This window comes from Oncorhynchus gorbuscha, unplaced genomic scaffold (genome assembly GCF_021184085.1).
Source record: "Oncorhynchus gorbuscha isolate QuinsamMale2020 ecotype Even-year unplaced genomic scaffold, OgorEven_v1.0 Un_scaffold_295, whole genome shotgun sequence".
Taxonomy (NCBI): domain Eukaryota; kingdom Metazoa; phylum Chordata; class Actinopteri; order Salmoniformes; family Salmonidae; genus Oncorhynchus; species Oncorhynchus gorbuscha.
In genome coordinates, this window is record NW_025745159.1 from 667,823 (window position 1) to 732,822 (window position 65,000).

Consider the following 65,000-nt stretch of genomic DNA (forward strand, 5'->3'; position numbering starts at 1 on the left):
GGTCATCAGAGAGAGAGAGAGTGGAACTAGAGAAGCTCAGAATGAGATGGTAATCAGAGAGAATGTAGTGGAACTAGAAGCTCAGAATGAGATGGTCATCAGAGAGAGAGAGATGTAGTGGAACTAGAAGCTCAGAATGAGATGGTCATCAGAGAGAGAGAATGTAGTGGAACTAGAAGCTCAGAATGAGATGGTCATCAGAGAGAGAGAATGTAGTGGAACTAGAAGCTCAGAATGAGATGGTCATCAGAGAGAGAGAGAGAGAGAGAGAGAGAGAGAGAGAGAGAGAGAGAGAATGAGAGAACTAGAAGCTCAGAATGAGATGAGAGAGAGAGAATGAGTGGAACTAGAAGCTCAGAATGAGATGGTCAGAGAGAGAGAGAGAGAGGAACTAGAGAGAGAGAGAGAGAGAGAGAGAGAGAGAGAGAGAGAGAGAGAGAGAGAGAGAGAGAGAGAGAATGTAGTGGAACTAGAAGCTCAGAATGAGATGGTCATCAGAGAGAGAGAATGTAGTGGAACTAGAAGCTCAGAATGAGATGGTCATCAGAGAGAGAGAATGTAGTGGAACTAGAAGCTCAGAATGAGATGGTCATCAGAGAGAGAGAATGTAGTGGAACTAGAAGCTCAGAATGAGATGGTCATCAGAGAGAGAGAATGTAGTGGAACTAGAAGCTCAGAATGAGATGGTCATCAGAGAGAGAGAGAGAGAGAGAGAGAGAGAGAGAGTGTAGTGGAACTAGAAGCTCAGAATGAGATCGTTCTGGCTGTAATATTGGCTCATGTCATCTTGATCGAGGACAGATTATCTCTGGGTCTGTATGAGGCGCTGTCCTGCAGTCAATGACTCATGGGTGGAATGTTATTTATATTTTTCATATTTTTCATAATTTCATAAACATTTTTTACTTGATGAAAATCTGGTGTTTCTATGTCAAACAGTTGTTTGTTATATTTCAGTCTTCTGTGATGTATAAACAACATTGAGAGAGATGAGAGAGATGAGGGAGATGAGAGAGAGATGAGAGATGAGAGAGATGAGAGAGATGAGGGAGATGAGAGAGAGATGAGAGAGAGATGAGAGAGATGAGAGAGATGAGGGAGATGAGAGAGAGATGAGGGAGATGAGAGATATGAGGGAGATATGAGAGAGATGAGGGAGATGAGAGAGATGAGAGAGAGATGAGGGAGATGAGAGAGATGAGAGAGAGATGAGGGAGATGAGAGAGATGAGAGAGAGATGAGGGAGATGAGAGATGAGGGAGATGAGGGAGAGATGAGAGAGAGATGAGGGAGATATGAGAGAGATGAGAGAGATAAGAGATGAGATGAGGGAGATGAGAGAGATGAGGGAGATGAGAGATATGAGAGATGAGGGAGATGAGAGAGATGAGGAGATATGAGAGAGATGAGAGAGATAAGAGGGAGATGAGGGATGAGAGAGATGAGAGAGAGATGAGGGAGATGAGAGAGATGAGAGATGAGAGATATGAGGGAGATGAGAGAGATGAGATGAGAGATATGAGGGAGATGAGGGAGATGAGGGAGATGAGGAGATGAGGAGATGAGGAGATGAGGGAGATGAGAGATGAGGGAGATGAGGGAGAGATGAGAGAGATGAGGGAGATGAGAGATGAGGAGAGATGAGGGAGATGAGATGAGGGAGAGATGAGAGAGAGAGATGAGAGATGGGGAGATGAGGGAGATGAGAGAGATGAGGAGATGAGAGATGAGGGAGATGAGGGAGATGAGAGAGATGAGGGAGATGAGGGAGAGATGAGAGAGATGAGGGAGATGAGGGAGATGAGAGAGAGATGAGGGAGATGAGAGATGAGGGAGAGATGAGAGAGATGAGGGAGATGAGAGAGAGATGAGGGAGATGAGAGATGAGGGAGATGAGAGAGAGATGAGGGAGATGAGAGAGATGAGAGAGATGAGGAGAGAGATGAGATATGAGAGAGATGAGAGAGATGAGAGAGATGAGAGAGAGATGAGAGAGATGAGAGAGATGAGATGAGAGATGAGGGAGATGAGAGAGATGAGGGAGATGAGAGAGAGATGAGAGAGATGAGAGAGATGAGAGAGAGATGAGGGAGATGAGAGAGATTACTGCCTGCTATATGATGAGAGAGCTGTGGGTTGGCAGACCACTACATTGCAGCCTGCTATATGATGGGGGACAGTGTCTGACAGACCAATCAACCTGCACATGTCCTCTACTGTATCAACCTGCACATGTCCTCTACTATATCAACCTGCACATGTCCTCTACTGTATCAACCTGCACATGTCCTCTACTGTATCAACCTGCACATGTCCTCTACTGTATCAACCTGCACATGTCCTCTACTGTATCAACCTGCACATGTCCTCTACTGTATCAACCTGCACATGTCCTCTACTGTATCAACCTGCACATGTCCTCTACTGTATCAACCTGCACATGTCCTCTACTGTATCAACCTGCACATGTCCTCTACTGTATCAACCTGCACATGTCCTCTACTGTATCAACCTGCACATGTCCTCTACTGTATCAACCTGCACATGTCCTCTACTGTATCAACCTGCACATGTCCTCTACTGTATCAACCTGCACATGTCCTCTACTGTATCAACCTGCACATGTCCTCTACTGTATCAACCTGCACATGTCCTCTACTGTATCAACCTGCACATGTCCTCTACTGTATCAACCTGCACATGTCCTCTACTGTATCCTTGTTGTTATTGTTGAATGTGTTGTTGTTTTGACCCTTGGTTGTTGTTGTTGTTGTTGACATTTTGATTCTTATTATCTTAATGTAAATATCCAACGTTAAGCTTTGACAATATGTACATTGTTACATCATGTCAATAAAATATCAATTTTAAATATAATTGTTATATAAAGTGTAATATTGGGATGCAATCGGACACAGTAGCGGTGCCTTCTTTATTTAAACCCATAACCACGGTGGTGCTGGTGTAACGGATGTGAAACGGCTAGCTTAGTTAGCGGTGGTGCTGGTGTAACGGATGTGAAACGGCTAGCTTAGTTAGCGGTGGTGCTGGTGTAACGGTTGTGAAACGGCTAGCTTAGTTAGCGGTGGTGCTGGTGTAACGGATGTGAAACGGCTAGCTTAGTTAGCGGTGGTGCTGGTGTAACGGGTGTGAAACGGCTAGCTTAGTTAGCGGTGGTGCTGGTGTAACGGATGTGAAACGGCTAGCTTAGTTAGCGGTGGTGCTGGTGTAACGGATGTGAAACGGCTAGCTTAGTTAGCGGTGGTGCTGGTGTAACGGATGTGAAACGGCTAGCTCGGTTAGCGGTGGTGCTGGTGTAACGGATGTGAAACGGCTAGCTTAGTTAGCGGTGGTGCTGCTGTAACGGATGTGAAACGGCTAGCTTAGTTAGCGGTGGTGCTGGTGTAACGGATGTGAAACGGCTAGCTTAGTTAGCGGTTGGTGCTGGTGTAACGGATGTGAAACGGCTAGCTTAGTTAGCGGTGCGCGCTAAATAGCGTTTCAATCGGTGACGTCACTCGCTCTGAGACCTTGAAGTAGTAGTTCCCCTTGCTCTGCAAGGAGCGATGGGTAACGATGCTTCGAGGGTGACTGTTGTTGATGTGTGCAGAGGGTCCCTGGTTCGCGCCCGGGTATGGGCGAGGGGACGGTCTAAAGTTATACTGTTACACCTAAGTATGGTTCCCAATCAGAGACAACGATAGACAACTGTCCCTGATTGAGAACCAGACCCGGCCAAAACATAGAAATAAATAAACATAGAATCCCCCCCCCCACATCACACCCCGACCAAATAGAGAAATAAACCGTCTCTCTAAGGTCAGGGGGGGGGACTATAACATAGAATGCCCCCCCCACATCACACCTAACCAAATAGAGCAATAAACCGTCTCTCTAAGGTCAGGGGGGGGGGGGGACTATAACATAGAATGCCCTGGTTAAGGTCGGGGGGACTATAACATAGAATGCCCTGGTTAAGGTCAGGGGGGACTATAACATAGAATGCCCTGGTTAAGGTCGGGGGGACTATAACATAGAATGCCCTGGTTAAGGTCAGGGGGACTATAACATAGAATGCCCTGGTTAAGGTCGGGGGGACTATAACATAGAATGCCCTGGTTAAGGTCAGGGGGACTATAACATAGAATGCCCTGGTTAAGGTCAGGGGGGACTATAACATAGAATGCCCTGGTTAAGGTCAGGGGGGACTATAACATAGAATGCCCTGGTTAAGGTCAGGGGGGGACTATAACATAGAATGCCCTGGTTAAGGTCGGGGGGGGACTATAACATAGAATGCCCTGGTTAAGGTCAGGGGGGACTATAACATAGAATGCCCTGGTTAAGGTCAGGGGGGACTATAACATAGAATGCCCTGGTTAAGGTCAGGGGGGACTATAACATAGAATGCCCTGGTTAAGGTCGGGGGGACTATAACATAGAATGCCCTGGTTAAGGTCGGGGGGACTATAACATAGAATGCCCTGGTTAAGGTCAGGGGGGACTATAACATAGAATGCCCTGGTTAAGGTCGGGGGGGACTATAACATAGAATGCCCTGGTTAAGGTCAGGGGGGGACTATAACATAGAATGCCCTGGTTAAGGTCAGGGGGGACTATAACATAGAATGCCCTGGTTAAGGTCAGGGGGGACTATAACATAGAATGCCCTGGTTAAGGTCAGGGGGGGACTATAACATAGAATGCCCTGGTTAAGGTCGGGGGGACTATAACATAGAATGCCCTGGTTAAGGTCAGGGGGGACTATAACATAGAATGCCCTGGTTAAGGTCGGGGGGACTATAACATAGAATGCCCTGGTTAAGGTCAGGGGGGGACTATAACATAGAATGCCCTGGTTAAGGTCAGGGGGGGACTATAACATAGAATGCCCTGGTTAAGGTCAGGGAGGGGGACTATAACATAGAATGCCCTGGTTAAGGTCAGGGGGGACTATAACATAGAATGCCCTGGTTAAGGTCAGGGGGGACTATAACATAGAATGCCCTGGTTAAGGTCAGGGGGACTATAACATAGAATGCCCTGGTTAAGGTCAGGGGGACTATAACACAGAATGCCCTGGTTAAGGTCAGGGGGGGGGACTATAGTGTATGTGATCTCAGTGTTTACCATGTACTGTATGTGATCTCCCTGCGATGCATCTCAGTGTTTACCATGTTCTGTATGTGATCTCAGTGTTTACCATGTACTGTATGTGATCTCAGTGTTTACCATGTACTGTATGTGATCTCAGTGTTTACCATGTACTGTATGTGATCTCCCTGCGATGCATCTCAGTGTTTACCATGTTCTGTATGTGATCTCAGTGTTTACCATGTACTGTATGTGATCTCAGTGTTTACCATGTACTGTATGTGATCTCAGTGTTTACCATGTACTGTATGTGATCTCAGTGTTTACCATGTACTGTATGTGATCTCAGTGTTTACCATGTACTGTATGTGATCTCAGTGTTTACCATGTACTGTATGTGATCTCAGTGTTTACCATGTACTGTATGTGATCTCAGTGTTTACCATGTACTGTATGTGATCTCAGTGTTTACCATGTACTGTATGTGATCTCAGTGTTTACCATGTTCTGTATGTGATCTCAGTGTTTACCATGTACTGTATGTGATCTCAGTGTTTACCATGTACTGTATGTGATCTCAGTGTTTACCATGTACTGTATGTGATCTCAGTGTTTACCATGTACTGTATGTGATCTCAGTGTTTACCATGTACTGTATGTGATCTCAGTGCTTACCATGTACTGTATGTGATCTCCCTGCGATGCATCTCAGTGTTTACCATGTTCTGTATGTGATCTCAGTGTTTACCATGTACTGTATGTGATCTCAGTGTTTACCATGTACTGTATGTTATCTCCCTGCGATGCATCTCAGTGTTTACCATGTTCTGTATGTGATCTCAGTGTTTACCATGTTCTGTATGTGATCTCAGTGTTTACCATGTTCTGTATGTGATCTCAGTGTTTATGTTCTGTATGTGATCTCAGTGTTTACCATGTTCTGTATGTGATCTCAGTGTTTACCATGTACTGTATGTGATCTCAGTGTTTACCATGTACTGTATGTGATCTCAGTGTTTACCATGTACTGTATGTGATCTCAGTGTTTACCATGTACTGTATGTGATCTCAGTGTTTACCATGTACTGTATGTGATCTCCCTGCGATGCATCTCAGTGTTTACCATGTTCTGTATGTGATCTCAGTGTTTACCATGTACTGTATGTGATCTCAGTGTTTACCATGTACTGTATGTGATCTCCCTGCGATGCATCTCAGTGTTTACCATGTTCTGTATGTGATCTCAGTGTTTACCATGTTCTGTATGTGATCTCAGTGTTTACCATGTTCTGTATGTGATCTCAGTGTTTACCATGTACTGTATGTGATCTCAGTGTTTACCATGTACTGTATGTGATCTCAGTGTTTACCATGTACTGTATGTGATCTCAGTGTTTACCATGTTCTGTATGTGATCTCCCTGCGATGCATCTGGGAAAATGTTTTTCAAAAAGACACCTTGCATTAAATGCTGGGCTCCCGGAGTGGGTCAGGGGTCACAACAGACCCTGGTTCAGAGGTCACTGCATCTCAGTGCTAGAGGGGTCACAACAGACCCTGGTTCAGCGGTCTAAGGCTCAGGGGTTCAGGGGTCACAACAGACCCTGGTTCAGCGGTCTAAGGCTCAGGGGTTCAGGGATCACTACAGACCCTGGTTCAGTGGTCTAAGGCACTGCATCTCAGTGCTAGAGGGATCACTACAGACCCTGGTTCGAATGCCAGGCTGTATCACAACCGGCTGTGATTGGGAGTCCCGTAGGGCGGAGCACAATTGGCCCAGAGTCGTCCGGGTTTTGGCCCCGGTGAAGGCCGTCGTTGTAAATAAAGATTTAATTCTTAAACTGACTTGCCCTAGATATATAAAGGTTACATCATTATTATTATTGTTTTTTTTTAAGTATCACTTTCTCAGTATCCCGTCTCTATCCAACAGACAGTAGCCAAGAAGTAGAGTTAGGTCCTCAAGGGGGCTACAGAGGAGGAAGGTAGGAGATCATATGGAAAGTATTCCAACTCAAATGTTGTTCTGAAGTGAAATAGAGTCGATGGCCGAGGGCTGCAGATGACCTGGACAAATGTAGCCGCCTGTTCCTGCTCAAATAATGTTTTTATGGCTGATTGGAGTGAGGAATGTTTGTTAATTCTCTCTCTCTGTCTCCCCCTCTCTCTCTTTCTCTCCATATCTCTCTCTCTCTTTCTCCCCCTCTATCCCTCTCTCTCTTTCTCCCCCTCTCTCTCTCTCCCTCTCTCTTTCATACTCTCCCCCTCTCTCTGTCTCTCTCTCTTTCTCCCCCTCTCTCTCCCTCTCTCTTTCTGTCTTTCCCCCTCTCTCTCGCTCTCTATCCCTCTCTCTCTTTCTCCCCCTCTCTCTCTCTCCCTCTCTCTTTCATACTCTCCCCCTCTCTCTGTCTCTCCCTCTCTCTCTTTCTCCCCCTCTCTCTCTCCCTCTCTCTTTCTGTCTTTCCCCCTCTCTCTCTCTCCCCCTCTCCCTCTCTCTCCCTCTCTGTCTCTCCCTCTCTCCCTCTCTGTCTCCCTCTCCCTCTCTCCCTCTCTGTCTCACTCTCTGTCTTTCCCTCTGTCTCTGTCTCACTCTCTGTCTTTCCCTCTGTCTCTCACTCTCTCCCTCTCTGTCTCCCTCTCTGTCTCCCTCTCTCTCTCTCTCTCTCCCCCCTTCTCTCTCTCTTTTTGTCTCTCCCCTTCTGTCTCTCCCTCTGTCTCTCTCGCTCTGTCTTTCCCTCTCTCTCTGTCTCTCTCTCTCTGTCTCTCCCTCTCTCTCTCTCTCTCTCTCTCTCTCTCTCTCTCTCTCTCTCTCTCTCTCTCTCTCTCTCTCTCTCTCTCTCTCTCTCTCTCTCTCTCTCTCTCTCTCTCTCTCTCTCTCTCTCTCTCTCTCTCTCTCTCTTCCTCTCAGGAGTGTAAAGTATCTTCCAGCTCCTCATCAGTCCAGAAGAATTTCTCTCGTCCGGCCTGTCCAGCCAACCGCCGCCCCCCGTCACGCTGGGCTAGTTGTTCCCCCTCCACCTCTTCCTCCTCCTCCTCCTCCTCCTCCACCCCTATAAACCAGCCCTCTTCCGGCTCCGCCCACAAACACACATCATTCTCCTACTCAGCCTATCACACAGAGACAGTCATCATCTGACCCTTAGCTGACCCTGTGTCTCAACCAATAAGATGCCTTTCGTTACTATACGTACTCTGACATTTCCTTCCTTGATTCCTTCCTTGATTCCTTCCTTGATTCCTTCACATCGAAGGTCCGAGTCGGGTGGTGGGGTGGGGACGACGACCTTCTCCTCCAATATGGTTGTGAAGAACGTGACGCTGAACTGAGATAGAACCGGACTCAAACCGCCTTTTCCTCCATCGCCTCTATACGTACCAAGACTGTTATTTCTACAACCAATCAGACGATCCAAGAGCTTCAGCTGTGGACCAATCATCTTCAGAATGTAATCTCATCGACTAGTGGACGAGGCGTTTCATGTATTCTACTATAGCAACTCCAGGATCCCCAATGCTGACTGTACCTCTGTGGCTTAATGTGCATCCCAAATGGCACCCTATTCCCTATATAGTGCGCACTATTTTAGACCAGAGCCCATAGTGCCATAGGGTGCTTTTTGGTCAAAAGTAGTGCACTAAATAGGGAATAGGGTGCCGTTTAGGAGGCTAATATATTGAACGGCATTCATTTCACGTACTCTTTTTAACTTGACATGTTGCATAATGATGACAGTATTACAGAATAAATGTTCTTCTTTACCTTTCTGATATCAGATGGGATTACATTAAACTGTTTCTTCATATTTACCAAAGGTGTCTTCTACAGCTTCTCTTCTCTCTCTCTGTCTTTTATTTGATTGGACATCGCCGGCTGTTGTCGGGCAGGATAGCTGACTAGCTCCTTGTGTGTTAGCGCTTCCTGTTTGTTTAACATGATGAAATGGACAACAAACCCTTTCTACTGGTGGTCTCTGTAACCGATGGTTACCTACCCGGCCCTAAAACTACAGTCTGTTGAATCAATGTGGTGGTGACCTCGTGACCTCGTGGTCTCTGTAACCGATGGTTACCTACCCGGCCCTAAAACTACAGTCTGTTGAATCGATGTGGTGGTGACCTCGTGACCTCGTGGTCTCTGTAACCGATGGTTACCTACCCGGCCCACAGTCTGTTGAATTGATGTGGTGGTGACCTCGTGACCTCGTGGTCTCTGTAACCGATGGTTACCTACCCGGCCCTATTGACTAATACTACAGTCTGTTGAATCGATGTGGTGGTGACCTCGTGACCTCGTGGTCTCTGTAACCGATGGTTACCTACCCGGCCCACAGTCTGTTGAATCGATGTGGTGGTGAACTCGTGACCTCGTGGTCTCTGTAACCGATGGTTACCTACCCGGCCCTATTGACTAATACTACAGTCTGTTCAACCGATGTGGTGGTGACCTCGTGGTCTCTGTAACCGATGGTTACCTACCCGGCCCACAGTCTGTTGAGTCGATGTGCTGGTGACCTCGTGGTCTCTGTAACCGACGGTTACCTACCCGGCCCACAGTCTGTTGAACCGATGTGGTGGTGACCTCGTGACCTCGTGGTCTCTGTAACCGATGGTTACCTACCCGGCCCTATTGACTAATACTACAGAATGTGGAATCGATGTGGGGTGATGCCTTTGCTGTTTTTAATTTGTGTAATAAATGTAGCTACATATTTACTGTCTACTTCTTAATATGTCTGGATTACAATTTATAGTAAAATAATAATAATAATAATGTTTATTCTTCTCATATTTGAAAATCCTGTTTTTAAAAGAAAATTGGGGGGGATTTGCGTGTTTTGTATCGTCAGGGTATTTAGTCTACACCACCCACCATAACATCTGATAAATATGTTTTGTATTGTCAGGGTATTTAGTCTACTCCACCCACCATAACATCTGATAAATATGTTTTGTATCGTCAGGGTATTTAGTCTACTCCACCCACCATAACATCTGATAAATATGTTTTGTATCGTCAGGTATTTAGACTACTCCACCCACCATAACATCTGATAAATATGTGACCAATATAGATTTGATTTGATCCACTTTGACACCCAGCCAATCATCTGCGTCCTTCCTGTTTGAGCGATTACCATGGCGATGACAACTATCCCACAGTTGCTGGCTGATCCATCATTCTGGGCTGATTTACGTCACAAATAGCATATACCTTATTCCCTATGAAGTGCACTACTTTGAAACAAGACTTTGGACTCCAGGGCCCTGGTCAAAAGTAGTGCACTATATAGGAAATAGGGAGCCAAGTAGTGCACTATATAGGAAATAGGGACCCATTTGGGACGCAGCCCTAGATTCCCTATTCCCTATTCCCTCCCTCCCTCCCTCCTCCTTCAACCAGTCTATCAGCCTGTCACATTATAATACATGTCCCAGGAAGTTTTAGTATCGACGGCAGCAAGCCGGGTCGGCTGTCGGGCCAGACCTGGGGGGGGGGGGACCAGACCTGGCTCCCTGGGAGGGGGGGCCAGACCTGGGTTCAAATACCTTTTGAGTGTTTTCTCTATCCTTCCTAGAGTGCCAGCTGTGTGGGGTTCATCGTTTTGGGACCTTTTCCTATCGGTCCGTTAAGCCAGGCAAGCTGAATGAAATTATTTTAAATAGTAGTTGAACCCAGGTGGTGGACAGACACCTGAGCCCAGGCTATCTAAACTTGGCACCCTGCGCTGATAGAAATAGCATGCGTTTAGCCACGATGTCTTGGTGCCTGAAATCCTACCCCTCCACTGGGTCTGGTGATAGAAGCCCAGTCCTGACCTCTCCTTCCCTGGGATGTGTTGCTGTTTCTGGGTCTGGTGATAGAAGCCCAGTCCTGACCTCTCCTTCCCTGGGATGTGTTGCTGTTTCTAAGTCTGGGTCTGGGTGGGACGTGGGAGGGAGGGGACTCACGTGTTCGCCTAAGCACCCAGTCAGTCTGTAAAAACAGTAAACAAACCTGGACTTCATTCTGCATAGTGACAGACAGACATGGGCCCAGGGGAGAGCTCCACCAGGCAGACAGACATGGGCCCAGGGGAGAGCTCCACCAGGCAGACAGACATGGGCCCAGGGGAGAGCTCCACCAGGCAGACAGACATGGGCCCAGGGGAGAGCTCCACCAGGCAGACAGACATGGGCCCAGGGGAGAGCTCCACCAGGCAGACAGACATGGGCCCAGGGGAGAGCTCCACCACGCAGACAGACATGGGCCCAGGAGAGAGCTCCACCAGGCAGACAGACATGGGCCCAGGGGAGAGCTCCACCAGGCAGACAGACAGACATGGGCCCAGGGGAGAGCTCCACCAGGCAGACAGACATGGGCCCAGGGGAGAGCTCCACCAGGCAGACAGACATGGGCCCAGGGGAGAGCTCCACCAGGCAGACAGACAGGGGCCCAGGGGAGAGCTCCACCACGCAGACAGACATGGGCCCAGGGGAGAGCTCCACCACGCAGACAGACATGGGCCCAGGGGAGAGCTCCACCACGCAGACAGACATGGGCCCAGGGGAGAGCTGCACCAGGCAGACAGACATGGGCCCAGGGGAGAGTTCCACCAGGCAGACAGACATGGGCCCAGGGGAGAGCTCCACCAGGCAGACAGACATGGGCCCAGGGGAGAGCTGCACCAGGCAGACAGACATGGGCCCAGGGGAGAGCTCCACCAGGCAGACAGACAGACATGGGCCCAGGGGAGAGCTCCACCAGGCAGACAGACAGACATGGGCTGTCTATCTTCATTCTGCATAGTGACAGTCACATATAGATAGACATGGTAGAGAGATGGTAGGGCAGGTTCACTTAGCTCCATACACTACCAGTCAGACAACAGTCAGTCTCCTAATCTCACTGAGCTCCATACACTACAAATCAGACAACAGTCAGTCTCCTAATCTCACTGAGCTCCATACACTACAAGTCAGACAACAGTCAGTCTCCTAATCTCACTGAGCTCCATACACTACCAGTCAGACAACAGTCTCCTCAACACACAGAGCGGACACACACACACACACACACACACACACACACACACACACACACACACACACACACACACACACACACACACACACACACACACACACACACACACACACACACACACACACACACACACACACACACACACACACACACGAAGAACAGACACACCTTGTACTGTAGCAGCTGTGACAGCATCTTTATGGTGTTTAGTGCACTCCCTTCCTCTCAAACAGCTGTTCTCTGGTCCACAGGTCCTCTCCACAAGTTCCCGAGCGCATGTGTGTGTGTGTGTGTCCCACCTCCCTCCGACATCCGAACCCTGACCTCCGACCCTTCTCTCTAGGAGTCCTAGGGCCCCAGCGGTTTGGGTTCCACTGAGGGCTGTGGCATCTGCCAACCTGCCATCCATCCTGAAATAGACATTCTACTGAAAAGACACGTTGATATTCAACTCAACTGTGTGTGTGTGTGTGTGTGTGTGTGTGTGTGTGTGTGTGTGTGTGTGTGTGTGTGTGTGTGTGTGTGTGTGTGTGTGTGTGTGTGTGTGTGTGTGTGTGTGTGTGTGTGTGTGTGTGTGTGTGTGTGTGTGTCCTGGGTCTTATCTCAGGAAGGTTTTAGTACCATGCTGACTCGAGCACATTCCCAGACTTCCTGTGTTGCAGCAGACAGCTGAGTATCAAACTGGTGATGCATCACTTAGTGGCCTGTCCTCTTCCGTCTCCCTCCATCCCTCCCTCCATCCCTCCCTCCCTCCCTCTGTGTTTCTCTCTCAGCTTCTCAGAGCCACGCGCTCCTCCCTCCCTCCTCTGTGTTTCTCTCTCAGCCTCTCAGAGCCACGCGCTCCTCCCTCCCTCCCTCCCTCCCTCTGTGTTTCTCTCTCAGCCTCTCAGAGCCACGCGCTCCTCCCTCCCTCCCTCCTTCTGTGTTTCTCTCTCAGCCTCTCAGAGCCACACGCTCCTCCCTCCCTCCCTCTGTGTTTCTCTCTCAGCCTCTCAGAGCCACGCGCTCCTCCCTCCCTCCCTCTGTGTTTCGCTCTCAGCCTCTCAGAGCCACGCGCTCCTCCCTCCCTCCCTCTGTGTTTCTCTCTCAGCCTCTCAGAGCCACGCGCTCCTCCCTCCATCCCCCTCCCTCCCTCCCTCCATCCCCCCTCCCTCCCTCCCTCTCTCTCTGTGTTTCTCTCTCTCTCTCTCTCTCTCTCTCAGAGCCACGCGCTCCTCTCTCCATTAGCCTGACTGTAATTTCAGACGTACTCCATCCTCTAACGTAAACTGCATGGTAACATCCTCCTCAGCGGGATAGATGATCAAGCCGAAACCCATTCAACCTGTCCCTCTTTGATCAAAAGGCTTGGTTCATTATTAACATCCATATATGGAGATGTGCTGTACATACAATATGTATAGAACTGACCTATCAGACAAGCAGACGACATAGTGTCATCACTCACTCCATGCCAATTGGTTGAACTAAATTGCCACTGCCTGCCCGAGGAGACCACAAGGCTGTCCTGTCACTCAGTATCCAGGTGGTTGTTGACCCTGGTGATTTCCTGTACCGTACAGTAGGAGTTAGACCAGAGTCCCAGAGTCTGGAATGACTGGGATAGGGCAGAGTCCCAGAGTCTGGAATGACTGGGATAGGGCAGAGTCCCAGAGTCTGGAATGACTGGGATAGGGCAGAGTCCCAGAGTCTGGAATGACTGGGATAGGGCAGAGTCCCAGAGTCTGGACTGATTAAGATAGGGCAGAGTCCCAGAGTCTGGACTGATTAGGATAGGGCAGAGTCCCAGAGTCTGGAATGACTGGGATAGACCAGAGTCCCAGAGTCTGGAATGACTGGGATAGGGCAGAGTCCCAGAGTCTGGAATGACTGGGATAGGGCAGAGTCCCAGAGTCTGGACTGATTAGGATAGGGCAGAGTCCCAGAGTCTGGAATGACTGGGGTAGGGCAGAGTCTCAGAGTCTGTAATGACTGGGGTAGGGCAGAGTCCCAGAGTCTGGAATGACTGGGGTAGGGCAGAGTCCCAGAGTCTGGAACGACTGGGATAGGGCAGAGTCCCAGAATCTGGAACGACTGGGATAGGGCAGAGTCCCAGAGTCTGGAACGACTGGGATAGGGCAGAGTCCCAGAGTCTGGAATGACTGGGGTAGGGCAGAGTCCCAGAGTCTGGAACGACTGGGATAGGGCAGAGTCCCAGAGTCTGGAACGACTGGGGTAGGGCAGAGTCTGGAACGACTGGGGTAGGGCAGAGTCCCAGAGTCTGAAATTAAACATGAGGTGATGGTGGCGGATGAATGGCACGACAATGGGGCCTCAGGATATCGTCACGGTATCTCTGTGCATTCAAATTGCCATTGATAAAATGCAATTGTGTTCATTGTCCGTAGCTTATGCCTGCCCCATACCATAACCCCACCATGGGGCACACGATGACATCAGCTAATTGCTAGCCCACACAACGCAATGCATGTCTCAGGGAAGCTCATCTGCAGGCTCGTCGTCCTCACCAGGGTCTTGACCTGACTGCAGCTTGGTGTCATAACCGATTTCAGTGGGCAAATGCTCAACTTCGATGGCCACTGGTACGGTGGAGAAATGTGCTCTTCACAGATGAATCCCAGTTTCAACTGTACCAGGCAGATGGCAGACACTGAGATATACTGATATACGTTGTCTGCCATCTGCCCGATACAGTTGAAACCGTATTCACAGGTCTGGTATTCACAGATCTGATATTCACAGATCTGATATTCACAGGTCTGGTATTCACAGGTCTGGTATTCACAGGTCTGGTATTCACAGATCTGATATTCACAGGTCTGATATTCACAGGTCTGATATGCACAGGTCTGGTATTCACAGGTCTGGTATTCACAGGTCTGGTATTCACAGGTCTGCTATTCACAGGTCTGGTATTCACAGGTCTGGTATTCACAGGTCTGGTATTCACAGATCTGATATTCACAGGTCTGGTATTCACAGGTCTGGTATGCACAGGTCTGGTATTCACAGGTCTGATATGCACAGGTCTGGTATTCACAGGTCTGGTATTCACAGGTCTGGTATTCACAGGTCTGCTATTCACAGGTCTGGTATTCACAGGTCTGGTATTCACAGGTCTGCAATTCACAGGTCTGCTATTCACAGGTCTGGTATTCACAGGTCTGGTATTCACAGGTCTGGTATTCACTCTCAATGGTGCATCTGTAGAAGTTTGTGAGGGTCTTAGGGACCAAGACAAATTTCTTCAGCCTCCTGAGGTTGAAGAGGCTCTGTTGCGACTTCTTCACCACACTGTCTGTGTGGGTGGACCATATCAGGTTGTCAGTGATGTGGACGGGGGCGTGCTCTCTCTGCTGCATCCTGTAGTTGTGTTGACGTTGAGGGAGAGGTTATTTTTCTAGCACCACTCCCTCCAGGGCCCTCTCCTCCTCCCTGTAGGCCGTCTCGTCGTTGTTGGTAATCAGACACTGTTGTGTCATCTGCAAACCAGTCATGGGTGAACAGAGAGTACAGGGGGCGGGGGGGGGGGGCTGAGCACGCACCCTTGTGGGGCCCCCCGGTGTTGAGGATTAGCGTAGTGGAGGTGTTGTTGCCTACCTTCACCACCTGGGGGCGTCCCGTCTCCCTCTCTCCCCATCAGTCTATGGACTTATAACTTGTGGTCTCCATGACGATACTATCCTACCAGTAGAGACAGTCATCCCTTATGTGACCAGAGTCATACATCTACAATATGTCTGTATGTTTGTCTTGCTATTCTTACCTTCTTACCGTAACAGGGCTGCTATTGGCTATCAGGTCGTTCAGCTCAGTGGCTCCTTACCGTTACAGGGCTGCTATTGGCTATCAGGTCGTTCAGCTCAGTGGCTCCTTACCGTTACAGGGCTGCTATTGGCTATCAGGTCGTTCAGCTCAGTGGCTCCTTACCGTTACAGGGCTGCTATTGGCTATCAGGTCGTTCAGCTCAGTGGCTCCTTACCGTTACAGGGCTGCTATTGGCTATCAGGTCGTTCAGCTCAGTGGCTCCTCGTCTCCCTCTCTTTATGTCTTACACAGAACAGTCTAACTAGTTAGACACAGTATAAACATCACCTGAGTTAGACACAGTATAAACATCACCTGAGTTAGATACAGAATAAACATCACCTGAGTTAGATACAGTATAAACATCACCTGAGTTAGATACAGAATAAACATCACCTGAGTTAGATACAGTATAAACATCACCTGTTAGATACAGAATAAACATCACCTGTTAGATACAGTATAAACATCACCTGTTAGATACAGTATAAACATCACCTGAGTTAGATACAGTATAAACATCACCTGAGTTAGATACAGTATAAACATCACCTGAGTTAGATACAGTATAAACATCACCTGAGTTAGATACAGTATAAACATCACCTGAGTTAGATACAGTATAAACATCACCTGAGTTAGATACAGTATAAACATCACCTGAGTTAGATACAGAATAAACATCACCTGAGTTAGATACAGTATAAACATCACCTGAGTTAGATACAGTATAAACATCACCTGAGTTAGATACAGTATAAACATCACCTGAGTTAGATACAGTATAAACATCACCTGAGTTAGATACAGTATAAACATCACCTGTTAGATACAGTATAAACATCACCTGAGTTAGATACAGTATAAACATCACCTGTTAGATACAGTATAAACATCACCTGAGTTAGATACAGTATAAACATCACCTGAGTTAGATACAGTATAAACATCACCTGAGATAGATACAGTATAAACATCACCTGAGTTAGATACAGTATAAACATCACCTGAGTTAGATACAGTATAAACATCACCTGAGTTAGATACAGTATAAACATCACCTGAGTTAGATACAGTATAAACATCACCTGAGTTAGACACATGTGACTACCCTGGAGAGATGACATCACACGTGTAAATACCCTGGAGAGGTGACATCACACATGTAACTACCCTGGAGAGATGACATCACACATGTAACTACCCTGGAGAGATGACATCACACATGTAACTACCGTGGAGAGATAACATCACACATGTAACTACCCTGGAGAGATGACATCACACATGTAACTACCCTGGAGAGATGACATCACACATGTAACTACCCTGGAGAGGTGACATCACAGGGCCCATTGGAATGCAGTATGTCCTATTTAATGCACCACCTTTGACCAGGGCCCTTCGGGACACAGTTTGAACAGGGCCCTTCGGGACACAGTTTGACCAGAGCCCTTCGGGACACAGTTTGACCAGGGCCCTTCGGGACACAGTTTGACCAGGGCCCTTCGGGACACAGTTTGACCAGGGCCCTTCGGGACACAGTTTGACCAGGGCCCTTCGGGACACAGTTTGACCAGGGCCCTTCGGGACACAGTTTGACCAGGGCTCTTCGGGACACAGTTTGACCAGAGCCCTACGGGACACAGTTTGACCAGGGCCCTTCGGGACACAGTTTGACCAGGGCCCTTCGGGACACAGTTTGACCAGGGCCCTTCGGGACACAGTTTGACCAGGGCCCTACGGGACACAGTTTGACCGGGGCCCTTCGGGACACAGTTTGACCAGGGCCCTTCGGGACACAGTTTGACCAGGGCCCTTCGGGACACAGTTTGACCAGGGCCCTTCGGGACACAGTTTGAACAGCGCCCATTGGGACACAGTTTGATCAGGGCCCTTCGGGACACAGTTTGACCAGAGCCTATTGGGACACAGTTTGACCAGGGCCCTTCGGGACACAGTTTGAACAGGGCCCATTGGGACACAGTTTGATCAGGGCCCTTCGGGACACAGTTTGACCAGAGCCCAGAGCGACGAAAAAACAAACAGGGCATTCTACAGATATCGGCCGAACCATAGATGAAAGAGCTGTACTTCAGAAGCACTATCAGTATGTGTGATTGTAGAATAAGCCTGGCCTTCTCTCGGGATCAGTCAGATTGGGTTTGGGTTGATATGGGACCAATCCCATATCACTTGAGAGAAGTTGATTTACTGTAATCTGAGTTCTGAATCCAACCTCTCTGCTGGGGGGGGGGCAACTATGTGTTATTACAAAAGCCTCCTCTCCTGACTGAATAAGGACCTGCAAGCTGAATGTGTTCCTCAGACAGAATGCTTTGTTTATAACAGGGGAATGAATGGAGGCAGGCAGAGGGAAGCTCTGTTCCTACTGCCATGTGATCTTACACACTGTGTGGAGACGCTATGGCAGAATTATGGTTGGTGTGTGTTTTATATCAAACATCTAATCTGCTAAACTAAGGAGATATCAGGAGGAGGGAGAGAGGAAAGGAGGTGATATCAGGAGGAGGGAGAGAGGAAAGGAGGTGATATCAGGAGGAGGGAGAGAGGTGGGGATATCAGGAGGAGGGAGAGAGGAAAGGTGGGGATATCAGGAGGAGGGAGAGAGGAAAGGTGGGGATATCAGGAGGAGGGAGAGAGGTGGGGATATCAGGAGGAGGGAGAGAGGAAAGGAGGGGATATCAGGAGGAGGGAGAGAGGAAAGGTGGGGATATCAGGAGGAGGGAGAGAGGAAAGGTGGGGATATCAGGAGGAGGGAGAGAGGAAAGGAGGTGATATCAGGAGGAGGGAGAGAGGAAAGGAGGGGATATCAGGAGGAGGGAGAGAGGAAAGGAGGTGATATCAGGAGGAGGGAGAGAGGTGGGGATATCAGGAGGAGGGAGAGAGGTGGGGATATCAGGAGGGAGAGAGGAAAGGAGGTGATATCGGGAGGAGGGAGAGAAGAAAGGTGGGGATATCAGGAGGAGGGAGAGAGGTGGGGATATCAGGAGGAGGGAGAGAGGTGGGGATATCAGGAGGGAGAGAGGAAAGGAGGTGATATCAGGAGGAGGGAGAGAAGAAAGGTGGGGATATCAGGAGGAGGGAGAGAGGTGGGGATATCAGGAGGAGGGAGAGAGGAAAGGAGGGGATATCAGGAGGAGGGAGAGAGGAAAGGTGGGGATATCAGGAGGAGGGAGAGAGGAAAGGTGTGGATATCAGGAGGAAGGAGAGAGGAAAGGTGAGGATATCAGGAGGAAGGAGAGAGGAAAGGTGAGGATATCAGGAGGAAGGAGAGAGGAAAGGTGTGGATATCAGGAGGAGGGAGAGAGGAAAGGTGGGGATATCAGGAGGAGGGAGAGAGGAAAGGTGTGGATATCAGGAGGAAGGAGAGAGGAAAGGTGTGGATATCAGGAGGAGGGAGAGAGGAAAGGTGAGGATATCAGGAGGAAGGAGAGAGGAAAGGTGTGGATATCAGGAGGAAGGAGAGAGGAAAGGTGTGGATATCAGGAGGAGGGAGAGAGGTGGGGATATCAGGAGGAAGGAGAGAGGAAAGGTGGTGATATCAGGAGGAGGGAGAGAGGAAAGGAGGGGATATCAGGAGGAGGGAGAGAGGAAAGGAGGTGATATCAAGAGGAGGGAGAGAGGAAAGGAGGGGATATCAGGAGGAGGGAGAGAGGTGGGGATATCAGGAGGAAGGAGAGAGGAAAGGTGGTGATATCAGGAGGAGGGAGAGAGGAAAGGTGGGGATATCAGGAGGAGGGAGAGAGGAAAGGAGGTGATATCAGGAGGAAGGAGAGAGGAAAGGAGGTGATATCAGGAGGAAGGAGAGAGGAAAGGTGGTGATATCAGGAGGAGGGAGAGAGGAAAGGAGGGGATATCAGGAGGAGGGAGAGAGGTGGGGATATCAGGAGGAGGGAGAGAGGAAAGGAGGGGATATCAGGAGGAGGGAGAGAGGTGGGGATATCAGGAGGAGGGAGAGAGGAAAGGAGGGGATATCAGGAGGAGGGAGAGAGGTGGGGATATCAGGAGGAGGGAGAGAGGAAAGGTGGGGATATCAGGAGGAGGGAGAGAGGTGGGGATATCAGGAGGAAGGAGAGAGGAAAGGAGGGGATATCAGGAGGAGGGAGAGAGGTGGGGATATCAGGAGGAGGGAGAGAGGAAAGGTGGGGATATCAGGAGGAGGGAGAGAGGTGGGGATATCAGGAGGAGGGAGAGAGGAAAGGAGGTGATATCAGGAGGAGGGAGAGAGGAAAGGAGGTGATATCAGGAGGAAGGAGAGAGGTGGGGATATCAGGAGGAGGGAGAGAGGAAAGGAGGTGATATCAGGAGGAGGGAGAGAGGAAAGGTGGGGATATCAGGAGGAGGGAGAGAGGTGGGGATATCAGGAGGAGGGAGAGAGGAAAGGTGGGGATATCAGGAGGAGGGAGAGAGGAAAGGAGGTGATATCAGGAGGAGGGAGAGAGGTGGGGATATCAGGAGGAGGGAGAGGGGAAAGGTGGGGATATCAGGAGGAGGGAGAGAGGTGGGGATATCAGGAGGAGGGAGAGGGAAAAGGTGGGGATATCAGGAGGAGGGAGAGAGGAAAGGAGGTGATATCAGGAGGAGGGAGAGAGGAAAGGTGGGGATATCAGGAGGAGGGAGAGAGGAAAGGAGGTGATATCAGGAGGAAGGAGAGAGGAAAGGTGGTGATATCAGGAGGAGGGAGAGAGGTGGGGATATCAGGAGGAGGGAGAGAGGAAAGGTGGGGATATCAGGAGGAGGGAGAGAGGTGGGGATATCAGGAGGAGGGAGAGAGGAAAGGAGGTGATATCAGGAGGAGGGAGAGAGGAAAGGAGGTGATATCAGGAGGAAGGAGAGAGGTGGGGATATCAGGAGGAGGGAGAGAGGAAAGGAGGTGATATCAGGAGGAGGGAGAGAGGAAAGGTGGGGATATCAGGAGGAGGGAGAGAGGTGGGGATATCAGGAGGAGGGAGAGAGGAAAGGTGGGGATATCAGGAGGAGGGAGAGAGGAAAGGAGGTGATATCAGGAGGAGGGAGAGAGGTGGGGATATCAGGAGGAGGGAGAGGGGAAAGGTGGGGATATCAGGAGGAGGGAGAGAGGTGGGGATATCAGGAGGAGGGAGAGGGAAAAGGTGGGGATATCAGGAGGAGGGAGAGAGGAAAGGAGGTGATATCAGGAGGAGGGAGAGAGGAAAGGTGGGGATATCAGGAGGAGGGAGAGAGGAAAGGAGGTGATATCAGGAGGAAGGAGAGAGGGAAAGGAGGTGATATCAGGAGGAAGGAGAGAGGAAAGGTGGTGATATCAGGAGGAGGGAGAGAGGAAAGGAGGGGATATCAGGAGGAAGGAGAGAGGAAAGGAGGTGATATCAGGAGGAAGGAGAGAGGAAAGGTGGTGATATCAGGAGGAGGGAGAGAGGAAAGGAGGGGATATCTGGAGGAGGGAGAGAGGTGGGGATATCAGGAGGAGGTAGAGAGGTGGGGATATCAGGAGGAGGGAGAGAGGAAAGGTGGGGATATCAGGAGGAGGGAGAGAGGAAAGGAGGTGATATCAGGAGGAGGGAGAGAGGAAAGGTGGGGATATCAGGAGGAGGGAGAGGGAAAAGGTGGGGATATCAGGAGGAGGGAGAGAGGAAAGGAGGTGATATCAGGAGGAGGGAGAGAGGAAAGGTGGGGATATCAGGAGGAGGGAGAGAGGTGGGGATATCAGGAGGAGGGAGAGAGGAAAGGTGGGGATATCAGGAGGAGGGAGAGAGGAAAGGTGGGGATATCAGGAGGGAGAGAGGAAAGGAGGTGATATCAGGAGGAAGGAGAGAGGTGGGGATATCAGGAGGAGGGAGAGAGGAAAGGAGGTGATATCAGGAGGAGAGAGAGAGGAAAGGTGGGGATATCAGGAGGAGGGAGAGAGGTGGGGATATCAGGAGGAGGGAGAGGGAAAAGGTGGGGATATCAGGAGGAGGGAGAGAGGAAAGGAGGTGATATCAGGAGGAGGGAGAGAGGAAAGGTGGGGATATCAGGAGGAGGGAGAGAGGAAAGGAGGTGATATCAGGAGGAAGGAGAGAGGAAAGGAGGTGATATCAGGAGGAAGGAGAGAGGAAAGGTGGTGATATCAGGAGGAGGGAGAGAGGAAAGGAGGGGATATCAGGAGGAAGGAGAGAGGAAAGGAGGTGATATCAGGAGGAAGGAGAGAGGAAAGGTGGTGATATCAGGAGGAGGGAGAGAGGAAAGGAGGGGATATCTGGAGGAGGGAGAGAGGTGGGGATATCAGGAGGAGGTAGAGAGGTGGGGATATCAGGAGGAGGGAGAGAGGAAAGGTGGGGATATCAGGAGGAGGGAGAGAGGAAAGGTGGGGATATCAGGAGGAGGGAGAGAGGTGGGGATATCAGGAGGAGGGAGAGAGGTGGGGATATCAGGAGGAGGGAGAGAGGAAAGGAGGTGATATCAGGAGGAGGTAGAGAGGAAAGGTGGGGATATCAGGAGGAGGGAGAGAGGTGGGGATATCAGGAGGAGGGAGAGGGAAAAGGTGGGGATATCAGGAGGAGGGAGAGAGGAAAGGTGGGGATATCAGGAGGAGGGAGAGAGGTGGGGATATCAGGAGGAGGGAGAGAGGTGGGGATATCAGGAGGAGGGAGAGGGAAAAGGAGGTGATATCAGGAGGAGGGAGAGAGGAAAGGTGGGGATATCAGGAGGAGGGAGAGAGGAAAGGTGGGGATATCAGGAGGAGGGAGAGAGGAAAGGTGGGGATATCAGGAGGAGGGAGAGAGGAAAGGTGGGGATATCAGGAGGAGGGAGAGAGGAAAGGTGGGGATATCAGGAGGAGGGAGAGAGGAAAGGTGGGGATATCAGGAGGAGGGAGAGAGGAAAGGAGGTGATATCAGGAGGAAGGAGAGAGGAAAGGAGGTGATATCAGGAGGAGGTAGAGAGGAAAGTAGGTGATATCGGGAGGAGGGAGAGAGGAAAGGTGGGATATCAGGAGGAGGGAGAGAGGAAAGGTGTGGATATCAGGAGGAGGGAGAGAGGAAAGGAGGTGATATCAGGAGGAGGGAGAGAGGAAAGGAGGTGATATCAGGAGGAGGGAGAGAGGAAAATAGGTGATATCAGGAGGAGGGAGAGAGGAAATGTGGGGATATCAGGAGGAGGGAGAGAGGAAAGGAGGTGATATCAGGAGGAGGTAGAGAGGAAAGGAGGTGGTATCAGGAGGAGGGAGAGAGGAAAGGAGGTGATATCAGGAGGAGGGAGAGAGGAAAGGAGGGGATATCAGGAGGAGGTAGAGAGGTGGGGATATCAGGAGGAGGGAGAGAGGAAAGGTGGGGATATCAGGAGGAGGGAGAGAGGAAAGGTGGGGATATCAGGAGGAGGGAGAGAGGAAAGGAGGTGATATCAGGAGGAAGGAGAGAGGAAAGGTGTGGATATCAGGAGGAGGGAGAGAGGAAAGGAGGTGATATCAGGAGGAGGGAGAGAGGAAAGGTGGGGATATCAGGAGGAGGGAGAGAGGAAAGGTGTGGATATCAGGAGGGAGAGAGGAAAGGTGGGGATATCAGGAGGAGGGAGAGAGGTGGGGATATCAGGAGGAGGGAGAGAGGTGGGGATATCAGGAGGAGGTAGAGAGGTGGGGATATCAGGAGGAGGGAGAGAGGAAAGGTGGGGATATCAGGAGGAGGGAGAGGGGAAAGGTGGGGATATCAGGAGGAGGGAGAGAGGTGGGGATATCAGGAGGAGGGAGAGAGGTGGGGATATCAGGAGGAGGGAGAGAGGTGGTGATATCAGGAGGAGGTAGAGAGGTGGGGATATCAGGAGGAGGGAGAGAGGAAAGGTGGGGATATCAGGAGGAGGGAGAGGGGAAAGGTGGGGATATCAGGAGGAGGGAGAGAAGTGGGGATATCAGGAGGAGGGAGGGGAGAGGGGAAAGGAGGTGATATCAGGAGGAGGGAGAGAGGAAAGGTGGGGATATCAGGAGGAGGGAGAGAGGAAAGGTGGGGATATCAGGAGGAGGGAGAGAGGAAAGGTGGGGATATCAGGAGGAGGGAGAGAGGAAAGGAGGTGATATCAGGAGGAGGGAGAGAGGTGGGGATATCAGGAGGAGGTAGAGAGGTGGGGATATCAGGAGGAGGGAGAGAGGTGGGGATATCAGGAGGAGGGAGAGAGGAAAGGAGGTGATATCAGGAGGAGGGAGAGAGGAAAGGAGGTGATATCAGGAGGAGGGAGAGAGGAAAGGTGGGGATATCAGGAGGAGGGAGAGAGGAAAGGTGGGGATTTTTAAAAATGTATTTTTTATTTATTTAATTTTTGTCAGCCCATGTCCCCACAGAAGGCCTTCTGGCTGTTGGTAGGCTGTCATTGTAAATAAAATGTTGTTCTTAACTGACTTGCCTAATTAAATAAAGGTTAAATAAAAATAAATGCCGAGAAAAAAGGGGGTGAACTGATAGCACGGCATGTTTGAATCATTTTTGAACGACATATATAATTACTCGACAGAACGGTGAACCGAAAAATGAGTGTATACCATAATTCTCTTTGGTAAAGCTAGATAGAATCAATCATTCTGAATGACGGGAGTGTTCGCTTGCCCTCGTGTGTCGGATCCAGTGAAGTGCAGCTGGCCGGGGTTCCTTGTTCACTGGTTCATGTTTCCGGGGGAGAGGTTTCAATGTTACACCACAACATTGAGCAATCAGACAGCACAGGTTTGTGAAATATTTTAAGATGTCGCTTCTTATGTTATATCACCTAATTATCAGGCTGTTAGGGACGTTTTTTCCACAGTGCTTTTGGGGATGTTAAAGTCTACGCTTTTAGAAATCCACATTTTTATAAAGAGGATATAACTGAAGGATATGGTTAGGCAGCTAGCTCCTGCCCATCGCACGAAGGCAACAACAATAAGGTGCCTCTGCATGGGTCAGATGCGCATGCGTAGATCTCTTAGTTGGGACCTGAGCTACTGTCTATCTGCCTCAGTTAGCACAGACAGAGGACTATTATGGACTGGTAACTGCACACATACGGCCTAGCAACCAACTCTGGCCAACTGTTTTACAGTTCAATAACAGTGCTGATTCCTCTCTGTTACCCTCTCTTGCTCTTCCTCTCCTTTTTGTTTTTCTCTCTCCTCCTCTTCCTCAGTCCCTCTCCTGTCTGTTTCTATCCCTCCATCCTTCTCTCCTACCTTTCCCTGGTAGCAGCATGGTTCTGTCTGCAGCCAGGCAGCACCTCCTCGGGGGAAGTCGGCTTGGTGCCTGGGGGCAGCACCTCCTCAGGGGCATTCGGCTTGGTGCCTGGGGGCAGCACCTCCTCAGGGGCAGTCGGCCTGGTGCCTGGGGGCAGCACCTCCTCAGGGGCAGTGGATCAGTTCACACCGATGCCGAGGGGTTCCAGGAGAAGGAGATCAGAGAGAAACTCCAAGCTTTCCCTGGGGGATCTATAGACCTTGTCAAACAGGAGTCGGGCATCGCGGTACTGACCGTCAACAACCCTGCCCGCATGAACGCTTTCTCTGGTATGGAAGCACTGCCTAATGTTATATTTTATTAATTGATCCGAGTGTTGCTCTTTGCTAACCTGCAATTCAGACTAAATATCACTCCGGTTCTCTTTGGTTTTCTCTTCACCAAACGGAGCGAAATATATTTCAGTTGATATTTAATATATAATAATAATATATGCCATTTAGCAGACGCTTTTATCCAAAGCGACTTACAGTCATGTGTGCATACATTCTACGTATGGGTGGTCCCGGGGATCGAACCCACTACCCTGGCGTTTCAAGCGCCATGCTCTACCAACTGAGCTACAGAACCCCTATTTCGGACTCTTTGTTTCTCCTGAGAATGACAGTGGAACTAAGGGGGCTGGTGCTCGATGAACTGGGTTGTGTTGAGTAGGGCACACTGTAGCAAAACGTTTAGCAACAGATGAACTGTGTTGTGTTGAGTAGGGCACACTGTAGCAAAACGTTTAGCAACAGATGAACTGGGTTGTGTTGAGTAGGGCACACTGTAGCAAAACGTTTAGCAACAGATGAACTGGGTTGTGTTGAGTAGGGCACACTGTAGCAAAACGTTTAGCAACAGATGAACTGGGTTGTGTTGAGTAGGGCACACTGTAGCAAAACGTTTAGCAACAGATGAACTGGGTTGTGTTGAGTAGGGCACACTGTAGCAAAACGTTTAGCATCGATGAACTGGGTTGTGTTGAGTAGGGCACACTGTAGCAAAACGTTTAGCATCGATGAACTGGGTTGTGTTGAGTAGGGCACACTGTAGCAAAACGTTTAGCAACAGATGAACTGGGTTGTGTTGAGTAGGGCACACTGTAGCAAAACGTTTAGCAACAGATGAACTGGGTTGTGTTGAGTAGGGCACACTGTAGCAAAACGTTTAGCAACAGATGAACTGTGTTGTGTTGAGTAGGGCACACTGTAGCAAAATGTTTAGCAACAGATGAACTGTGTTGTGTTGAGTAGGGCACACTGTAGCAAAATGTTTAGCAACAGATGAACTGGGTTGTGTTGAGTAGGGCACACTGTAGCAAAACGTTTAGCAACAGATGAACTGGGTTGTGTTGAGTAGGGCACACTGTAGCAAAACGTTTAGCAACAGATGAACTGGGTTGTGTTGAGTAGGGCACACTGTAGCAAAACGTTTAGCAACAGATGAACTGGGTTGTGTTGAGTAGGGCACACTGTAGCAAAACGTTTAGCAACAGATGAACTGGGTTGTGTTGAGTAGGGCACACTGTAGCAAAACGTTTAGCAACAGATGAACTGGGTTGTGTTGAGTAGGGCACACTGTAGCAAAACGTTTAGCAACAGATGAACTGTGTTGTGTTGAGTAGGGCACACTGTAGCAAAACGTTTAGCAACAGATGAACTGGGTTGTGTTGAGTAGGGCACACTGTAGCAAAACGTTTAGCAACAGATGAACTGGGTTGTGTTGAGTAGGGCACACTGTAGCAAAACGTTTAGCATCGATGAACTGGGTTGTGTTGAGTAGGGCACACTGTAGCAAAACGTTTAGCATCGATGAACTGGGTTGTGTTGAGTAGGGCACACTGTAGCAAAACGTTTAGCAACAGATGAACTGGGTTGTGTTGAGTAGGGCACACTGTAGCAAAACGTTTAGCAACAGATGAACTGGGTTGTGTTGAGTAGGGCACACTGTAGCAAACCGTTTAGCAACAGATGAACTGGGTTGTGTTGAGTAGGGCACACTGTAGCAAAACGTTTAGCAACAGATGAACTGGGTTGTGTTGAGTAGGGCACACTGTAGCAAAACGTTTAGCAACAGATGAACTGGGTTGTGTTGAGTAGGGCACACTGTAGCAAAACGTTTAGCATCGATGAACTGGGTTGTGTTGAGTAGGGCACACTGTAGCAAAACGTTTAGCATCGATGAACTGGGTTGTGTTGAGTAGGGCACACTGTAGCAAAACGTTTAGCAACAGATGAACTGGGTTGTGTTGAGTAGGGCACACTGTAGCAAAACGTTTAGCAACAGATGAACTGGGTTGTGTTGAGTAGGGCACACTGTAGCAAAACGTTTAGCAACAGATGAACTGGGTTGTGTTGAGTAGGGCACACTGTAGCAAAACGTTTAGCAACAGATGAACTGGGTTGTGTTGAGTAGGGCACACTGTAGCAAAATGTTTAGCAACAGATGAACTGGGTTGTTGTGTTGAGTAGGGCACACTGTAGCAAAACGTTTAGCAACAGATGAACTGGGTTGTGTTGAGTAGGGCACACTGTAGCAAAACGTTTAGCAACAGATGAACTGGGTTGTGTTGAGTAGGGCACACTGTAGCAAAACGTTTAGCAACAGATGAACTGGGTTGTGTTGAGTAGGGCACACTGTAGCAAAACGTTTAGCAACAGATGAACTGGGTTGTGTTGAGTAGGGCACACTGTAGCAAAACGTTTAGCAACAGATGAACTGTGTTGTGTTGAGTAGGGCACACTGTAGCAAAACGTTTAGCAACAGATGAACTGGGTTGTGTTGAGTAGGGCACACTGTAGCAAAATGTTTAGCAACAGATGAACTGGGTTGTGTTGAGTAGGGCACACTGTAGCAAAACGTTTAGCAACAGATGAACTGGGTTGTGTTGAGTAGGGCACACTGTAGCAAAACGTTTAGCAACAGATGAACTGGGTTGTGTTGAGTAGGGCACACTGTAGCAAAACGTTTAGCAACAGATGAACTGGGTTGTGTTGAGTAGGGCACACTGTAGCAAAACGTTTAGCAACAGATGAACTGGGTTGTGTTGAGTAGGGCACACTGTAGCAAAACGTTTAGCAACAGATGAACTGGGTTGTGTTGAGTAGGGCACACTGTAGCAAAACGTTTAGCATCGATGAACTGGGTTGTGTTGAGTAGGGCACACTGTAGCAAACGTTTAGCAACAGATGAACTGGGTTGTGTTGAGTAGGGCACACTGTAGCAAAACGTTTAGCATCGATGAACTGGGTTGTGTTGAGTAGGGCACACTGTAGCAAAACGTTTAGCAACAGATGAACTGGGTTGTGTTGAGTAGGGCACACTGTAGCAAAACGTTTAGCATCGATGAACTGGGTTGTGTTGAGTAGGGCACACTGTAGCAAAACGTTTAGCAACAGATGAACTGGGTTGTGTTGAGTAGGGCACACTGTAGCAAAACGTTTAGCAACAGATGAACTGGGTTGTGTTGAGTAGGGCACACTGTAGCAAAACGTTTAGCAACAGATGAACTGGGTTGTGTTGAGTAGGGCACACTGTAGCAAAACGTTTAGCAACAGATGAACTGGGTTGTGTTGAGTAGGGCACACTGTAGCAAAACGTTTAGCAACAGATGACCAATAAAAAATGTGTTTATTTTGGATCTCCATTAGCAGCAAAAGAAAAAGACAAAACATGACAAGTAACAGAACACTGATACACTGATGGACAAGGACTTTAACAAACCATTTAACAATAAAACAAAACAGTCGCCGTCGTTCCATGAGATGTTGTTTCATCTGTTTAAAAATAAAATAAAGGTCATATTGAACATGTTCAGGTTGTACCTCCGTGTTTCACTCAGGTTCAAAACGTTTTATCCCTACTGAACACTACCCTGTTGTTTTCTCCAGGTTCTATGATGGTGGAGCTGGAGGAGAGGGTGTCCCAGCTAGAGGAGTGGACGGAGGGCAAAGGTCTCATCATCCAGGGGGCTGCTGGGACATTCTGCTCTGGGTCAGACCTCAACGCAGTCAGGGCTATATCCAACCCTCAGGTCAGTCCTCAATGTTGTCAGAGATATATCCAACCCTCAGGTCAGTCCTCAATGTTGTCAGAGATATATCCAACCCTCAGGTCAGTCCTCAATGTTGTCAGAGATATATCCAAACCTCAGGTCAGTCCTCAATGTTGTCAGAGATATATCCAAACCTCAGGTCAGTCCTCAATGTTGTCAGAGATATATCCAACCCTCAGGTCAGTCCTCAATGTTGTCAGAGATATATCCAACCCTCAGGTCAGTCCTCAATGTTATCAGAGATATATCCAACCCTCAGGTCAGTCCTCAATGTTATCAGAGATATATCCAACCCTCAGGTCAGTCCTCAATGTTGTCAGAGATATATCCAACCCTCAGGTCAGTCCTCAATGTTGTCAGAGATATATCCAACCCTCAGGTCAGTCCTCAATGTTGTCAGAGGTATATCCAACCCTCAGGTCAGTCCTCAATGTTGTCAGAGATATATCCAACCCTTCCTAAACCACGTGTCAAACTCATTCCACGGAGGGCCGAGTGTCTGAGTGTGCTTCTTTCCTTCCTTGGTTGATGAATTAAGGTCACTAATTAGTCAGGAAGTCCCCTCACCTGGTTGTCTAGGTCTTAATTGAAAGAGAAAACTCCCCCAAAACCAGCAGACACTTCCAGGCCCTCCATGGGATGAGTTGGACCTCCTGGTCTACTAACGATGCGTCTTGTCTTTCAGGATGGGATGAAGATGTGTACGTTCATGCAGAATGCCCTGACCAGACTACTGAGGTAGTTACTCACTAGCCTCTGTGGTAGATGGTTCTAAGATCGGCGTGTCACTCCAGATGCTCTGTGCCACACTAACCCACGTGTTCTCTGTTGAAGGCTACCCCTGTTGTCTGTAGCTCTGGTGGAGGGGAACGCACTGGGGGGAGGAGCTGAACTCACTACTGCCTGTGACTTTAGGTACAGTAACGTGACTCATTGTCCATAGATATCACCATTGTGTTTATTAACCTTTGACCTACATCCAGATAGTGGAGAAAAGTAGAGTTCACAATAAAAAGGCCTTTTCTAGAAATATTTTTTAAAAACTAATCCACCAAGTTTCCAATCTCTAAAAAACCAACGTCCCGGTCTCTCCCTGCTAGGTTGATGGCGCCGGGCAGTGTGATCCAGTTTGTCCATAAACACATGGGTCTGGTCCCTGGTTGGGGCGGTGCAGCTAGATTGGTACGCATCGTAGGCGGCCAGAACGCCCTGAAGATGCTGGGTGGCGCTTTGAAAATAGACCCAGAGATGGGGCTTCAGATTGGGCTTGCGGACGGGGTCCTGGAAGGTTCCCTGGCTGGGTCTGGAGCCAACGCCCTCCTGGAGGCAGAGCAGTGGTTGGAATGCTACACCACGGGTCCAGCCCCGGTCATCAGAGCCATAAAGAGCGTGGTGGTGTCTGGGAGAGAGCTCCCCCTGGAGGTGGCCCTGAGGACTGAGAGGGACGTGTTCGGGACAGTGTGGGGAGGACCGGCTAACCTACAGGCTCTGGCCACTAAGGCCAAACACAAGTGAATTAACTAATCTTGCGATTACATTGTAGTCTCGTCCTAATGTTCTGGAGAAACCTAGAACGTCTGGAGTGGAAGCCGTGAACCAACCCACACTGAGACTGAACTGGAACACGAGGATGGGCTGTAGGAGGGTCTGAACTCAACCAGAACACACTGAACTAGTGTATTCATTCTGACAATTCTGTTGTTAAAAAAAAGGGTCTCTTAAAAACAAAAGCAAACGAATCCTACTTGTACTATAGTTTTAGTTGGGAAATGTTTTGAACCCATTAGACAGAATGAATACATCCCTGGACTGTGCTCTGGGAGTTTGACCCAATGACAGATTTATATTGCTGTGTTGTGAGTGACCACTAACAATCAATTATTTCAGTGAAGGAATTGTTGTCGATTGTTGGGACAATTATATGGGCCCATGTCCTTTTAAAAGGGGACAATTATATGGGCCCATGTCCTTTTAAAAGGGGACAATTATATGGGCCCATGTCCTTTTAAAAGGGGACAATTATATGGGCCCATGTCCTTTTAAAAGGGGACAATTATATGGAGAGTCTGATACAGTAGTTGTGGTGATGTAATGTGTATCAGTGGAGAGTCTGATACAGTAGTTGTGGTGATGTGAAGATGGTATTGTGCCTTTTGACCTTTGTGGCTCTACTACAGTCCATTAACACCGGGGTGACCCAACGCCAGGGGGGCGACCCAACGCCAGGGGGGCGACCCAACGCCAGGGGGGCGACCCAACTCCAGGGGGGCGACCCAACGCCAGGGGGCGACCCAACGCCAGGGGGGCGACCCAACGCCAGGGGGGACCCAACTCCAGGGGGCGACCCAACGCCGGGGGCGACCCAACGCCGGGACCCAACGCCGGGGGCGACCCAACGCCGGGGGCGACCCAACGCCGGGGGGGCGACCCAACGCCGGGGGGGCGACCCAACGCCGGGGGGGCGACCCAACGCCGGGGGGGCGACCCAACGCCGGGGGCGACCCAACGCCGGGGGGGCGACCCAACGCCGGGGGCGACCCAACGCCAGGGGGCGACCCAACGCCAGGGGGGCGACCCAACGCCAGGGGGGCGACCCAACGCCAGGGGGCGACCCAACTCCAGGGGGCGACCCAACGCCAGGGGGGCGACCCAACTCCAGGGGGGCGACCCAACGCCAGGGGGGGCGACCCAACTCCAGGGGGGCGACCCAACGCCAGGGGGGCGACCCAACGCCAGGGGGGCGACCCAACGCCAGGGGGGCGCCCAACGCCAGGGCCCAACGCCAGGGGGCGACCCAACGCCGGGGGCGACCCAACGCCGGGGGGCGACCCAACGCCAGGGGGGCGACCCAACGCCAGGGGGGCGACCCAACGCCAGGGGGGCGACCCAACGCCAGGGGGGCGACCCAACTCCAGGGGGGCGACCCAACTCCAGGGGGCGACCCAACGCCAGGGGGGCGACCCAACTCCAGGGGGGCGACCCAACTCCAGGGGGGCGACCCAACTCCAGGGGGGCGACCCAACGCCAGGGGGCGACCCAACGCCAGGGGGCGACCCAACGCCAGGGGGGCGACCCAACGCCAGGGGGGCGACCCAACGCCAGGGGGGCGACCCAACGCCAGGGGGGCGACCCAACGCCAGGGGGGCGACCCAACGCCAGGGGGGCGACCCAACTCCAGGGGGGCGACCCAACTCCAGGGGGGCGACCCTCTTCATTACAATGCAAGCTTGATGTAGAAAAAAAAAACAAAAAAAACACAAGTGCCCACATTTCTTAGTCTCTTCCACGATGTCTTCCATTGTAATACAATCACATGTCAATGACTAAACATATGACAACAACAACTGGGTCATCTTGAAGTCGATTTATTTATACCAAAATACATCTATAGAGAAACGGAAGTGACTAGACTACTTCTCCCCCTGTGGCTGGTCAGGCATACTCCTGATGATGTCAGAATCCCCTGTGGATGATTAGAAAATAATTACAAGTTGCGTTCAAGAAACCAGTCGCGAGAGAATAACAGTTCACACACACACACACACACACACACACACACACACACACACACACACACACACACACACACACACACACACACACACACACACACACACACACACACACACACACACACACACACACGTGACAACGTTGTTACATTTGTCCCATTTTCATGGAAGATTTAAAAATAATAATAATAATAATAATAATAATAAAACACTCACCAGGGTCAATGATGGCCAGGGTACAGACTCTGAAGTACTTCCCACAGGCCGTGCCAAGCTCTATGTTGTTCCCACTGTAGTGGTGGACCCCAGTCTTAGCCAGCATCGCATAGTACTCAATCTCTGATTTCCTAACCGGGAGAAGAGTTCAAATCACGTTTAGGGTGGGTTCACTTTAGTTCAATATCAGTGCTGAGCCCAGTTACTTTTAGGGTGGGTTCACTGTAGTTCAATATCAGTGCTGAGCCCAGTCACTTTTAGGGTGGGTTCACTTTAGTTCAATATCAGTGCTGAGCAGGACTTTAGTTCAATATCAGTGCTGAGCAGGACTGCGTAATCTTCCCTGAGGGAAAGAGGTTTCTGCGCCAGCCAAGTAGTAGCACACCCGATTTCAAATAATCAGTCAATTGAAATAAATTCATCAGGCCCTAATCTATAGATTTCACACAACTGTGAATACAGAGATATGAATCGATTGGTCACAGACACCTTATCAACAAAAAGGTAAGGGCGTGGATCAGAAAACCAGTCCGTATCTGATGTGACAAACCATTTACCTCATGCCGTGTGACATATCTCCTTCACATAAAGAGTTAATCAGGCTGCTGTTTGTGGCCTGTGGAATTTTGTCCCCACTCTTAATTCAAATGGCTGTGTTGAAGTTGCTCGATATTTTGGCGGGAACTGGGACACAGTCGATCCAGAGTGGAGGACCGTATGCAGGCCATGGAAGAAGAACCAGAGAAGAAGAACCAGAGTGGAGGACCGTACGCAGGCCATGGAAGAAGAACCAGAGAAGAAGAACCAGAGTGGAGGAGCGGAGGAGCGTACGCAGGCCATGGAAGAAGAACCAGAAGAAGAACCAGAGTGGAGGAGCGTACGCAGGCCATGGAAGAAGAACCAGAGTGGAGGAGCGTACGCAGGCCATGGAAGAACCAGAGAAGAAGAACCAGAGTGGAGGAGCGTACGCAGGCCATGGAAGAAGAACCAGAGTGGAGGACCGTACGCAGGCCATGGAAGAAGAACCAGAGTGGAGGAGCGTACGCAGGCCATGGAAGAAGAACGGACATTTCCAGCCTTCCGGGAATTGTGTACAGATTTCTTGCGACATGGGGCCGCCATTCATCGTCGTGCTGAAACAATGGGACCGCGTGGTTACACGTGGTCGGTTGGGCGTGGTTACACGTGGTCGGTTGGGCGTGGTTACACGTGGTCGGTTGGGCCTGGTTACACGTGTTCGGTTGGGCCTGGTTACACGTGGTCGGTTGGGCCTGGTTACACGTGGTCGGTTGGGCCTGGTCACACGTGGTCGGTTGGGCCTGGTCACACGTGGTCGGTTGGGCCTGGTCACACGTGGTCGGTTGGGCCTGGTCACACGTGGTCGGTTGGGCCTGGTCACACGTGGTCGGTTGGGCCTGGTCACACGTGGTCGGTTGGGCCTGGTCACACGTGGTCGGTTGGGCCTGGTCACACGTGGTCGGTTGGGCCTGGTCACACGTGGTCGGTTGGGCCTGGTCACACGTGGTCGGTTGGGCCTGGTCACACGTGGTCGGTTGGGCCTGGTCACACGTGGTCGGTTGGGCCTGGTCACACGTGGTCGGTTGGGCCTGGTCACACGTGGTCGGTTGGGCCTGGTCACACGTGGTCGGTTGGGCCTGGTCACACGTGGTCGGTTGGGCCTGGTCACACGTGGTCGGTTGGGCCTGGTCACACGTGGTCGGTTGGGCCTGGTCACACGTGGTCGGTTGGGCCTGGTCACACGTGGTCGGTTGGGCCTGGTCACACGTGGTCGGTTGGGCCTGGTCACACGTGGTCGGTTGGGCCTGGTCACACGTGGTCGGTTGGGCCTGGTCACACGTGGTCGGTTGGGCCTGGTTACACCTGGTCACACGTGGTCGGTTGGGCCTGGTTACACCTGGTCACACGTGGTCGGTTGGGCCTGGTCACACCTGGTCACACGTGGTCGGTTGGGCCTGGTCACACGTGGTCGGTTGGGCCTGGTCACACGTGGTCGGTTGGGCCTGGTCACACGTGGTCGGTTGGGCCTGGTCACACGTGGTCGGTTGGGCCTGGTCACACGTGGTCGGTTGGGCCTGGTCACACGTGGTCGGTTGGGCCTGGTCACACGTGGTCGGTTGGGCCTGGTCACACGTGGTCGGTTGGGCCTGGTCACACGTGGTCGGTTGGGCCTGGTCACACGTGGTCGGTTGGGCCTGGTCACACGTGGTCGGTTGGGCCTGGTTACACGTGGTCGGTTGGGCCTGGTTACACGTGGTTACACGTGGTCGGTTGGTCCTGGTTACACGTGGTCGGTTGGGCTTGGTTACACGTGGTCGGTTGGGCCTGGTTACACGTGGTCGGTTGGGCCTGGTTACACGTGGTCGGTTGGGCCTGGTTACACGTGGTCGGTTGGGCGTGGTCACACGTGGTCGGTTGGGCGTGGTCACACGTGGTCGGTTGGGCCTGGTCACACGTGGTCGGTTGGGCCTGGTCACACGTGGTCTGTTGGGCCTGGTTACACCTGGTCACACGTGGTCGGTTGGGCCTGGTCACACGTGGTCGGTTGGGCCTGGTTACACGTGGTCGGTTGGGCCTGGTTACACGTGGTCGGTTGGGCCTGGTCACACGTGGTCGGTTGGGCCTGGTCACACGTGGTCGATTGGGCCTGGTCACACGTGGTCGGTTGGGCCTGGTCACACCTGGTCGGTTGGGCCTGGTCACACGTGGTCGGTTGGGCCTGGTCACACCTGGTTACACGTGGTCGGTTGGACCTGGTTACACGTGGTCGGTTGGGCCTGGTTACACGTGGTCGGTTGGGCCTGGTTACACGTGGTCGGTTGGGCCTGGTTACACGTGGTTACACGTGGTCGGTTGGTCCTGGTTACATGTGGTCGGTTGGGCTTGGTTACACGTGGTCGGTTGGGCCTGGTTACACGTGGTCGGTTGGGCCTGGTTACACGTGGTCGGTTGGGCCTGGTCACACGTGGTCGGTTGGGCCTGGTCACACGTGGTCGGTTGGGCCTGGTCACACGTGGTCGGTTGGGCCTGGTCACACGTGGTCGGTTGGGCCTGGTCACACGTGGTCGGTTGGGCCTGGTCACACGTGGTCGGTTGGGCCTGGTCACACGTGGTCGGTTGGGCCTGGTCACACGTGGTCGGTTGGGCCTGGTTACACCTGGTTACACGTGGTCGGTTGGACCTGGTTACACGTGGTCGGTTGGGCCTGGTTACATGTGTTCGGTTGGGCCTGGTTACACGTGGTCGGTTGGGCCTGGTTACACGTGGTCGGTTGGGCCTGGTTACACGTGGTTACACGTGGTCGGTTGGGCCTGGTTACACGTGGTCGGTTGGGCCTGGTCACACGTGGTCGGTTGGGCCTGGTCACACGTGGTCGGTTGGGCCTGGTCACACGTGGTCGGTTGGGCCTGGTCACACGTGGTCGGTTGGGCCTGGTCACACGTGGTCGGTTGGACCTGGTTACACCTGGTCGGTTGGACCTATTTTTTGGGCGTATGGAAAATATCTGAGAGGTCTTTTAGTTCATGCATTGAGACTAACTTCACGTCTATATTTTTGGATCAGTGTAGTTACCTGAGAGCAGGTGTGTTGTTGGCCAGGATGACCAGCTTGGCTTTGCCCTGTAGTTACCTGAGAGCAGGTGTGTTGTTGGCCAGGATGACCAGCTTGGCTTTGCCCTGTAGTTACCTGAGAGCAGGTGTGTTGTTGGCCAGGATGACCAGCTTGGCTTTGCCCTGTGGTTACCTGAGAGCAGGTGTGTTGTTGGCCAGGATGACCAGCTTGGCTTTGCCCTGTAGTTACCTGAGAGCAGGTGTGTTGTTGGCCAGGATGACCAGCTTGGCTTTGCCCTGTAGTTACCTGAGAGCAGGTGTGTTGTTGGCCAGGATGACCAGCTTGGCTTTGCCCTGTGGTTACCTGAGAGCAGGTGTGTTGTTGGCCAGGATGACCAGCTTGGCTTTGCCCTGTAGTTACCTGAGAGCAGGTGTGTTGTTGGCCAGGATGACCAGCTTGGCTTTGCCCTGTAGTTACCTGAGAGCAGGTGTGTTGTTGGCCAGGATGACCAGCTTGGCTTTGCCCTGTAGTTACCTGAGAGCAGGTGTGTTGTTGGCCAGAATGACCAGCTTGGCTTTGCCCTGTAGTTACCTGAGAGCAGGTGTGTTGTTGGCCAGGATGACCAGCTTGGCTTTGCCCTGTAGTTACCTGAGAGCAGGTGTGTTGTTGGCCAGAATGACCAGCTTGCCTTTGCCCTGTAGTTACCTGAGAGCAGGTGTGTTGTTGGCCAGAATGACCAGCTTGGCTTTGCCCTGTAGTTACCTGAGAGCAGGTGTGTTGTTGGCCAGAATGACCAGCTTGGCTTTGCCCTGTAGTTACCTGAGAGCAGGTGTGTTGTTGGCCAGGATGACCAGCTTGGCTTTGCCCTGGCGGATCATCCTCTGAGTCTGTTTGTAGCCCAGTACGTATTTCCCACTCTTCATCACCAGCTGAAGACGAGAGTTGATGGACTCCAGGGACTTTTTCTGGGGAGAGAAACTGATTTAGAGACCAACTGTCAGGGAAGTTGGCCTTCTGACAGTTGGCCTCCTGACAGTTGGCCTTCTGACAGTTGGCCTTCTGACAGTTGGCCTTCTGACGGTCGGGGAAGTGGGCCTTCTGACGGTCGGGGAAGTGGGCCTTCTGACGGTCGGGGAAGTGGGCCTTCTGACGGTCGGGGAAGTGGGCCTTCTGACGGTCGGGGAAGTGGGCCTTCTGACGGTCGGGGAAGTGGGCCTTCTGACGGTCGGGGAAGTGGGCCTTCTGACGGTCGGGGAAGTGGGCCTTCTGACGGTCGGGGAAGTGGGCCTTCTGACGGTCGGGGGAAGTGGGCCTTCTGACGGTCGGGGAAGTGGGCCTTCTGACGGTCGGGAAGTGGGCCTTCTGACGGTCGGGGAAGTGGGCCTTCTGACGGTCGGGGAAGTCGGCCTTCTGACGGTCGGGGGAAGTCGGCCTTCTGACGGTCGGGGAAGTCGGCCTTCTGACGGTCGGGGAAGTGGGCCTTCTGACGGTCGGGGAAGTGGGCCTTCTGACGGTCGGGGAAGTGGGCCTTCTGACGGTCGGGGAAGTGGGCCTTCTGACGGTCGGGGAAGTCGGCCTTCTGACGGTCGGCCTTCTGACGGTCGGGGAAGTGGGCCTTCTGACGGTCGGGGAAGTGGGCCTTCTGACGGTCGGGGAAGTGGGCCTTCTGACGGTCGGGGAAGTGGGCCTTCTGACGGTCGGGGAAGTGGGCCTTCTGACGGTCGGGGAAGTGGGCCTTCTGACGGTCGGGGAAGTGGGCCTTCTGACGGTCGGGGAAGTGGGCCTTCTGACGGTCGGGGAAGTGGGCCTTCTGACGGTCGGGGAAGTGGGCCTTCTGACGGTCGGGGAAGTGGGCCTTCTGACGGTCGGGGAAGTGGGCCTTCTGACGGTCGGGGAAGTGGGCCTTCTGACGGTCGGGGAAGTGGGCCTTCTGACGGTCGGCCTTCTGACGGTCGGGGAAGTGGGCCTTCTGACGGTCGGGGAAGTGGGCCTTCTGACGGTCGGGGAAGTGGGCCTTCTGACGGTCGGGGAAGTGGGCCTTCTGACGGTCGGAGAAGTGGGCCTTCTGACGGTCGGGGAAGTCGGCCTTCTGACAGTCGGGCTGCTTTTAGCCCAGGAATGCATAAAGGCGTCAGAACACAAGGCAGTCCATGTGTAACAGTATAGCTTCCGTCCCTCTCCTCGCACCAACCAGGATCCTCTGCACACATCAACCACAGTCACTCTCGATGCATCGTTACCCATCGCGCCACAAAAGCTGCAGCTCTTGTTTCCCTTGAGCTACAACTACTTCAAAGCGAGTGACGTCACTGATTGAAACGCTATTAGCGCGCACCACCACTAACTTGCTAGCCATTTCACATCCATCATGGCATGTCAATATAGACCAGGCGAGGGCCCGGTTTCACAAAAGCATCTTACGACTAACTTCATCGTTAGAACCTTCGTATGAGCAATGTTAAAACCTCCGAGCCGTTTCCCTAAAACCAGCACTACTAACGTTGTACTTAAACGCGAGTTATTTATCGACTGCCGCAGACCACTCGTAGAAAAAGCTAAGTGCGTCGTTGCCTGCGTCCCCCCTACTGCGTCACTTTATACACAGAAGATGTCGCTAAACATAGAATCCAGATGTGGATCTGTCTCTTGTGTGACCACCGATAAATTCACAACGAAGTTGACTACAAATACACAGTTGCCAATGTCTTAATAATTGTTACAAGCAAGGTTAGAAAATATGCTTAACATGAAAACCGCGATGACTGCATTAAAGTGAATACGGTATATGCTACACAGGCCTACATATTTCCCTGAAATCAATTTAATGTTCATTTCAATGGGGTTTCATTTTTACTATTTGGTCCAATGTATTTGAACGGAGAAAGCTTACCCGAGATGAACGCTGCCTTTATTACACATGCCGCAACGACGCACCTACCGAACGTTGTCGCGGTGTTTCGGGAAACGCATGTTACATCTACCGACCTAGGAAAGATGCATCGTAGACACTCGTAAGCCTAAAGTTCCTTCGCTAACCCGAAAGCGGACCCTGCTTGGTCACTCAACACTGGGATAAATGATTTGAAAATAACATTTACCCCCATCACCGATTAAATTTAAAGGATGCGCGCAAACATTTCTATAATAAATGAACGATTTTTCCAATCTCAAACTCACAGTTTTCTTAGTGGCCACCATGTCTGCAGTTTAGATGTTACTAGCCAAACTTAAACGAGGGTATCACATGCAAGAACGAGTGATTACAATCTTGTGTTTGACATCAACCGGAGAGTTTCGCTAAACGCAAAAGCAATCTACACTTGTCCCGGTAGTTGAATTGAAGGAAGGAGAATTTCCTCCCAGACGACAGTGCGTGTGTTTGGGAAAACAAAGTATCGCGAGAAGTGGAGCGAGATGTGGAGTGAGAGACGCACCAGATTTGAAAACATCTCAGTCCTCTGAACACACAGTTCATTATAGGAGGAGACTGTCGTCTTTAAACGGGTACAACACGATATAGCTCGTTGCAATGTCCGACATTTTGCCTTTTGGCTAGAAGTTTAGTAAACAACACTTCGACAAAAAGGATTAACTTTCTTTCTGAAACAATAACTAGGTAAGTAACGTTAACTAGTTGTCTACGCAACGTTAACGTCTGTCTCAGGCTTGTGTATGTATATATATATATATATTACATTTTAGTATGTGAGTTGCTAACATTTAGCATATTAACTTTAAGCTAGTAATCCAATTGTTTAACAAGCAAAGCTAACTAGTAATAATAGAACAAACAATGGACTCTACATTGCAATGACATTCTGAAATTGCAACTGCTTTTTAACATTTTTGTTTTTGACGCCAGTCAACCAGCCAGCCAGCCAGCCAGTCAGCCAACCAGTCTTTTAGCTAGCCAGCCAGCCAGTCAGCCAGTCAGCCAACCAGTCTTTTAGCTAGCCAGCCAGCCAGCCAGTCAGCCAGTCAGTTAATGGGTCTCTAGGGAGAGGGAAGGAGAGGGAAGGAGGGGAAGGAGAGGGAAGGAGGGGGAAGGAGGGGGAAGGAAGGAGGGGGAAGGAGAGGGAAGGAGAGGGAAGGAGGGGAAGGAGGGGAAGGAGAGGGAAGGAGAGGGAAGGAGGGGAAGGAGAGGGAAGGAGGGGAAGGAGAGGGAAGGAGAGGGAAGGAGAGGGAAGGAGAGGGAAGGAGGGGAAGGAGAGGGAAGGAGGGGAAGGAGGGGAAGGAGAGGGAGGAGAAGGAAGGAGAGGGAAGGAGGGGAAGGAGGGGAAGGAGAGGGAAGGAGGGGGAAGGAGAGGGAAGAGGGAGGGAAGGAGCCAGTGTCCCCAGCCTCAGTAGAGGGTGTTTTTTGGCGGTCGCAGTTCAGTTTTGAGCGGGCGACTGGGAGCCATGGAGATATCGACCCGGAACAGTTTAAAACCCCCAAAACGGGATTTAAATGCCGTTTATCAACAACAACATAACAACTACGGAGTTGTTGTCACAGTCGTCGACTGCTAGTTAGCTTCTGGTTGTTTGTTTTTATCCACTTGGAAAGTTAAAAGTAACTACTCTCATAACCTGTTAACTATTGACCACTTTTTAATTTGATTTAAAAATAAATGATAGCTGAAGTCAGCTAGATATATTTGTATTTACCAAAATTGAGTACAGTTTACATGTTTGTTTAATTTGAGCTAACTAGCTAGCTACATTAATTGACTTAGAGCTAACGTTAGCTAGTTAGCTTGTTTACAACAAAAGTGACCGTTTTTGTCTAACTGCACTGTTTTTCCAATGTCTTCTCACAGATCAGTTTGAAACACCAGACCCGTCAGTCACCCGGTGAAATATTTGTGTTTCTACATCTGAAAGGCAGTATGGAGCACTGTCTCAGACCAGATGGCACTTTCCACAACCTCAAAGACCTGCAATATGGAGCTTGTCATGACAGCGGATACCTGGACAGCGGCTACAGCTCTAAGATTGAGAGTGGAGAGACCTTTGACCTCTCAAAGTGTTTTTTATCTTCCGACGGTTTTCACGAAACGCCTAAAGAGAACGTTTCACGGACGGGCGAACCTCTGTCACCCAGAAAGAACAGACGACAAGCGGGCGTCAGAAGTCCGCAGAGAGACATCCTGAAGGAGCAGCCGCTGAGGAACGGCTGGTGCGAAACTCCCAAAGTATCCAGGAGAGAGCCGTTGCTGAGAAGACGTCTCCTCGTGTCCAAAACCGCAGACGATACAGAAACGCCACGCACTAAAAGGACTGACTGGTCATCCAACGGGAGAACCGAACACGGCTCAAATGTGGTCTTTGACTCGCCGGATGCCTTTACTATCGGAGCTTTGGCTTCGAGCGCTTTAAAACCAGAAGACGCGCTTCTGTCCGGCAGGAAACTGCGCCTCCTCTTCTCTCTTGTAAAAACGTCGACGCTCGAAGATGGTGAATGCAACATGACCAACGTCTTTGAGAGAAAGGCGTCTGCTACGTCGCTCTCAGATGTAGACCTGGAAGAGAGCGTCGGTCCCTCAGACCTTACCACGGAGATGCTGGAGACCCCACGCTATAGCAGATTAACGCCCTCGGCCAAAGACAACTTCCAGACTCCGGTCAACAACGACGTAGCGGCTAACCTCTCGGACAGCCTGAGTGTCCTGAGCACCCCTACTCCTAAATATCACTTTGACACCCCTTCCTCCACCCCTACTCGTAAACTCTACGACCGCTCTATGTCTGAGGACAGTGGCTTCAGCTCCTTGGCTCTGGATAAATCCCAGGAGGTAGACAATGATGGTTCTTTCCAGGAGCTGCTGCTGTTGTCGTCGGGTAGCTCCAGGTGCAAGGAGACCCCCAGCAGGCTGACTGAGATGATGATGATGAAGAGGAGGTAGGCTAGATAGCTTTTTGACTTTCATTGAACGCCCTAGAACAGTGTTTCTCATCACCAATCCTTGAGTACCCTCAACAGTATATACAAATGTTGAGAAGGTTGCGTTGTGAAACATTGCTGTAGAACGTTTCAGTGTTGTATGTTTATGGTGTTTTTGTAGCTAATAATTGTAATATTTAATAATTTTAGTTGTACTTGGTGTAATTCAGTTTGTTTGCTTCTGTTTGGTTTTTTTTTTGTGAAGTTATTTATGATCATCAAAAATTATGATCATCAGGTCCAGACTGGAGCGCCAGCGTCGCCTCTCCACTCTCCGAGAGGGGGGGTTCCCAGTCTGAGGGGGACCGGGACGTGAGGAACCTGGCAGCCCACAGAACTCATCGCAGAGAGAAGAAGAACCTCGTATCCCAGGACCATCTGGAGCTCAGCTTCTTCAAGGAGGACGACGACAGTGACGTCTTCCCGGATGTGACGCCGCCGAAAACAACAACAACAACAACCGCCGCCGCTAAGCTAGAGGACCTGTCCTTCACACCGGCCCTGCAGATGGTCCGGGCCCTGTCATCCAGGATGTTGTTGGAGCGCACCAGTCTGGAGGAACTGCTGAGGGTCTCTGAGAAGGAGGCCTCCAGGACCACCATGCCCCTGGCTGGGCTGATCGGCAGGAAGATGGGCCTGGGGAAGGTAGACATCCTTACCGAGCTGAAGAAGAAGAATCTCAGACACATCCTGGCTAAGATCCTCAATCAGCTGTCCTCTGAAGATGTCTATAGGTGAGGATTTTAATACAGTACCTCCAGAAAGTCCTCATACCCCTTCACTTATTCCACATTTTGTTCTTGTTACAGCCTGAATTAAAAAATGGATTAAATGTATGTTTTTGTTCCCTTACAATACACCATAATGATGTTTTTTTTTATAGAAATTGTAGCAAATTTATTGAGAATTTTGGTCGGACGGCCAGCTCTAGACAGTCTGGGTAGCTCAGTTTGGTCAGACGGCCAGCTCTAGACAGTCTGGGTAGCTCAGTTTGGTCAGACGGCCAGCTCTAGACAGTCTGGGTAGCTCAGTTTGGTCAGACGGCCAGCTCTAGACAGTCTGGGTAGCTCAGTTTGGTCAGACGGCCAGCTCTAGACAGTCTGGGTAGCTCAGTTTGGTCGGGAAGGCCAGCTCTAGACAGAGTCTGGGTAGCTCAGTTTGGTCGGACGGCCAGCTCTAGACAGAGTCTGGGTAGCTCAGTTTGGTCGGGAAGGCCAGCTCTAGACAGTCTGGGTAGCTCAGTTTGGTCGGGACGGCCAGCTCTAGACAGAGTCTGGGTAGCTCAGTTTGGTCGGGAAGGCCAGCTCTAGACAGTCTGGGTAGCTCAGTTTGGTCGGGACGGCCAGCTCTAGACAGAGTCTGGGTAGTTCAGATACAACCTGTCAACTCTGGGACCCTCATATAGACGGGTGTGTTTCTCTCTAAATCAATGTCCAAACTATTGAATTGAATACAGGTGGACACCAATCGGGTTGTAGCGACGTCTCGCGGATGATCGAAGAAGGTCGGGGATGCACCAGTGTCATAACAAAAGGGCTCTGAAATATTTAACTAAATAAGATTTCTGTATTTCATTTTGATAAAATGTGTGGACGGATTCAAAACATGTTTTCAACTTTGTCATTTTGTTGAGGGGTGTTTTGTGTGCAAATGGGTGAGAAACAAAACCATTTTGGAATTCAGCGCTGTGACCACAACAAAACATGTGGAATAAGACCAGGGCTATATGAATACTCTCTGAAAGGTGTGTGTGTGTGTGTGTGTGTGTGTGTGTGTGTGTGTGTGTGTGTGTGTGTGTGTGTGTGTGTGTGTGTGTGTGTGTGTGTGTGTAATCAAAACATGTGGAATAAGACCAGGGCTATATGAATACTCTCTGAAAGGTGTGTGTGTGTGTGTGTGTGTGTGTGTGTGTGTGTGTGTGTGTGTGTGTGTGTGTGTGTAATCAAAACATGTGGAATAAGACCAGGGCTATATGAATACTCTCTGAAAGGTGTGTGTGTGTGTGTGTGTGTGTGTGTGTGTGTGTGTGTAATCAAAACGCTTGCTAGAACATTCTATTACCACGTCATTGTCATCACATTGTTGCGTGTGTTCTCCTGGTCTACAGGGTCGGTCAGGTGTCCCGGAGCTGGGATGAGATCATAGTTCAGAACAAGATGTCCAGCCGCAGGAGGAGACGCTACCTGACGGACGTCAAGGCCTCTCTGGAGGTGAGGTTGTCTCCTGTAACCGTGTGTCAGCATCGATCTAGAAAAGCACTTTGTCTGGGGCCACTATTATTAGCGTCTCAGTAGGAGTGCTGATCTAGGATCAGGTCCCATCTGCCCATGTAGTCTTATTCATTAGGATCTAGGATCAGGTCCCATCTGTCTATGTAGTCTTATTCATTAGAATCTAGGATCAGGTCCCATCTGTCTATGTAGTCTTATTCATTAGGATCTAGGATCAGGTCCCATCTGTCCATATAGTCTTATTCATTAGGATCTAGGATCAGGTCCATGTAGTCGTATTCATTAGGATCTAGGATCAGGTCCATGTAGTCTTATTCATTAGGATCTAGGATCAGGTCCCATCTGTCCATATAGTCTTATGGATCAGGTCCGCGTAGGTTCTGGGATCAGGTCCGTGTTGCCAGTAGGTTCTGGGATCAGGTCCGTGTTGCCAGTAGGGTCTAGGATCAGGTCCGTGTTGCCAGTAGGGTCTAGGATTAGGTCCGTGTTGCCAGTAGGGTCTAGGATCAGGTCCGTGTTGCCAGTAGGGTCTAGGATCAGGTCCGTGTTGCCAGTAGGGTCTAGGATCAGGTCCGTGTTGCCAGTAGGGTCTAGGATCAGGTCCGTGTTGCCAGTAGGGTCTAGGATCAGGTCCGTGTTGCCAGTAGGGTCTAGGATCAGGTCCGTGTTGCCAGTAGGGTCTAGGATCAGGTCCGTGTTGCCAGTAGGGTCTAGGATCAGGTCCGTGTTGCCAGTAGGGTCTAGGATCAGGTCCGTGTTGCCAGTAGGGTCTAGGATCAGATCCGTGTTGCCAGTAGGGTCTAGGATCAGGTCCGTGTTGCCAGTAGGGTCTAGGATCAGGTCCGTGTTGCCAGTAGGGTCTAGGATCAGGTCCGTGTTGCCAGTAGGGTCTAGGATCAGGTCCGTGTTGCCAGTAGGGTCTAGGATCAGGTCCGTGTTGCCAGTAGGGTCTAGGATCAGGTCCGTGTTGCCAGTAGGGTCTAGGATCAGGTCCGTGTTGCCAGTAGGGTCTAGGATCAGGTCCGTGTTGCCAGTAGGGTCTAGGATCAGGTCCGTGTTGCCAGTAGGGTCTAGGATCAGGTCCGTGTTGCCAGTAGGGTCTAGGATCAGGTCCGTGTTGCCAGTAGGGTCTAGGATCAGGTCCGTGTTGCCAGTAGGGTCTAGGATCAGGTCCGTGTTGCCAGTAGGGTCTAGGATCAGGTCCGTGTTGCCAGTAGGGTCTAGGATCAGGTCCGTGTCGGGTCTAGGATCAGGTCCGTGTTGCCAGTAGGGTCTAGGATCAGGTCCGTGTCGGGTCTAGGATCAGGTCCGTGTTGTCTTATTCAGTAGGGTCTAAAGGACAAACTGATCCTAGATCACCACTCCTACTGATTCTCTTTATGAATACAGGGTTACTTTCACCAACACTGTTCATTCCGTGTGTGTGTGTGTGTGTGTGTGTGCAGCTTGGCAGTGCAGTCCATGTCCCTGATGCAGAGACCAGGTTGACCCTGCCGAGCCGGTCTGTCCTGAAGTCAGTCCAGGCCCAGTCCAGGACCCCCAGTACCAGCATCCGTGGTACCCCCCAGTCAGGAACGGGCACTTCAACCCCCGTCCAGCACAACTCAGCCAGCAAGCAGGACCTGTTCATACAGGTGAGTCCCCTGTGTCATGTTATGTGGCCCTAAGTTTCAGGTATATTTCATAAAAAATAAGACATTAGTTTATGGCCGTTATTAATTAAAACGCACATCCAACTAACGTTGCTATTTTAATGATGTCTCGTTGCTGTAAGTTTATCAAATCAGCCAAATGTGGATCCTTCCCTGTAGACAAGGACACTAGCTCTGTTAGGTAGTGGATCCCTCCCTGTAGACAAGGACACTAGCTCTGTTAGGTTGTGGATCCCTCCCTGTAGACAAGGACACTAGCTCTGTTGTAATGGATCCTTCCCTGTAGACAAGGACACTAGCTCTGTTGTAGTGGATCCCTCCCTGTAGACAAGGACACTAGCTCTGTTGTAGTGGATCCCTCCCTGTAGACAAGGACACTAGCTCTGTTAGGTAGTGGATCCTTCCCTGTAGACAAGGACACTAGCTCTGTTGTAGTGGATCCCTCCCTGTAGACAAGGACACTAGCTCTGTTGTAGTGGATCCTTCCCTGTAGACAAGGACACTAGCTCTGTTAGGTAGTGGATCCCTCCCTGTAGACAAGGACACTAGCTCTAATCTCTGTTTTATATTGTGTTTTCTGTCCTCCTAGGTGGCCAAAACCCTCTTCACTGACGAATGTCTGAAGCCCTGCCCTCGGTGCCGGCACCCTGCTCGGTGTCACTCGGTGAAGATGGAGGCCGTGTGTAGCAGCGTTGACTGTGGATTCCGGTTCTGTACCGGCTGCCTTTGTGCCTTCCACGGATCCAGAGAATGCGCTAGCCTGTCGGCCAAGAGACGGAGCAGGACGGACGTTCTTCCCGGGAGCGCTCGGAGCAAACGCAATGTCAGGAGACTGTGAATGTGTGGTTTTAAAAGAAAAACATTTATTATGTTGTTTTGCAATTCTTTGTACTTCCTGTCCCCTCTTTTAAAACATTTGTTTAGCTCGGATATGTTTTTAATTATGGGTCGGAGAGGAGCCGAGATAGGAGAACCAATCAGAGATGAAATGGCTGCTGAATGCTGGGCTCCTCCATTGACTGAATGTTGTTTTCTCGTCTCGACTGAATTGGTTTTATATGAATGTTTCTGTACATTGTCTACATTTGCACATTTATTTTTAATAAAGTTGTACTTTTTTACATATTTTACTTGACGCTGTAATGGTAAACGTCTAGGGGTCTGAATACTTTCCCGAATGCACTGAAGGCCTCCATCCCCCTGCAGAATGGATCCCAGTTTGATCCTCGCATGAGCTCTTTGAACAGGGACAAATCGTACTACACCGGCTCCGACGCTCGTCTTGTGTGGCAGGGCTTGCGGACCACAAAGGGAAACCCAGCCGCGAGCTGCCCAGTGACACGAGCCTAAACCAGGCGAGCTAAATCACTTCTATGCTCTGCTTCGAGGCAAGCAACACTGAGGCATGCATGAGAGCACCAGCTGTTCCGGACGACTGTGTGATCACGCTCTCCGTAGCCGACGTGAGTAAGACCTTTTAAACAGGTCAACATTCACAAGGCTGCTGGGCCAGACGGATTACCAGGACGTGTGCTGACCAACTGGCAGGTGTCTTCGCTGACATTTTCAACATGTCCCTGATTGAGTCTGTAATACCAACACGCTTCAAGCAGACCACTATAGTCCCTGTGCCCAAGAACACTAATGTAACCTGCCTAGATGACTACAGACCCGTAAGCACTCACATCTGTAGCCATGAAGTGCTTTGAAAGGCTGGTCTTGGCTCACATCAACAGCATCCTCCCAGAAACTCTAGACCTACTCCAATTTGCTACCGCCCAAGCAGATCCACAGATGATGCAATCTCTATATCACTCCACACTGCCCTTTCCCACCTGAACAAAAGGAACACCTATGTGAGAATGCTGCTCATTGACTACAGCTCAGCATTCAACACCATAGTGCCCTCAAAGCTCATTAATAAGCTAAGGATCCTGGGACTAAACACCTCCCTCTGCAACTGGATCCTGGACTTCCTGACGGGCCGCCCCTAGGTCGTAAGGGTAGGTAAACAACACATCCGCCACGCTGATCCTCAACACTGGGGCCCCTCAGGGTGTGTTCTCAGCCCCTCCTGTACTGGACTACAGGAAAAGGAGCACCGAGCACGTCCCCATTCTCATCGACAGGGCTGTAGTGGAGCAGGTTGAGAGCTTCAAGTTCCTTGGTGTCCACATCACCAACAAACTAGAATGGTCCAAACACACGAAGACAGTCGTGAAGAGGGCACGACAAAACCTATTTCCCCTCAGGAGACTGAAAAGATTTGACATGGGTCCTGAGATCCTCAAAAGGTTCTACAGCTGCACCATCGAGAGCATCGTGACCGGTTGCATCACTACCTGGTATGGCAACTGCTCGGCCTCCAACCGCAAGGCGCTACAGAGGGTAGTGTGTACGGCCCAGTACATCACTGGGGCAAAGCTTCCTGCCATCCAGGACCTCTATACCAGGAGGTGTCGGAGGAAGGCCCCTCAAATTGTCATAGAGCCCAGCCACCCCAGTCATAGAACGTTTCTTTATACTACCGCATGGCAAGCGGTTTCCAAAGTGCCAAGTCTAGGACAAAAAGGCTTCTCAACAGTTTTTACCCCCAAGACATAAGACTCCTCAATGGGTAATCAAATGGCTACCTGGACTATTTGCATTGTGTGCCCCCCCCCCCCCCCCCAACGTCGCTACTCTCTGTTTATCATATATGCATAGTCACTTTAACTATACATTCATGTACATACTACCTCAATTGTCCCGACCACCCGGTGCTCCCACACATTGGCTAACCGGGCTATCTGCACTGTGTGCCACCAACCATTCTGATGCTGCTGCTACTCTCTGTTCGTTATATACGCACTGTCACTTTAACCATATCTACATACTACCTCAATCAGCCCGACTAACAGGTGTCTTTATGTAGCCTCTCTACTGTATGTAGCCTCTACTGTATGTAGCCTCTCTACTGTATGTAGCCTCTCTACTGTATGTAGCCTCTCTACTGTATGTAGCCCCTCTACTGTATGTAGCCCCTCTACTGTATGTAGCCCCTCTACTGTATGTAGCCCCTCTACTGTATGTAGCCCCTCTACGGTATGTAGCCCCTCTACGGTATATAGCCCCTCTACGGTATGTAGCCTCTCTACTGTGTGTAGCCCCTCTACGGTATGTAGCCCCTCTACGGTATGTAGCCTCTCTACTGTATGTAGCCTCTCTACTGTGTGTAGCCCCTCTACTGTATGTAGCCTCTCTACCGTATGTAGCCTCTCTACCGTATGTAGCCCCTCTACCGTATGTAGCCCCTCTACCGTATGTAGCCCCTCTACCGTTTGTAGCCCCTCTACCGTATATAGCCTCTCTACCGTATGTAGCCTCTCTACCGTATGTAGCCCCTCTACTGTATGTAGCCTCTCTACTGTATAAAGCCTGTCTTTTTACTATAGTTTTATTTCTTTATCTATTGTTCACCTAATACCTTTTTTGCACTATTGGTTAGAGCCTGTGAGTAACACCTGTTGTATTCGGCAAATAAACTTTGATTTGATTTGACAATGTGTTTTGTACAACACCGCTGTGTCGAAATATTTATTTTTGCGGTTATGCCGCCCTCTACTGGTTGTCGTTCACTTGACTGTCGCACTCACTGGGAAAGTACTACGGTCTATTTCCTCTCTGAAATAGAATACATGTCGGTGTGCATAGTAGCGTGCTATGTTTAATCATCTATACTTTACAATGAGACGACTGAATAAAATGCAATATAATTAGTAGTTTTAAAAGCTGGCACTCCAGTTATTGTTTCCTCAGCGTCACGACTACTGCTCCCTCTTCTGCAATGTGATTGAGTTCACTTCCATAGCAACCCCTCTGTCGGTAATTACACACTGAACGGTCTGGTGACGGCGGGTCAGAGGTGTTCAGGGTTAGATATAGAGACCCCTGGCTGAGGTTTCTGGGGTGAATTATAACTAAGGACAACTGAAGTATGTTGGGGAAGATTACAACAGGTGAGTTCCGGGAATTCTAGAAAAAACTGAATTAAAACTCTGCGGTGAGAGAACTTTCAACGTTAAAAACAACTAGGAACTTTCAATGCGTTCAAGACAACTAAGAACTGGGGGTGAACGCTTTGGCGACTGGGGAAAATCGTTTTGAACGGTCTTTCAAGTCGGGTCTCTTTCTAGAGCGCCGAGTTCAAGATCCCCGACGTCATGATTTGAGCTCGTTTCCTGAGTTTTCGGTTGTCTTAGACGCTTTGGAATTCGGGGATTTCCGAGTTCCCAGTTTATCTGAAGGTGGCATCAGTTGTCTTAAATTTAATTAAAAAAATTCTTCCATAGATCCACCTTACCTTACCATCGATAATTTCGTGAGTAACCAATTTATAAAAATATATATTTTAAAAAACGAATACCTTTTTCAAATCGTTTCAACATGTCACATTATAGACTACTGTACTGTTAGTTGAACAACTTTTAATATGACTTTATGATTCTGGTAAGGGATTTAAAGTGAACGCTGTAGCCCCCCCCCCATATCAACACATTGAAAACTAATTAACCCATGTCTTCTGTTCGATGTCCACAGGAGGACTGTCTGTCTTCTGATGATGTTCTGGTGCACTTCTTTAACGACTTCCTCAGTCTGCCTGTAAACATCCGGTCACATTTCTACTTTTGCCATATTATTTAATTTATTCAGTAACAAAAAGTGTTATTTTCACTGTGGGATGAATGCCAGAACTTTTGTCAAGCACAACGTGGTTGGAAATGGTTATAAATGTGGATTTGCTTGATTTCAGCTTTCCTCAAACGGTTGATCAGATTTTAAGATAATTTACTAATTACATGAGCTACTCTTTCTCTGCATCTATTCTGTCAGATTCTGAGAAAATAATGTCCCAAATGTCCTGGTTTCCTTCCGACCCAGTCGTTCCCTGAGTGTGTACAGTACAACCAGGAGACTGGTGTGTTTGAGGTGGTCAGTGATGCAGCGGTGGCTCTGTCTAGGAGGATCAGGTCAGCCCTGCAGTACTTTAAATCACAACCTCTCACTGACCCAACAGAGCTGACTGCTAGACCAGTGGTGGACAACCACTACACTGTTCTGGTCAGTCCACATTCTCCTGTTCCTTTATAGAATGTCATCTTGATATAGAATACTGCATTGTGGGGGTGGGGGGCTTTCAGGTGAGTATTTCACTGTACTGTTTTAACACCTATTGTATATTGTTCAATTGACAAATCAACTTTGATTTGCCAACCACTACATTGCACTCATAAGTTCTCATCAAACTAAAGAGGATTGCTTTGAAAAAATAAAGTATTTTCAAGTTTCTCATCAGATTAGTTGGTTGATTTAATGCTATGGAGTTTTATGAAATCAGACACCTGTGTGTGTGACATCATCTAAATGAGAATAATAATCATTGTCTGAACAGTGCTTGGACAGAGAACAGGGAGTGGAGTGGATCCTAAAAGAAAGACTACCCTTGTTTATTGAAAGTGACTGCTACTTCGAGTACAGGTAATCCCCAATGTTTTATTACTGGGGGTCAGAAGTAGACCTATAGGTTGGGTGGAAGTAGACCTATAGGTTGGGTGGAAGTAGACCTATAGGTAGAAGTAGACCTATAGGTTGGGTGGAAGTAGACCTATAGACCTATAGGTTGGGTAGAAGTAGACCTATAGGTTGGGTAGAAGGTAGAAGTAGACCTATAGGTTGGGTGGAAGTAGACCTATAGGTTGGGTGGAAGTAGACCTATAGGTTGGGTGGAAGTAGACCTATAGGTTGGGTGGAAGTAGACCTATAGGTAGAAGTAGACCTATAGGTTGGGTGGAAGTAGACCTATAGGTTGGGTAGAAGTAGACCTATAGGTTGGGTAGAAGTAGACCTATAGGTTGGGTAGAAGTAGACCTATAGGTTGGGTGGAAGTAGACCTATAGGTTGGGTGGAAGTAGACCTATAGGTTGGGTAGAAGTAGACCTATATGTTGGGTGGAAGTAGACCTATAGGTTGGGGAGAAGTAGACCTATAGGTTGGGTGGAAGTAGACCTATAGGTTGAGTCAGAAGTAGACCTATAGGTTGGGTAGAAGTAGACCTATAGGTTGGGTGGAAGTAGACCTATAGGTTGGGTGGAAGTAGACCTATATAAAACTGTATTTTTTTGTGAAGAATCGACAACAAGTGGGACACAATCATGAAGTGGAACGACATTTATTGGATATTTCAAACTTTTTTAACAAATCAAAAACTGAAAAATTGGGCGTGCAAAATGATTCAGCCCCCTTAAGTTAATACTTTGTAGCGCCACCTTTTGCTGCGATTACAGCTGTAAGTCGCTTGGGGTATGTCTCTATCAGTTTTGCACATCGAGAGACTGACATTTTTTCCCATTCCTCCTTGCAAAACAGCTCGAGCTCAGTGAGGTTGGATGTAGAGCATTTGTGAACAGCAGTTTTCAGTTCTTTCCACAGATTCTCCATTCGATTCAGGTCTGGACTTTGACTTGGCCATTCTAACACCTGGATATGTTTATTTTTGAACCATTCCATTGTAGATTTTGCTTTATGTTTTGGATCATTGTCTTGTTGGAAGACAAATCTCCGTCCCAGTCTCAGGTCTTTTGCAGACTCCATCATGTTTTCTTCCAGAATGGTCCTGTATTTGGCTCCATCCATCTTCCCATCAATTTTAACCATCTTCCCTGTCCCTGCTGAAGAAAAGCAGGCCAAAACCATGATGCTGCCACCACCATGTTTGACAGTGGGGATGGTGTGTTCAGGGTGATGCGCAGTGTTGCTTTTACGCCAAACATAGCATTTTGCATTGTTGCCAAAAGTTCAATTTTGGTTTCATCTGACCAGAGCACCTTCTTCCACATGTTTGATGTGTCTCCCAGGTGGCTTGTGGCAAACTTTAAACAACACTTTTTATGGATATCTTTAAGAAATGGCTTTCTTCTTGCCACTCTTCCATAAAGGCCAGATTTGTGCAATATACGACTGATTGTTGTCCTATGGACAGTCTCCCACTTCAGCTGTAGATCACTGCAGTTCATCCAGAGTGATCATGGGCCTCTTGGCTGCATCTCTGATCAGTCTTCTCCTTGTATGAGCTGAAAGTTTAGAGGGACGGCCAGGTCTTGGTAGATTTGCAGTGGTCTGATACTCCTTCCATTTCAATATTATCGCTTGCACAGTGCCCCTTGGGATGTTTAAAGCTTGGGAAATCTTTTTGTATCCAAATCCGGCTTTAAACTTTTTCACAACAGTATCTCAGACCTGCCTGGTGTGTTCCTTGTTCTTCATGATGCTCTCTGCGCTTTTAACGGACCTCTGAGACTATCACAGTGCAGGTGCATTTATACGGAGACTTGATTACACACAGGTGGATTGTATTTATCATCATTAGTCATTTAGGTCAACATTGGATCATTCAGAGATCCTCACTGAACTTCTGGAGAGAGTTTGCTGCACTGAAAGTAAAGGGGCTGAATAATTTTGCACGCCCAATTTTTCCGTTTTGATTTTGTTAAAAAGTTTAAAATATCCAAAAATGTTGTTCCACTTCATGATTGTGTCCCACTTGTTGTTGATTCTATTCCATTCCATTATATTCCATTCCATTCAATTCCATTCTTTCTATTCCATTCCATTCCATTCCATTATATTCCATTCCATTCATTCCATTCCTTTCCATTCTATTATATTCCATTCTATTATATTCCATTCCATTATATTCTATTCATTCCATTCCATTATATTCCATTCCATTCTATTCCATTCCATTCCATTATATTCCATTCCATTCCATTATATTCCATTCCATTATATTCCATTCCATTATATTCCATTCCATTATATTCCATTCCATTCCATTATATTCCATTCCATTCCATTATATTCCATTCCATTATATTCCATTCCATTCCATTATATTCCATTCCATTATATTCCATTCCATTATATTCCATTCCATTATATTCCATTCCATTCCATTCCATTCTATTATATTCCATTCTATTATATTCCATTCCATTCCATTATATTCTATTCCATTCCATTCCATTATATTCCATTCCATTATATTCCATTCCATTATATTCCATTCCATTATATTCCATTCCATTATATTCCATTCCATTATATTCCATTCCATTCTATTATATTCCATTCTATTATATTCCATTCTATTATATTCCATTCCATTATATTCCATTCCATTCCATTATATTCCATTCCATTCCATTATATTCCATTCCATTATATTCCATTCCATTCCATTCCATTCCATTATATTCCATTCCATTCCATTATATTCCATTCCATTCCATTCCATTATATTCCATTCCATTCCATTCCATTATATTCCATTCCATTCCATTATATTCCATTCCATTCCATTCCATTCCATTATATTCCATTCCATTCCATTCCATTCCATTATATTCCATTCCATTCCATTCCATTCCATTCCATTCCATTCCATTCCATTCCATTATATTCCATTCCATTCCATTATATTCCATTCCATTCCATTCCATTCCATTCCATTATATTCCATTCCATTATATTCCATTCCATTATATTCCATTCCATTATATTCCATTCCATTCCATTCCATTATATTCCATTATATTCCATTCCATTATATTCCATTCCATTATATTCCATTCCATTCCATTATATTCCATTCCATTCCATTCCATTATATTCCATTCCATTATATTCCATTCCATTATATTCCATTCCATTCCATTATATTCCATTCCATTATATTCCATTCCATTATATTCCATTCCATTCCATTCCATTATATTCCATTCCATTCCATTATATTCCATTCCATTCCATTCCATTATATTCCATTCCATTCCATTATATTCCATTATATTCCATTCCATTCCATTATATTCCATTCCATTATATTCCATTCCATTATATTCCTGTCATAGCTTTGTCTGACCCTCCATTCCTGCACTTTGTGACAAATGTTGTTTTTAAGGCTTTTATAAATAACGTTTTGATTGATTGATGTGTGTTTGATGCTTGACGGTGTTTCCTAAGGTTAGCGAAGCTGCTCTCTCAGTGGGGCCCACAGGAGGATCCTCCAGTAGCCCCCCCCCCTGTCACCACAGAGCCTGCTGGGACCAGACGAGGGATGGTACCTCAGTCCAGCCCCCTGTCACCACAGAGCCTGTCTGTCCTTCCCTGGGCCCGATGACAGAGAGACCCTATTGATGAAGGTCCTCTATGTGTCACTGGGACAGGTCAGCAGATCCTGCTTATTCACATAGATGGTATATCTCAGTATGATGTCAGTATGGTTCAGTACAGCGGAGATGATATATCTCAGTATGGTTCAGTACAGCGGAGATGATATATCTCAGGTATGATGTCAATATGGTTCAGTACAGCGGAGATGATATATCTCAGTATGATGTCAATATGGTTCAGTACAGCGGAGATGATATATCTCAGAGATGTCATATGGTTCAGTACAGCGGAGATGATATATCTCAGTATGATGTCAATATATACAGGTGATATATCTCAGTCAATATGGTTAAGTACAACGGAGATGATATATCTCAGTATGATGTCAATATGGTTCAGTACACAGATGATATATCTCAGCATGAGATGATATATCTCAGTATGATGTCAATATGGTTCAGTACAACGGAGATGATATATCTCAGTATGATGTCAATATGGTTCAGTACAGCGGAGATGATATATCTCAGTATGATGTCAATATGGTTCAGTACAATGGAGATGATATTTGTCATAAATAAACACTTGTTTTGTGGTGTTGGTAAAACAGTAGTTTACTTTATATACTGTGTATGATCCAGGTATTTCTCTGTCTCTGTCACCCCAGGCAACACTTCCCTGTAGTCACACTGGGTTTGTTTGTGTGTCTGCAATAGTGGTCTCAGATAACAGACATGTTGACAATGGCTAAGGACAAGGACAAGCAGCTGCCTGTCTGTACCCAGTCTGTGAGAACCCCGGTGTGCTCCCTGGGCCAGTAACAGACATGGAGGGACAGAGGGTCCGGCCTCAGCCTGCTTCTCCTGCATCCCTGACTCGGAGTCCTATGCCCTGTCCTCCTCACTCCTCGTCTCCTTTCCTCTCTGCTCTTCCTCCCGGACTGTCCTCTCTGCTCTTCACTTCTAGACTGGGACAAGAGACGGGAGACCACAGCGCAGAGCAGGAGATGAAAGTCTACCTCACAGAGACAGAGGCAAAGACAGAGATAGAGGCAGGAACTACAGATGAGGATAATGGGGACCCCAAGCCCCAGAGTCCCGTCTGTTCTACCACTGATGATGAGACGGTTGGTCCCCACACTGAGAGCCCCTTTGAGGGAGGTCCAGCCACCAGCCACAGCAGACTGAAGGAGCAGCAGGAGGAGGGTGACCTTGAGTTCCATGACCTTGAGTTCTATGATGTCACTGCTAGTATCCATGGTGATAGACAGGGCCTTGGTGACTTTAAGGACTTCTTAAAGGGAACACTAGGAGATAAGCTTTTGCGTCTGTGGATGGATATAGAGAGACTGAAGACCCTACAGGACGACAGGAGGAGAATCAGGTATTCATACACATTCAGTACTTCATATACACATTCAGTACTTCATATACACATTCAGTACTTCATATACACATTCAGTACTTCATATACACATTCAGTACTTTATATACACATTCAGTACTTCATAAACACATTCAGTACTTCATAAACACATTCAGTACTTCATATACACATTCAGTACTTCATAAACACATTCAGTACTTCATAAACACAGTCAGTACTTCATATACACATTCAGTACTTCATAAACACATTCAGTACTTCATATACACATTCAGTACTTCATAAACACAGTCAGTACTTCCTATACACATTCAGTACTTCATAAAGGTCACATTCAGTACTTCATATACAAATTCAGTCACTTCATAACACATTCAGTACTTCCTATACACATTCAGTACTTCATAAACACATTCATATCTTCATAAACACATTCAGTACTTCATAAACACATTCAGTACTTCATACACACATTCAGTACTTCATAAACACAGTCAGTACTTCCTATCACATTCAGTACTTCATAAACACATTCAGTACTTCATAAACACATTCATCCCACTTCATAAACACATTCAGTACTTCATATACACATTCAGTACTTCATATACACATTCAGTACTTCATAAACACATTCAGTACTTCATATACACATTCAGTACTTCATAAACACAGTCAATACTTCAATACACATTCAGTACTTCCTTAAAGGTCCAATGCATCAGTTTTTATCTCAAAATCAAATCATCTCTGGGTAACAATGAAGTACCTTCCCTGTGATTGTTTTCAATTAAAAAGGTCAAAATGAAACAAATATATCTTCTTAGCAAAACCCTGCAATTTCTCAAGTCAAAATGTTGCTCGGATTGTCTGAAGTGGCCTGAGTGGGGGAGGAAAGCAGAACCTCTTAAACATTTAACTCTCTTTCTAACCTTTAACTAATTCGGCACACTGATGTCACCATGGAAGGCCAAAACGCCATCCCACCAAAACAGGCTGACATTTCAAAGCTCATAGTGTGAAAATATGTATAAAACACAGGAAATCATAGTTTTGACTGCACTGGGCCTTTAACCCGTAACTCCTAACCTTCACCTTAACCCTGACCCCAACCCCAACCCTGACCCCAACCCTGACCCCAACCCCAACCTTCACCCTGACCCTGACCCCAACCCTTAACCCATAACTCTAACCTTCACCTTAACCCTGACCCCAACCCTGACCCCAACCCTGACCCCAACCCTTAACCCATAACTCCTAACATTCACCTTAACCCTGACCCCAACCCTTAACCCCAACCCTAACCCATAACTCACCTTCACCTAACCCTGGACCCCAAACCTGACCCCAACCCTTAACCCATAACTCCTAACCTTCACCTGAACCCTGACCCCAATCCCTAACCCCAACCCTTAACCCATAACTCCTAACCTTCACCTGAACCCTGACCCCAACCCTTAACCCCAACCCCCAACCCCAACCCTAACCCATAACTCCTAACCTTCACCTGAACCCTGACCCCAACCCTTAACCCATAACTAACTCCTAACCTTCACCTGAACCCTAACCCCAACCCTAACCGTAACCTTAACTCTAACTCTTAACCTGAACTAATCCTAACCTAACCTAATCCTAACCCTAATCCTAACCCTAACCCTAATCCTAATCCTAACCCTAATCCTAACCCTAACCCTAATCCTAACCCTAACCCTAACCCTAACCTAATCCTAACCCTAACCCTAACCCTAACCCTAATCCTAATCCTAACCCTAATCCTAACCCTAACCCTAATCCTAACCCTAACCCTAACCCCAACCCTAACCCTAACCCTAATCCTAACCCTAATCCTAACCCTAATCCTAACCCTAATCCTAACCCTAACCCTAACCCTAATCCTAACCCTAATCCTAACCCTAACCCTAACCCTAACCCTAATCCTAACCCTAATCCTAACCCTAATCCTAACCCTAACCCTAACCCTAACCCTAACCCTAACCCTAACCCTAATCCTAACCCTAATCCTAACCCTAACCCTAACCCTAACCCTTACCCTTCATTGAAGTATAGAACCTGAGATGACAATGAGCCTTCCTCTTAACCAATGACGTGGACAGAACCATCTTCAATGATTGATTGATTGATTGATTGATTGATTGTTTCAGGCATTTGGTCCAGATGCGAAGCTGCTACCTGCTGACCGGTGGCCAGAGCAGTCTGAATGGTGAGCTGTTGACCAGACTGGGTCTCTCTACCTCCCCCTGCTGGAGAGAGGACAGACTGCAGAGAGTTCAGCCCCACGTCACTGAGGCACTGCTCTGCTACTGGTGAGGAGACAGACTGACATCCACACCAGGGGTTTTTAAACCTCTCCTCTGGGACCCCCAGACGGTCCATGTCTTTTAAACTACTCCAGAGCTCCTCGATTTAACATTGTGGTCATGTTTATATACTGTTTTACCCACTTCGTATGTATAAACTGTATTCTAGTCAAGGCCCATCCTATATAACTACTGTCTATACACACCATCCTATATAACTACTGTTAAAACACCATCCTCTATAACTACTGTCAAAACAACATCCTATATAACTACTGTTAAAACACCATCCTCTATAACTACTGTCAAAACAACATCCTATATAACTACTGTCTAAACACACCATCCTCTATAACTACTGTCTATACTGTCCTCTATAACTACTGTCTATACACACTATCCTATATAACTACTGTCTATACACACCATCCTCTATAAATACTGTCTATACACACCATCCTCTATAACTACTGTCTATACTGTCTATACACACCATCCTCTATAAATACTGTCTATACACACCATTCTATATAACTACTGTCTATACTGTCTATACACACCATCCTATATAACTGTGTGTTCCAGGGGTCCCAGGTTCATGTTGTGGTTGTGTTCCAGGGGTCCCAGGTTCATGTTGTGTTCCAGGGGTCCCAGGTTCATGTTGTGTCCCAGGGGTCCCAGGTTCATGTTGTGGTTGTGTTCCAGGGGTCCCAGGTTCATGTTGTGTCCCAGGGGTCCCAGGTTCATGTTGTGTTCCAGGGGTCCCAGGTTCATGTTGTGGTTGTGTTCCAGGGGTCCCAGGTTCATGTTGTGGTTGTGTTCCAGGGGTCCCAGGTTCATGTTGTGGTTGTGTTCCAGGGGTCCCAGGTTCATGTTGTGGTTGTGTTCCAGGGGTCCCAGGTTCATGTTGTGGTTGTGTTCCAGGGGTCCCAGGTTCATGTTGTGTCCCAGGGGTCCCAGGTTCATGTTGTGTCCCAGGGTCCCAGGTTCATGTTGTGTTCCAGGGGTCCCAGGTTCATGTTGTGTTCCAGGGGTCCCAGGTTCATGTTGTGTTCCAGGGGTCCCAGGTTCAGGATGAGCCGGAGAGCAGTAGATCCTCTCAGACTGTCACTGCGGAGGAACGGACAGCTACACCCTCCCTCTGGTGTGAACCCTAACCCTCGTTACATCAACCTCCACCCCCTCCGGGCTCACACCTCTATCCCTCGACCTACCATCCGCCCAGACACCTCTCTACCCAGAGGCAGGACCCCCACACCAGCTCACACACAGGTACTAGGTGTGACCGACAGAGAGTTGAGATAAGAGCTTTGAAATGTCTTTATTTTATGAGAAGCGCTATATAAGTTGAATACAGTCGTATTATTCTGTGTGGTGTCAGACAGGTTAGTAATGTCATATTATTCTGTGTGTGTGGTGTCAGACAGGTTAGTAATGTCGTATTATTCTGTGTGGTGTCAGACAGGTTAGTAATGTCGTATTATTCTGTGTGTGGTGTCAGACAGGTTAGTAATGTCGTATTATTCTGTGTGGTGTCAGACAGGTTAGTAATGTCGTATTATTCTGTGTGGTGTCAGACAGGTTAGTAATGTCGTATTATTCTGTGTGGTGTCAGACAGGTTAATAATGTCGTATTATTCTGTGTGGTGTCAGACAGGTTAGTAATGTCGTATTATTCTGTGTGGTGTCAGACAGGTTAATAATGTCGTATTATTCTGTGTGGTGTCAGACAGGTTAATAATGTCGTATTATTCTGTGGTGTCAGACAGGTTAATAATGTCATATTATTCTGTGTGGTGTCAGACAGGTTAATAATGTCGTATTATTCTGTGTGGTGTCAGACAGGTTAGTAAAGTCATATTATTCTGTGTGGTGTCAGACAGGTTAGTAAAGTCATATTATTCTGTGTGGTGTCAGACAGGTTAGTAATGTCATATTATTCTGTGTGGTGTCAGACAGGTTAGTAATGTCATATTATTCTGTGTGTGTGTGGTGTCAGACAGGTTAGTAAAGTCATATTATTCTGTGTGGTGTCAGACAGGTTAGTAAAGTCATATTATTCTGTGTGTGTGGTGTCAGACAGGTTAGTAATGTCATATTATTCTGTGTGGTGTCAGACAGGTTAGTAAAGCCATCTGTATTATTCTGTGTGTGTGTGTGTCAGACAGGTTAGTAATGTCGTATTATTCTGTGTGGTGTCAGACAGGTTAGTAAAGTCATATTATTCTGTGTGGTGTCAGACAGGTTAATAATGTCGTATTATTCTGTGTGTGTGGTGTCAGACAGGTTAGTAAAGTCATATTATTCTGTGTGGTGTCAGACAGGTTAGTAATGTCGTATTATTCTGTGTGGTGTCAGACAGGTTAGTAAAGTCATATTATTCTGTGTGTGTGGTGTCAGACAGGTTAGTAATGTCGGTATTATTCTGTGTGTGTGGTGTCAGACAGGTTAGTAAAGTCATATTATTCTGTGTGGTGTCAGACAGGTTAGTAATGTCGTATTATTCTGTGTGGTGTCAGACAGGTTAGTAAAGTCATATTATTCTGTGTGGTGTCAGACAGGTTAGTAATGTCGTATTTTTCTGTGTGGTGTCAGACAGGTTAGTAAGTCATATTATTCTGTGTGGTGTCAGACAGGTTAGTAATGTCGTATTATTCTGTGTGTGTGGTGTCAGACAGGTTAGTAATGTAATGTGTGTGTGGTGTCAGTATTATTCTGTGTGGTGTCAGACAGGTTAGTAAAGTCATATTATTCTGTGTGTGTGTCAGACAGGTTAGTAATGTCATATTATTCTGTGTGGTGTCAGACAGGTTAGTAAAGTCATATTATTCTGTTAGTAATGTCGTGTCAGACAGGTTAGTAATGTCATATTATTCTGTGTGGTGTCAGACAGGTTAGTAAAGTCATATTATTCTGTGTGGTGTGGTTAGTAAAGTCATATTATTCTGTGGTGTCAGACAGGTTAGTAAAGTCATATTATTCTGTGTGGTGTCAGACAGGTTAGTAAAGTCATATTATTCTGTGTGTGTCAGACAGGTTAATAATGTCATTATTCTGTGTGTGGTGTCAGACAGGTTAGTAATGTCAGACAGGTTAGTAAAGTCATATTATTCTGTGTGGTGTCAGACAGGTTAGACAGTATTATTCTGTGTGTGTGGATAAAAGTCATATTATTCTGTGTGTGTGGTGTCAGACAGGTTAGTAATGTCGTATTATTCTGTGTGGTGTCAGACAGGTTAGTAAAGTCATATTATTCTGTGTGGTGTCAGACAGGTTAGTAATGTCAGTGTGGTGTCAGACAGGTTAGTAAAGTCATATTATTCTGTGTGGTGTCAGACAGGTTAGTAATGTCGTATTATTCTGTGTGGTGTCAGACAGGTTAGTAAAGTCATATTATTCTGTGTGGTGTCAGACAGGTTAATAATGTCGTATTATTCTGTGTGTGTGTGTCAGACAGGTTAGTAAAGTCATATTATTCTGTGTGGTGTCAGACAGGTTAGTAATGTCGTATTATTCTGTGGTGTCAGACAGGTTAGTAATGTCAGACAGGTTAGTAAAGTCATATTATTCTGTGTGTGTGGTGTCAGACAGGTTAGTAATGTCGACAGACAGTTAGTAAAGTCATATTATTCTGTGTGTGTGTCAGACAGGTTAGTAAAGTCATATTATTCTGTGTGGTGTCAGACAGGTTAGTAATGTCGTATTATTCTGTGTGGTGTCAGACAGGTTAGTAAAGTCATATTATTCTGTGTGGTGTCAGACAGGTTAGTAATGTCGTATTTTCTGTGTGGTGTCAGACAGGTTAGTAAGTCATATTATTCTGTGTAGTGGTTAGTAATGTCGTATTTTTCTGTGTGGTGTCAGACAGGTTAGTAAAGTCATATTATTCTGTATTCTTAGTAATGTCGTATTTTCTGTGTGTGTGGTGTCAGACAGGTTAGTAATGTCGTATTATTCTGTGTGGTGTCAGACAGGTTAGTAAAGTCATATTATTCTGTGTGGTGGTCAGACAGGTTAGTAAAGTCATATTATTCTGTGTGGTGTCAGACAGGTTAGTAAAGTCATATTATTCTGTGTGTGGTGTCAGACAGGTTAGTAATGTCGTATTATTCTGTGTGGTGTCAGACAGGTTAGTAAAGTCATATTATTCTGTGTGTGTGGTGTCAGACAGGTTAGTAAAGTCATATTATTCTGTGTGGTGTCAGACAGGTTAGTAAAGTCATATTATTCTGTGTGTGTGTGGTGTCAGACAGGTTAGTAATGTCGTATTTTTCTGTGTGGTGTCAGACAGGTTATGCCAGCAGCAGTCCTGTTGTAGCGCCCTGGAGGATGGAGAGGATGTTACAGGCTCTATGTGTGGACTCACAGGCCGGGTTCTACTTCACACGCTACTGTGAACGCTCTGAAACCCGGGTATAGACAGCTCTGTCTGTCTGTCTGTCTGTCTGTCTGTCTGCTCTGTCTGTCATCTGTCTGTCTGTCTGTCTGTCTGTCTGTCTGTCTGTCTGTCTGTCTGTCTGTCTGTCTGTCTGTCTGTCTGTCTGTCTGTCTGTCTGTCTGTCTGTCTCTCTCTGTCTGTCTGTCTGTCCTGCCCGCCTGCCTGCCTGCCTGCCTCTGCCTCCTGCCTCCTGCCTGCCTGCCTGCCTGCTGTCCTGCCTGCCTCTGTGCCCGCCTGCCTCCTGCCTCCTGCCTGCCTGCCTGCCTCTGCCTGCCTCCTCCTGCCTGCCTGCCTCCTGCCTGCCTGCCTCCTGCTCTGCCTCTCTCCTCTGCCTGCCTGCCTGCCTGCCTGCCTCTGCCTCTGCCTGCCTGCCTGCCTGCCTGCCTGCCTGCCTGCCTGCCTGCCTCTGCCTGCCTGCCTGCCTGCCTGCCTGCCTGCCTGCCTGCCTGCCTGCCTGCCTGCCTGCCTGCCTGCCTCCTGCCTCCCCTGCCTGCCTGCCTGCCTCCCTCCCTCCCCCTGCCTCCCTCCCTCCCTCCTGCCCATAGTGCTGTTGTAGCTGTATTGTACAACATAAATAAATAGGTCTTCCTGTATCTTGTCAGCTGTGGGAGAATGCCGTCCACTGCTGGTGTGATCTGCAGCAATACCACCAGCTCTTCTACCAAGATGGACTGGATCCCTACAGGGTACAGAGACAGGCTCATGTAAGATTGGATCCCTGGGGGAAGGGGGGGGGGGTATTTGCGTCTGATGCTGGATTAGGTTCTGGTGGGAGATGTAGGATAGAATATATTAACGATACAGGCGAAGTCTTCACCCCAATCAATGGAAACTCCCAGCCAAAGCATGGGCCAAATGACCAAGCCCTTCCCTAATTTGAATGAGCCCTACATTAAAGACATTTAATGATACATTAAAGACATTTAATGCCCTACATTAAAGACATTTAATGAGCCCTATATTAAAGACATTTAATGAGCCCTACATTAAATACATTTAATGAGCCCTATATTAAAGACATTTAATGAGCCCTACATTAAATACATTTAATGAGCCCTATATTAAAGACATTTAATGTGATAATGATGATGATGATAGTGAAGATGATGATGGAGTGACTATCATGACGATGGTGATGATGGTGATGATGATGATGATAGTCATGATGATGAAGATGACCATCTGACCCATTAGTTACGGTTCTCATTCTAACCCCTCCAGTTGTGATGATGGTGATGATGATGATGATGATGAAGATGACAGTCTGACCCATTAGTTACAGTTTTCATTCTAACCCCTCCAGTTGTGATGATGATGATGAAGATGATGATAGTCATGATGATGAAGATGACC

At 48.5% G+C, this 65,000-nt stretch overlaps 4 protein-coding genes across 6 annotated transcripts in view; 3 read left to right on the forward strand and 1 right to left on the reverse strand.

Moving 5' to 3' along the window:
- The first annotated feature begins 24,575 nt into the window (after positions 1–24,575).
- Positions 24,576–31,274, forward strand: LOC124017640 (ethylmalonyl-CoA decarboxylase-like). Of its 2 annotated transcripts, none has more exons than XM_046332897.1 (6): positions 24,576–24,612; positions 25,052–25,424; positions 29,028–29,170; positions 29,877–29,929; positions 30,026–30,106; positions 30,292–31,274. In XM_046332897.1, exons 2-6 carry the CDS (start codon positions 25,112–25,114, stop codon positions 30,704–30,706), a joined length of 1,005 nt encoding a protein of 334 aa, XP_046188853.1. In that variant the 5' UTR covers positions 24,576–24,612; positions 25,052–25,111; the 3' UTR covers positions 30,707–31,274. The 2 variants fall into 2 exon arrangements, with proteins under 2 accessions (XP_046188853.1, XP_046188854.1); XM_046332898.1 differs by lacking the exon at positions 24,576–24,612 and having other exon boundaries at positions 25,057–25,160; positions 25,200–25,424.
- Positions 31,275–32,540: 1,266 nt separating this feature from the next.
- On the reverse strand, positions 32,541–39,850 carry LOC124017644 (60S ribosomal protein L30-like). 2 transcript variants are annotated; one of them, XM_046332905.1, is made up of 5 exons: positions 39,667–39,843; positions 39,380–39,474; positions 37,309–37,454; positions 32,920–33,050; positions 32,541–32,654 (listed from the first exon to the last, which is right to left on the reverse strand). In XM_046332905.1, exons 3-5 carry the CDS (start codon positions 37,410–37,412, stop codon positions 32,602–32,604), a joined length of 288 nt encoding a protein of 95 aa, XP_046188861.1. In that variant the 5' UTR covers positions 37,413–37,454; positions 39,380–39,474; positions 39,667–39,843; the 3' UTR covers positions 32,541–32,601. The 2 variants fall into 2 exon arrangements, with proteins under 2 accessions (XP_046188861.1, XP_046188860.1); XM_046332904.1 differs by lacking the exon at positions 39,380–39,474 and having other exon boundaries at positions 39,667–39,850.
- On the forward strand, positions 39,614–47,420 carry LOC124017624 (F-box only protein 43-like). Its single transcript, XM_046332877.1, has 6 exons — positions 39,614–40,105; positions 41,289–42,370; positions 42,694–43,146; positions 44,520–44,622; positions 46,089–46,277; positions 46,885–47,420. Exons 2-6 carry the CDS (start codon positions 41,358–41,360, stop codon positions 47,131–47,133), a joined length of 2,007 nt encoding a protein of 668 aa, XP_046188833.1. The 5' UTR covers positions 39,614–40,105; positions 41,289–41,357; the 3' UTR covers positions 47,134–47,420.
- Positions 47,421–50,164: 2,744 nt separating this feature from the next.
- The window catches only part of LOC124017625 (regulator of G-protein signaling 22-like), an 18,995-nt gene continuing 4,159 nt past the window's right edge, over positions 50,165–65,000 (forward strand). The window contains exons 1-12 of the mRNA XM_046332878.1: positions 50,165–50,293; positions 50,627–50,655; positions 50,874–50,936; positions 51,216–51,395; positions 51,727–51,812; positions 55,356–55,452; positions 56,222–56,322; positions 56,472–56,888; positions 59,054–59,215; positions 60,268–60,481; positions 63,497–63,622; positions 64,250–64,351. Coding sequence (XP_046188834.1) covers positions 50,272–50,293; positions 50,627–50,655; positions 50,874–50,936; positions 51,216–51,395; positions 51,727–51,812; positions 55,356–55,452; positions 56,222–56,322; positions 56,472–56,888; positions 59,054–59,215; positions 60,268–60,481; positions 63,497–63,622; positions 64,250–64,351 — 1,599 coding nt within the window. The 5' untranslated portion in view covers positions 50,165–50,271. The remainder of the gene's footprint in view (positions 50,294–50,626; positions 50,656–50,873; positions 50,937–51,215; positions 51,396–51,726; positions 51,813–55,355; positions 55,453–56,221; positions 56,323–56,471; positions 56,889–59,053; positions 59,216–60,267; positions 60,482–63,496; positions 63,623–64,249; positions 64,352–65,000) is intronic.

Coding starts and splice junctions, on each gene's coding strand:
- LOC124017640 (XM_046332897.1), top strand. CDS start 25,112: ATGGTTCTGTCTGCAGCCAGGCAGCACCTCCTCGGGGGAAGTCGGCTT. Junction 29,171..29,876: donor GGGCTATATCCAACCCTCAG/GTCAGTCCTCAA, acceptor CTTGTCTTTCAG/GATGGGATGAAGATGTGTAC. Junction 30,107..30,291: donor ACTACTGCCTGTGACTTTAG/GTACAGTAACGT, acceptor TCTCCCTGCTAG/GTTGATGGCGCCGGGCAGTG.
- LOC124017644 (XM_046332904.1), bottom strand. CDS start 39,687: ATGGTGGCCACTAAGAAAACT. Junction 37,455..39,666: donor TGGTGGCCACTAAGAAAACT/GTGAGTTTGAGA, acceptor TTCTCTCCCCAG/AAAAAGTCCCTGGAGTCCAT. Junction 33,051..37,308: donor AACAACACACCTGCTCTCAG/GTAACTACAGGG, acceptor TCTCCCGGTTAG/GAAATCAGAGATTGAGTACT.
- LOC124017624 (XM_046332877.1), top strand. CDS start 41,358: ATGGAGCACTGTCTCAGACCAGATGGCACTTTCCACAACCTCAAAGAC. Junction 42,371..42,693: donor ATGATGATGATGAAGAGGAG/GTAGGCTAGATA, acceptor ACTCTCCGAGAG/GGGGGGTTCCCAGTCTGAGG. Junction 43,147..44,519: donor TCCTCTGAAGATGTCTATAG/GTGAGGATTTTA, acceptor CCTGGTCTACAG/GGTCGGTCAGGTGTCCCGGA.